Source organism: Salvia hispanica, chromosome 2 (genome assembly GCF_029641045.1).
Source record: "Salvia hispanica isolate PSC_SH4W2 chromosome 2, Shi_PSC_v1, whole genome shotgun sequence".
NCBI classification, from domain to species: Eukaryota; Viridiplantae; Streptophyta; class Magnoliopsida; order Lamiales; family Lamiaceae; genus Salvia; species Salvia hispanica.
Window position 1 is genome coordinate 38145268 of NC_142693.1, and position 52545 is coordinate 38197812.

Genomic DNA, 52545 nt, shown 5'->3' on the forward strand with positions numbered 1-52545 from the left:
CTTAGTGGTCATTTTGTAATATTAGGTATGAAGTAACTTTGAAAGTTATGAACAAAAGTGGAACTTGAAAATGAAAAGATTTATTTGGTATATGGATAAGAAGTTGGTATTTGAATTTTCCCTTCTCCACGGCACCGACGACGAATGATGTGGGTGCTATTAGTGGCTACACTGCACATTAAAAGCAGTTTCTTTGGAATGAGTTCGTGTGCAATTTTAATGTTTCGGAGTTTATGGTGTACTTTAGAAATAGTTTTGGTGTGTTGTTTTTGTTTGCTTTTGGACACCTTTCAACTTTTCTCAGACTCCACTTGTTCGGATTGTCGATTGCAATAGATGTTTAATATTGTCCGCTTTGGGTTAAGCCCACACGAATTTGTTTTTGGGTCACTCCCAAAAAGCCTCAAACTGTTTTTGGATATGATTATATACTTTTTCCAACTTCTCCCAGACCCCCGATGTGGGATGAGTTTGCCCATAACATTATTATTGTTTTGGTTTTGTGTTATTTCTGCCTGTACTCTACAGCTCGCTTCACTTGGCTCGGGAATTTTGAATAAAAAAGTTATATATACACATGCACACATGAGTAAATTATTTTTCAAGTTTCGCCCACATATAATGACATCACGAGATCATTTACGGGCAAATGAAATATCACAATCACAAATATATTTATTCTCCAATAGAATATGGAATAAGTATTTGAATAAAAAGGTGAAAGTATGTGAAAAATAATAGTATGTCAAATTAGTGAGGCATGTGCGATGCTAAGGCGTGTGGGCGCATGAGTAGGTGTAGTGTGTGTAAGAACACTACACATTACATTACGCACCCACAAATAGTGGCACTATAAATGGAGGGACGAAACCAACCAACATTTCATATGGCCCATTCTCTACGTTAACTCATATTCTAATGTCCCATTACTTTTTATTAATTTTTGTCTTCCTAATTTAATTCATTTTATGATTGTAAGGAGGTTAGGCGAAAATAGGTCCACCTCATTACTACATTGTTTTTTTTTTTAATCATCAAACCACGCATTTTATGTACTTTTTTAATGTATTGATAATAACAAGTTAAACTAATTTATTTTTTATTTTAATAGAATGTATTGATAAACTAAGATTCACTAACCCATGCTAGGATTTATAATATTTTTATAGTTAATTTTTCTGTTAAAATATTTTTTTTAATTATAATATATTCTATCATTTGTTAAAATTAATTTTTTTGGTTATAAATACTAATCATGATGTACTATTATATAATAATTAATTTTTATTATATATAAATTATTAAAATAGAGTATTAAAATAATTAATGAGATATTTGAAATGTATTATATAATAGTATAATACTAATATATTCTTATTTTATAGGAGTATATGTTTGTTATGTTGCTAACATATTATTCAATCAGAATATACCACTTTATTAATTATCACTAATTAATTCCATTGCAAAAACTATGATTTTGTAGTATCAATGCATTTTGTTCACATATATAAATTGAATTTTTTTTATTGGGGGAGCTTTGAGTGCTGCTTTAGTGTTAGTGGCAGTAGTATGCAACATAATAATAACGTGAAGACCATAGTTTCATGCCTTATAATTATTTCGAATAATTTAGTCCATTATGTGTCTTTTTTAAAGATATTACTTGTTATTTATACAGTGTGTAAATATAGAAAATATTTGGTTGACGGAGTTAGTAATAATTTATTTTTTCTAATTTTTTATAGGAATATGTTTTTGGAAACCAATGTAAATATTGTAAGAAAAAAATTTATCTAAGACGCTTCTTAAGAATGGTGTTCATATTTAAATAAGCTATTAAAAATAATGAAAAAAATTATTTTTATCTGCATAATTATAAATCTTATTAAAACGCTCATAAACAAAATATTTACTTATATTTTAGTTTATTTTTAATGTATATATATAATTAAAAATTTTGTTATTATCATATATTTGATGTGTTTATTGAATATTTATTGTTAAATTTAAATATATTGAGATTGAATGGAGAATGTAAGAGATGAATAAGAAATTAAATAAAGAAAAGAAGAAAATACGAAGACTAAGAAATAAGAATGGATGAGTGATAAATATAATATAAACACCAAAATATCTACTAAAAACTAAAAATAGTCTTAAAAGGGTAAAAATGTTCAAAAATACCTCTAATGAAATGAAGTCATTGTCCAGACTCCAGAGACCTCTAATGAAATATTTTTTTTAGTTTTACTCAAAAATAATAAAATAAAGTGAGTTTATTAATAAAAGTAGCTCCCGGTAGATCATTTAACACGGCGTGGGACAATTTGTTACACATTAATAAATAAAGTTAAACTCAGTGACAACCAAACTTAAATTAATGAGAGTAGTACTGTACTGTTTTCATCTATGAACATTACATCCACACACAATTTAATAATCAATTGATTGTGCATTTACTAACTGTTTGGTTAAATATGGTTTGATTACGTACCCAATTAAATGAGTAGAGGGTAAAAATGTTTTACTAGTCAACAATATTGAGTCAAAAACCTGGGTAGTATTGAGTTTAGTTTAATTAACTATATATCAGAAGTAATTGAAAATTCCGTAATGATTTCGCATATCTTGGTTTAAAGAAAATTTATGATAAATTTACATGTGAAAAAGATAAACTAAACAGAGTACTATTCCACTCTAAGTGAAACATTTCTAATTCGGCATGTAAATTTATATAGTGTTGTTTTGTGAGTAAAGGTGAGAGAATAAAGTAAGAGATAGAAAAAGTAGAGAAAGAGATATTTCCATATTTAGAAATGTGTTATTTAGAGTGAGACATCCCAAAAACAAAAATGTATCACTTAATTAGAGTGGGATGAAAGGAGTATCTCAAAAACATTTGTTTTTTAAAGATATACGAAGTATTATTTATATGAAAAATGACAAATGTTCTTTATTGAAATTCAAGTAAGATAACAATTTTTTTATAGTGTTCATAGATTAAATTGATTACTAAATTTTAATTGATATTTTTCACTTAGTTTTATGACAACTCATATTTTACATAGGTTTTCCCTATCTAAGTGACATCTAACTCTACTCATTAAAATACTTGCCATATTTCCTATTACCTCCCGTGCTCCCGTGTATGCATAAATTTTAAGAAATATAAATAAAATTGGGTTGAATAAGTTAGTGGACTACGAGTCCCAATTATATGTACTCCTATTAGTTTTACAATAAAATGTGAATCCCAATTATATATACACTTATTAGTTTTACAATAAAATATGAGTGAAATCAGTTTGTGAAATGTGATATAAGTAAAAGTAAATTATACTACTGCTATTATGGGAGGGATTGAAATGAAAAAATTGACTCTTAGGGCGAAGGTAGTGTTATTTTATGACATTCAGAATCAAATGTTATTAATTTTCTATCAATCGAAATCAATATTGCAGTTTAATCAATTTTCTACGAATAATATGATGGAGATTTTTCAGTCCATAAAATGAGATAAAATAAGAGTATTAACAGAGAAAATCCGTAAAATTCCCAGTTCTGCAAATCTCAAAGACTTTTGCTTGGTTTAGAAATTCCTATGAAATTAATTCCAACAAATATAAGCATTTCTACAAAATTATTGTGTTTTTATCTAAATTAAAGATAAACTTCAATTCAAACACACCCTTAGATTGTTAGCACTACTTTCTTAGTGCGTTATTTTAATAAAGAGTGAACTACGTAAATGGTACCTGATCTTTCACATTCGCACATAAATGGTACATGATCTTTATTTTATATAGTTTTTGGTACCCCATGACAAAAATAACCCTATGAACCCAATATGTGATTTTTTTGTTACGAAGGATATTTTTGGAAATTTCAATTAAATAGAACCAAATATGTGATTTTTTTTTCTTCCTTTCTTAGTTCTTTTTTCTTCTTTAGTTTATTCTTCTTTCTTTTTAGTATTTTATCTTCCTTTCATCTTTCTTTTTTCTCCTTAGTTTATGTTTCCTCTTTTTTTCTTTTTTCTTTTCTCTTCTTTTTTCTTCTTTCTTTTTAGTGTTTTATACATACATCTAATTGCATTCATAATATAAATCAATAACAAAACACCTAATTAAATTAATTATTTAAAATAATTAAATCAATTTGAATATTTTTAATTAAATTATTTATACTCATTTTAGGGTTGAAACTTGAAACACCTAGCTAAAAATATTCAACTCTTTATCGTTATGAATACAATTCACAATTTTAAATTTTGATTAGTACAAAATTGATTAACTATTAATTTAATATAAAATAATAATATTTATTATTTATTAATTACTACTAACTTTTACTATTATAACAAAAATATTATTATAATAATTAAATATAATTATAGTTAACTATAATTATGATTAAGTATATCTAAATGATATTAAAAAATAAATTAATTATTAATTTATAATATCAAAATAATAATATTAATATTGATTAATAATAATAGTATAAAGAGTGAGGAGAATGAGAGAAGATATTATAATATCACTTTTGGTACTAGTTTTGTCAATGCCCAAAATATCCTTTATGACATAAATAGAAAATTGAATTTGTTTAAAGGATATTTTGGGGTAAAAATTGCATCAGATACTAAAAATGTGATTTATAGATACAAAAAACGATATAAGATAAAGATCAGGTATCATTTATGTGCGAAAGTAAAAAATTAGGTACTCTCTCCGTTTCTTTATAGTTGAGTCATTTTTCCATTTCGGGAAGGTTCTTCATAGTTGAGTCATTTCCATATATAGTAACTTTTTTCTCTTTCTTATTTTACTCTCTCTTACTTTATTCTCTCTACTTTATTCACTTCATACTTTATTCTCTCTACCTTTTCCTCTCTTTTATTTTATTATCTATTTATTTAACACAACAAACATTCATTTCTAAAACTCTGTGCTGAAAAGTTCTGCCTCAACTATAAAGAAACGGAGGGAGTACCATTTATATAATTCACTCTTTTTATAAAATAGTATTGCTTGTTAGTACTACTTCCCTAGTGCGTTATTTTATAAAATGGTAGCATTTGTTATTTAACAAGTGTGTCTCGACTTTAGTCCTATTGAACTATGTCTGAGTTTATAACTCTGTTGCATCGCCATCAATCTCAAAATGAAGTTATCAAAGAATTCTATACGAAAAATAATGCTAATAATTAAATTACCAAAATCACTATTCCTACATTATTCTTGAGCTATGAATAATGTATAATTCATTTTGTTCATCTAATTATTACTTCTGATACCTTCATCCATTGTAAGAGTTAATAAATGTAATTTTTTTAATCATTCATTGCTTTTTTACTTTAATGTAAATACTTAGCCCACTAATAAAACATTGACTTATAACAAGACAATTTACTTTCATAAGTATTTGATACTACGTACATTACGGAAATATTGATAATTTTACATAATTGTACATATAAACATGTGGATAATTTTGTAATTTAAAATAACTTTTGAAAATGAAAGATTCACCTAATCTAATTTAATTTTACACAATTACCCCTTATGATAATGAACGAAAAAATATCGTAAATAGGTAGTTAAGAAATTAATACAGTAGTACTTAATTCTAATATCAGAAAAATATTGAACTTTGTTTTTATGTTCAAATATCTTTCTTACAAATTTAAATGAACTTACAGTGACTAATTTGCACATACTACTATATTTTTTCGATATAATCAATATGAAAAGAATTTTTTATTTTGTTTTCATTTATTAATAATTAAATATGAGTATCACTTTTTCTTTGATAAAATAAAAGATCAAACAAAGAAAGGTAAATAAGAGTCCAACAATACTACCACAATAAGGGTAAAATCCCGTCAAGATTAAGAAAAACTAGTACTCCCTCCGTCCCACGTCCCACTGAAGTGACTCATTTTTTTTTTGGTTTATCTCAATCAAGACGATTCATTATTAAAATTAGAAACAACTTTATCTTTATTTTATTTCATCTCTCTTACTTTACTATCTCCACTTAACACACAAACGAAAGTTGCATAAAATCCCGTGGTGCCCAAGGAATGGGACATCTTCTTTGGAACGGAGAGAGTACTAGCTACTAACGCTAGACAAAAAATATAAAGAAAGCAACAAAACCACTAAGCAAACGTGAATAAGGCACCTCTTTCGTGGTCTTTGATTGTCCGCATAAGACACTCTTATATTTGATATGATATCAGTCTATCTTCTAATCCGACTCAACTCTCCATATATTTGCTCTGTTACGAAAGGGAACTCTAGGTATCTTCCTTTAATCCACGAACCTAGCTTTCACAGTAAGGCCATCCGCATCCCTGTCTCTTATCCGTCTCTTAACCGTCTCATCTTTTCACTATTCATGGACCCCACTGTACTTTTCACCTCATCTTTTAACTAAGAGACAACATCTGCATCCCTCCATCTCTTAACCATCTCATCCTTTAACTATTCGTTCAATTTCATTTTTTATTTTTAATTTCAACAAATTCAATTAATATTTCATTGAAATATTAAATTAATACTAATAATTCATTAAATCATTAAAAACCACAAAAATTACAACATCCGAAAATACGAAAAATACATAATTGAAATCATATGGAGTATTTTTAATTTTAATTTTAATTTTAATTTTTTAATTTTTAATATTTATTACAATATTGAAAAATTAAAAATTAAAAATTATAATATTTTAATTTATTTTATTTTCGAATTTTCCTATTCTTTTAAAAAAAACAAAAAAAACATTTTAAACGGATATAAACGACGCCCACTCGCGGGTCGGCGAGTGGGCGTCACGCACGAACCGGAGCACGCCACGTCGCTAAGGCGCGTGTCTCGCCAGTTCAAGGCCGGTCTCTTCGGGACGCGTCACGCGACGAGACGGCTCGTCTCTTCGAGACGAGATGCATGCAGCATCGCCGTCTCGATGCTGCGAGACGAGATAGGGACCGCGAGATGCGATGCGGATGCCCTAAAAGTCTCTTCTCAATTTCTCAATTTGTGACAATACCACCAAATGAACTATATTGTCTCATAAAAGAGGGAGCTTCAAAGCTTTTTATCTAATTACATCAAAGACGCATCCATCCAGCTGAGGCACATATACTAGTATATCATTATTTTCACATATCACATTTAATAAATCTGAAAAATACATCATGATGCATATTTCTATTTATGGATTAAAATTAAAACCAATATACACATATTAAATAATGAATTAGTAACGGATGAATAGCCACATACCAGAACCAGACATTAAAAAAATAATAAAATAGAAACATTTGCAATACCCAACTCGTCTTTTCATCTTTGAAACATATACCCCGTTGTAGGTGCCTTACACGTGCAATTAATTACACAACCAAAACATGAAATACTACAATAAGATACTAGTAATTAAAAAAGTGGTAAGTTTGTTTAATGGTGGAATCTAAAGGTGCATCAGAAGTTTCTTCAGATCCGATAAAGAAGGTCAGAAATATTTCTTTATTATTTTTGTCTTCATAAAGAGTATACTCTACCTCAAATATCACAAAGTAAATTCCTTAGCCGATTATCGTGCTATGAAATAGTAACAATAAGCCAAAAAAAACAGTAAGTCGGCTTAAAGACTCTTTCTTTCTGTTGTCAAACATTTACATATATAAATATCTAGAGATGAGAGAGAGAAGGATATATGCGATTGGAGTTGAGTGTAAGTACGGGAGAAATGAAGAGGAAGCTCAAGTAGAAGAAAATCAACGGGTTCTCATCAATTTCATCTCTTTGCTTTTAATTTTCCCAATTCATCTGAACAATTGTTCTCCCTTTCTGTTTGATTTTGTTTTTAGCTTGAATTCATTGCTTTATGGTGTGAATTTGGAGGAGGGGGTGGAAAAAAATGTTCAAAGATTTCATTTTTTCCCATTGGAATAGTGTTGGGTTCGTGTGTAAATGCTAGTCAATTTTTTGTCTTGGAAATGGTATTTATTGTGGTCTAATAAGTCATTAGTTCTTTGCCGGTACATAGAATTCTTAGCAGAAAACAAGATTAGCAGTGGTCAAAATTTGATAAAAATGAGATTTTGGTCATTTTCTTGACAATTAATGTTCAATTTTCGAAATTTAGGAATTTGATTTTCATGTTGAGCTTTTAATTGAGAAACCGTGTTTTTTTTTTCTCTCTGTTGTTGGGAGTGATTGATGTACTGTTGATTGATTAATTCATTCAAATTTTGTAGCCAAGTTGTGTCTGAAAGTTTTGAGAGGAAGGTTGAATCTTGATACAACGTTGTTTACTTGAGATGATTACATTTATGGACTCTAAGGAGAGAAGCAAAGAGAGTGAGAAATGTTTGGATTCTCAGCTGTGGCACGCCTGCGCCGGTAGCATGGTGCAAATGCCACCGGTGAATTCGAATGTGTTCTACTTTCCTCAAGGCCATTTCGAGCACGTTTCGGGCAATCTTGATCTTAGGAATTGTCCGAGGTTGCCTGCCTATGTATCTTGTAGGGTGTCTGCAGTTAAGTTCATGGCTGATCCTGATACGGACGAGGTTTTCGCCAAGATTAGATTGGTCCCGGTTGAAGGGAACGAGGTTGATCTCGATAAGGATGGTGCTGCTGAGGTTAATGGCACTGAGAGTCAAGATAAGCCTTCCTCGTTTGCCAAGACTTTGACGCAGTCTGATGCCAACAACGGTGGAGGCTTCTCGGTGCCTAGGTATTGTGCAGAGACGATCTTCCCTCGTTTGGATTACACTGCTGATCCTCCGGTGCAGACCATTCTGGTCAAGGATGTGCACGGAGAGGTTTGGAATTTTAGGCATATCTACAGGGGGACGCCCAGGCGCCATCTCTTGACAACGGGGTGGAGCACGTTTGTGAACCAAAAGAAGCTCGTGGCAGGGGATTCAATCGTGTTCCTTAGGGCAGAGAACGGTGACCTTTGTGTTGGGATCAGGCGTGCCAAGAACGGGATTGGTGGCGGACCTGAAGTGCCATCACAGTGGAATCCTGGTGGTGGCGGTCGTGCTTTGCCATATGGAGGCTTTTCTATGTTCTTTAAAGAGGATGAGGGCAAGTTGAGTCGAAATGGCGGTGGGAACAACAATGGGAGTTTGGTAAGCAAGGGGAGAAGAGTGAAAACAGAAGATGTTATCGAAGCAGCAACGCTGGGTGCCAATGGAAAGCCCTTTGAAGTGATTTACTATCCCCGAGCTACCAATCCCGAGTTCTGTGTGATGACGTCTCTTGTGAAGGCGGCCCTTCAAATTCATTGGTGCTCGGGGATGCGGTTCAAGATGGCCTTTGAGACAGAGGATTCTTCTCGCATAAGTTGGTTCATGGGAACCATATCATCCGCGATGGTTGCTGATCCTGCTCGATGGCCCGATTCCCCTTGGAGGCTTCTACAGGTTTGACTCATTGAACTCAATCTTGTTGTGATTTCTGTTTTCAAATTGTGAGTTATGTGGTAAAAGTAGCTTTTCAGACTTTTGATATGAAATAATGTGATTGAGTTCTTGATGAGATTGTATGGTCTGTGTTATAATCCATATATTAAGCTTGTTTGATAATGGAGGTGTATCGTTGTAGGTGAGGTGGGACGAACCAGATCTGCTTCAAAACGTGAAACGCGTTAATCCTTGGTCAATCGAATTAGTATCAAATCTTCCTAACATCCATCTATCCCCTTTCTCTTCTCCCCATAAGAAGCTAAGATTACCACATCCTCCTGATTTTCCTCTTGACGGACATCTTCCATTGCCGGCCTTCACCGGCAGCCACCCTCTCGGGTCAAGCTACCCCTTCGGTTGTCTCACAGATAACGCTCCTGCTGGCATGCAGGGAGCCAGGCATGGTCAATACGGTATAACATTATCCGACCTCCATTTCAGCAAACTACGATCAGGTCCATGTCCACCTGATTTTCATCGGCCTCTTGACAGAGCCTCTATACCTATCCGGCCCTCCAACCCCGTTGTCTCTGAACCGAGCAACGATGACAACATATCTTGTCTTTTGACCATGGGAACAACTTCAATTCAAGGATCAACCAAGTCTCAAAATCGGAAGGAAGTCCCATTTGTGCTTTTTGGTCAAGAAATACACACGGCGAAGAAGATTTCTGTAACCTGCTCCAGTGACACTGTTTCCACTCGTCGTACTGTGAATAGATCGGATGAATCCGGTTTTTTTCCTAATAGGAACGATGCACATGAACGGTCATCGACCGATCACTGCAAAGTTTTCATGGAATCTGAAGACGTGGGCCGGACATTGAATCTTTCGTTGCTTGGATCGTATGAGGAACTGCACATGAAACTGGCAAGCATGTTTCGCGTCGAAATCACGGAGATTGCAAAGCACATCCACTATCTTGATGACACAGGTGCAGTGAGGCAACTTGGTGAAGAACCATTTAGGTAAAGCTGATAATTATTTTGTTAATTTCATTAATGCATCTATGTCTATACACTCTAAAATCTACTATGTTTGATGATGTTGCAGCAAATTCTCTAAAACAGCAAGAAGGTTGAGAGTTGTAGCTGATTCTAGCAGTGATAGTGTAGAAGTATAGAGATTTTTGAAGCAGATTTATTACACGTATTGTTAGTTCAGTTATATGTTGAGCTTATTCTTTAGAAAAGTGTGAATGGGTTTGTTTTCTGCTTGTGTTTATTGGATTCTTTTTTCTAGTGTTTGCTTGCCTAAGGCAATTCTTGAAAGATGACCCTTTGTAACTTCAAACTTGTTTCTTGACCTATTTATCTCGTGATTTATTTTGTATCTAAGGAGTTACTGTGTAAATTGAGCTAGCCACGAGTGAAAAATAGACACAAATATTCTAGTTTTGGTAATTATGAAAATTAAATTGGAAGGATGTGGTTAGTAATTTTTTCGATTTAATTTCTTTTTTTTTTCCGTGTGAGTTGTGACAGTCATTATAGACTAATTTTTCAAGTTGGAACAAGAGATTTTGTATATAGGCTAATGCAACAAAAGAGTCATAAATGGAAATTAATTGTAAAACAAAATATTTTTAATCTATTGGAGTTTAGTGGGTAAAGTTTGGTATAATTGTAGGAGAAGAATATACTATGAATGTGTATGGAGATACATAGTCTAGAAGTGTGGATTATGATATATGAAAACGAGGTGGAAGGAAGTGATTATTTAAAAGGAAAAAAACAAGGCATGCGTGTGGGTAAGAAAAATGAACTAATGAAGGAAAGGAAATGGAGTATAAAATTATATGTAAAGAAACACAAGTCGTAACCAAACCTAGACTTTTTCGATATTTCCCGGTTCAACCGCCGCAAGTCTTGCTAATGACTATATTAATCAATATTTAATCCCAATTTCCATGCTTCTTCTGAGTTGTTTATCAACTAAACTCATTTTTTAAATACATGAGTTTCTTTCATTTGTTCAAACTTTTGTAATTGTGGTACTTCCCAATAAAAACATAGACTAGATTTCGTCCCCTACTTTTACAACCAAAGTCTTAATAAGTGACGCTAGAAATACAAAATTAACAAATTGTAAATGGTAGATAAAGAAGATTGATAAACACAGAACGTACACTTTAGATTATTTTTAGTTATATAACTCTAATATAGTCTACCATACCAAAATAATTTCTTATCAATAAGCTCGCTTTAAGAGTTTCAATAATTGTTAATCATTTTTAAAAGAATAATATGAGTAAAGCATAAACTGCATCTGTTGCTAAATCAGTAGAGGGGCTGTGGAAGTAGGTATACCTAACCAAAACAAATTACATGGAGTAGTATATTATGTGAATTTATGGCACTGAAATTAATATAAGACCATGAATAGAAGAGAATAGGAGGAGACAAACTCAACTACTATTTCCAAAGTTTTGTTTTATTAGGGAAAGCCTTTATTAGTACAATTGTTTTCTGCATATGCATTCCAAAATTGCTGCCATAGTTTCTCCCAACGCATAATCGGGATCTGTAACATTTTTTATTTTAATTTGCAATTTTGTGAAATATGTTTAGGTATCGTCATACACGAATTTAACATTGGAACTTGATTTTCATGAAAATTAAGTAATTAACATGATCGAGAATCATTCATGCATATACTACTTCGGTATTCTCCATGCAGAATCCTGTGTGCCTCTACACATGTATACTAAAATCTCAATTATAAATTGAGTAAATTAACCCTCGAGAGTACGTAAATATTCTAAACTAAACACACAATTGATGATACCATACCACATTAAAGATCCATTTTTTCCATTAATTTTGTACATGTATGTCAGTATGGATCAATTGATAGTAAGTTATAAATTTGAAACGTTAACATATAATGCATCTCATTTGCTAATGTTATAGTACTATACTTTTGGATTCATCGATCTCAACTTTATTAAATCTAGTTACAAGACTTTTTAGGGTTCTGCATATAAAAAGAATAGAGTCCTTCACTGCAAGGTGCTTCTATTGAGTAGTAAGCTTATTGATTTTCATAACATTATTGTTGCCAGATTTTGCCATATGATTCATGATTTGGGCTTGCTCGAGACTCAAATTTGTATGTTGGGACCTATTTTCAGGCCCATTTATTGTTGGGCTATATCAAATTTAATTTAATTTGATCCATTGATTTTCTTTCTAAATATGATGTTCCTAGAAAGGATAAGGAGCAGTTCAACAAAACAGCAAAAATAAAAGGAACACCATTTATCAAATTTGAAAAACACGACCCTCGTCCAACTATGGAAGTGTGCAACCGGATCTTTATGTAAGCAGATGTAGAGATTTCCAACATTAAAACCATATAGATTATTATTGTCTAATATTTTTTGAGGACAATATTTCCTATAATAAGATAGTTTAATTAATTTATTGTTACAACCCTAAAATCAATAAAAAAAAATTGCTTATTATTTGTATTGAATAACCCAGTCTAATCAATCATATTATGTTTATCCAAAATTTGAAACATAAAATAAAGAGTGAACTACAAAAATGGTCCCTGGATTATGGGTTTATCTCGCTCATAGTCCCTGGACTTTAAAAATATCGCCAGTAGTCCCTGGACTAAGGGTTTATCTCGAAATTGGTCCTTTTGGCTTTTTTTGGTACGAAAATACCCTTTGATATTATTTTGGGGGGTTTGGACAATTTGATCTTTTTACACTTTTAACATTTTAAATCTGATATTATTTTAGTTATGTACTAACTTTGATATTATTTTAAATTTATCATCCTTTTTCCCTTTTGTCATCCTTCACTTTGTTTCTTCATTTCAATATTAGATTTAATTTTACAAAATTTTAAATTTTAATTTTTAAATATCAATAAATTTTTTTAATTATAAAAATTATTTAAATAGCAAAAATTAATAGTTATAATCAATATTTGATAGTGTATAGTACTATGTAATCAATAAGGTATGACAACGCCTTAGTTTTAATCAATATTTAATAGCTTTAATCATAAATAGATTATATAACACAATTTATTCTGAAATAAATATGCATCTAATGTAAGACTAATATAATTTTCGTTTATTAATTTGAAAACAATCAAAATTTACTAGAAAATTTCAACAAAAATACTCCTATAAAAAATTTTAAGTATGATCAAATTTTTAGTCAACTTCATAATATTTAATCACAAGCAATTATAACAACCGAATGGAGGCTAAATAGAATAACTCTTATTTTTCCATTATGATTAATATTATTTTTCTGTACTTTTTCAATTCAATTGAATATTATATTAAATAACAAAAATTAATAGTTTTAATCAATATTTATAGTGTCCATGAATTAATAGTTTTCATTAAAATTTTTTATTGATATTTAAAAATCTAAATATTAAATTTAATTTTATAAAATTAAATCTAATATTGAAATAAAAAAAAAAAACAAATTCAGTGAAGGATAACAAAATGGAAGAAGAATGATAATTTTGAAATAATATCAAAGTTAGTACATAACTAAAATAATATCAGATTTAAAATGTTAAAAGTGTAAAAAGACCAAATTGCCCAAACCCCCCAAAATAATATCAAAGGGTATTTTCGTACCAAAAAAAGCCAAAAGGACCAATTTCGAAATAAACCCTTAGTCCAGGAACTACTAATGATATTTTTAAAGTCCAAGGACTATGGACAAGATAAATTCATAGTCCAAAAACCATTCTTGTAGTTCACTCTAAAATAAATTACTACAAAATGTTGACATAACGAGTAATAAGGTTCGATAAGCATCACTGTCACTAGCTTGTCCACTTGTTTTCTTACCTACCGATGCAATAACAAAACCAACTAATTTTGTCCTAATAATGCTGCTTTTCCTTCTCAATAAATAAAAAAAGGTCCAGCTTTCACTCTCTCCAATCTCCAAATAACAAAGAAAAGGCAAAGGTTATTTTTTTGTTATTTAATTGCCCACTTTTTCTAAAACCGTAAAAACAAGAACAATAATAACCACCCAGTTCGCAGCAACAATTATTCCAATAACAAAATAAAATTTTGACACTTAACACAAGTATATATGCAAATCAGTATAAATGATTATCTCCAAAGTTTTTAATGCGCATTTAATTTAATTAAAGTCTCACGATTTGATACATTACTAATTAATTTGCTTTAATAGTCCACCATTTAAGGTTCCCAAACTTTTATGATACGGGTAACAAATTAAAATTTAAATCTAATATGGACATTGTCATTATACTAGTGTCACACCCGTGCGATGCACGATCCAATTCATTTTCTTCTCCTTGTACTAATTTAAAACATGGGTTCAGCATTTTAAAATGGGAAACAATATGATTATAAGTTCTAAACTCACAAATGTATACTCATACAATTAAATAAGTTTTGAAAATAAAATTTGAACACAAAACACATATCCATAAGAATGCTTTCGATCTCCACTACATGATCAACAACAAACACACATTGATTACAATTTAATTTTTTTCATAATGTATATAAATATATTATAACTGTAACTGCCGAAATTTAACACCACGTATATTTATCTAAACCTTGATTATGACATATTTTATAACTATTCAATTTCAGCGCTAAAACTCGCCTTTTATATATGTATAGATACGATTAGGGGTGGGTAGGTAAGGTATACCTTACCGAAACCACCATACCGTATACCTTACCGTAAATACGGTATGTGAAAAAGTCATACCTTTACCTTACCAAAGTTTTCGGTATACCGAACTTTGGTATACCTTATTTTCGGTATGATAAATTTTTATACCGATACCGTACCTCATTTTCGGTATATACCGTACCGAAGTTCGGTATACCTTACTTTTGCGGTATACCTGACTTTCAACATCAATTAAAATAGAAAATTAGAGTTTTTAAAATATTATTTATAATTTATAATTTTAAAAATAAATTAAATATAATTTATTCATAATTATATTTATATTTCACAATAGATTTTATAATTTAAAAATATAATTGTGTTTATATTTTTGTGGTATATACCTTAATTTACGGTATATACCGAATTTCGGTATGTAGCGGTATACTGCGGTATTTGAAAATTCATACCGTTACCTTACCGGAATTTTTCGGTAAGGTATCATACCATACCGAAAGTCACGGTATACCGAAAATTCGGTATTTTTGATATTTTTTTGGTACGATAAGGCCGGTATTTCGGTATTTCGGTATTTTTCCCCAGCCCTAGATACGATTGGTGCAACATATATACATGTTTTAGAATTTTCTACACAAATAATTCTATCATTTTTTACTAATGCTACACTAATGATATAAATCAAGTACATTTAGAATTTTTCTGACAATTTAAACCATATAAAATACTAGACCCAAAGAAATAGAAAATACTAGAAGTATTTTCTATAGTTTAAGTCAATTTTAATGTAATTACAATGAATGATTGTGGATGTTACCAACACAAAACAATCTAATCGATTATATTAATCTATATCAATCCTTAAACCACAAAAACCTCCAATTAGCTAAACTAAGCTAGCTAATTAACAAATTGTTTAATCTTCAAAGCCAATTTTTTTCCAAATGGCATTTCTAACCCTACTCAAATCCCTGCCCTTGAGCGTCCTCCCTTCACCTTCATGCACCGACAAAGAAGCTCCTCTAACCCGCGCCAAATACTCATGAGGGGGCATTCGCTCATTTTCCTCTTCCTCCTCCTCATACTCGTCGCGTGGCTTCCACTCACCGCCGAGGATCTTCGACCAGTCCGGTACGTTCACAGGCAGCGATCTAGCCATACGATCGACGTCGTGGTTCTTCAGCTTCAAGAGCTTTCGCGATGGCCTACGACGCGCTTGCTTTTTTGGTTCAGCGAAAACGATGCTGCTCCAAACCTCGGATTCCTCGAATTCGAGATGATCCTCGGTGGGCGCTGGAGCTATTGTGGCGGTGGCGAAGCTGAGGTAGCGGTGGCTGTTTCTTGCGGCCATTGCATTTCTTTGCTAAGAGAGATTGGAGAGAGAGAGAAGGGAGAGAGTGAGGGTTTGGTTGATGAGATTTATAATGGGAGTGGGGTTATCTTCGCTTTATTTTACTTCATTTTTTAATTATGATGAGATAAGATTTATCATTATGTTTATTGCTATCATAAGTAGCTTTGGATTGAGAGATAAGATTAATGGGATAGAGTATGACTCAATTATTTAGGTTCGCTACAACAGCAAACAATCGGATAAAGTGAAAAAAAAATCGGATATGACACTTTTTAATGTTATTAAGGACGCTAATTTGTATGTTTAATTATACCGTCAATACTCAACAAATTATCCTTATTATTAGTGTCCCAAATAAAATTAAATGACACAAATGAAACTATGAAAATGTCCTTAAAGCAAAAGATTAAGATAATTTACCTTTAATTTAGGGACGCTTTCTTTTGCGTTCTAAATTATCGTTATTTTTAAAAAAATTCAAACGCTAATAATTGCGTCTCAGTTCTTGTGTCACTAAAAAATACTGCACTAAGTTTTTTTTTAGTGGTTCTTGATTGATTGTGGTGTAGAAAATATTTAAAGTATTATGATTAAAATATAAAAGTTAAAACGATTTAGATTTTTTTAATAATTATATTACTTGAGGACAAATATCTACTACTTGTATACTCAGTTCCAGCACAGCACGCTGACTTCTTCGTTCATTGGTACTACTATTACTTAACAATTTCATCCCTTCTTGCAAATATAAAAATGATTTCGTATATTATCTGCAAAAAACAAAAACTATATAAAATAGAGATCTCGAAAAAGTCTTGATGGAATACGAAATTCGCCCCCATCGATTTCAAACAACAGGGAACAAACGTAAGAATGTTGTCAAAATTCAACCAATCATAAGAAGCTGACACGCATGAATTAGGTGGAATTAAAAGTATACCATGATAATTTTAAAAATAATTGTTGTTGTATAAATTTTCATTTCAGAATCTGGTTTTTTTTTTTAATTTATATTTCATATATTATCAACTTTGCAGTGTTGTTCTAATTTTACCATAAAATTGGGATAAATATGAGAGGATATATAAATACTTCTTTTATAGTACGATGTATAAATTTTCATTTGATAGAACACAGAAATCACTAATCAAATTAAATGTTTGTGTAAACCATAAATTTCAATAAATACGTATAGATATTGTCCAAGTCCAACGAAAAAATATGATGATTGGAATTACGACATTTAAAAGGGCTGAGAAGATTACTCGTCGAATTCTTATTAGGCTTACTGTTTAAGCTAGGCATTATAAAACTATTTCAATAGCCCAGAGCTATTGGGGATTGGCCCAATCATTTTTCTACCAGCCCTGAAGTCTCTGGGCCACAATAGTTTTATAACCAAATAATGTAATCCATGATCAAAATAATACACACTTGGTTATATTACAAAAGAAATTATTAATCTTGGGCTGAATTTGGAAAGACGGATTGGTTACTAACTTACTAGTTACTACTCCCTCCACTACGTTTACATTATGTTTTTGCTTACCTTTTTTTGTTTAACGACGAGTGTTCCGAATCCGTCTTTTGGGGAAATTCGATTAATACTGCTCGATCGGACTTGCCGATTAAGGTCGAAAGTCTCCCAGTGGGTAGCGGGGTTTGAACCCGTGACCTCAAACTATTCAATTGTATTTTTCTAATGCAAGTATAAAGAAAAAATGACACGATAAACTGAAAATCAGAAAATTAATCATTAGTAGTGAACGATAATATTATTATTGAGGAAAAAATGTATTTGGCTCTCAATTTTAATGAACTGAAAAATGAAAATAAGTAAATGAATGCATACTTAATCAATGTTCAAATTATGAATTAATCTGATAAAATTGACGCATTAATAACTTATACAACGCATTTAATTAATACAATCTAACGTGTAGTATTAATTTTGATACAAGTTTTATGTTATGGTCGTGATTAATTATTTATAATAATGTAAGATGCTTCCAAAATTATTTCACACTCATAATATATTTCTTTAGATAATGCTAAATTAAGCATCTCCATATAAATTTATATATCAAGTTTCTGTCATTCGTCGTGACATGGATTAACTATGCAATCAAATTCGATAAGTTATTCAATATTTTATAAATTTAATCATTAATAAATTATAAGTCTTAAACCATCCAGTATTTGTGAGTTGTATTATCAACCGATACACAAATAATTGATGAATTCTTTAACTCAAAAGTGACGAAGGGAAAACAAGATAAGAAAAGAAAGTATGTGATGATTTAATAGGCAATATATTATATTACCGACCAAGTAACCTAATCCACAACCAAAATATACATTAGAATTTAGAACAAAAGAGTTTGTAATAAGAGACCGCCATCTCATTGACATTGACGCGATGAAGTTTAATAGCCAAGAAATTAAATATATGAAAATTTGTCTTGACTTTGTTTAAAGGTCGACAATAAAGAGCTACAAAATTTCGTGAATATGCGGATAGGGTAGTGATAAAATACAAATTTATATATTTCGCATTCAAAACTCCTCAACACAGTTTCAATAAAGTTTCAATACATATCAACACGGGGAGTGATCAATTGCTAACTCATCATTTAATTGCTAACTACAACTAATTTAAGGTCATAGGATTTTAGAAAACGCGTGGGTCTACAATTTTCCACGTGTAATTTTCGTTTTTATTAATTAAATCAAAAAAGATAAAAAAAAACTCCAAATTAGGATTTTGGATGAAAATGTCAATATAGTGTTCCGAAAATATCAACACAATGCTTTAAGAATGTTAACCCATTGCTTATATTGACATTCTACATGTATTATATTGACATATTTTATATAGTATGTTGACATTTCTGTTTGTACGAAAACATTAAAAAATTTTGAATTTTTTTTCAAATTTTTACGTCGGAACATATGCATGTATGATATCGTTGGAATCCTTATGAAATTATCTTTAATTTGATATATGTTATATGAATTTAAAGTTTTGGGATTTCTTTTAAAAGTTAGTTATAACTAAATATGTAGTTAATTGACATTAATACCCCTATTGATATTTTTTGGAATTAATCCTATGGCCTTATTGACGTTTTTCATTGATCGTATTGACATTTAGAGATTAATGATCTAACCCCTTAATTTGAATATCTAATGGTTATTATTTACTTGTAGTTAGCAATTAAATTATGAGTTAGCAATATAACACTCCCCATATCAACACAGTGTAAAATTTCAAGATTTTAATGTTAACACAGTATCAACACAGTATCAACACAACAACAATCATTGACTACCGTTGAAATTTTGTTGACATTTTCCTGTTGATGCTTTTTTGTGATCTGTTGACATTTTCTAATGGTCCAGATCATAGTTTTGAGTTTGTACAACATTTAGAGTTTTCATTTGATCACATCCCTGTGCCTATAATATTATTAACAATTAATTAATTTCAAACAAGCCATTTGCTTAACGTGTGCATAATATAGATGAGAGTGTTAGGGTGTCACCACCTTTTAAAATAATATCATACCACCATCCCTAGCCAATCATTTACACATGTGGACGATTAATAAGCTGCCACGTGGCAAAAAAAAAACCTAAAAAACATGGCCAACAATATTTTATACACTATACAACAATTTTTCTCGGCCAGCAATATCCAACACGCTATACAGCAATCTATAGCAATCTATAGATTGCTGTGTGACGTTTATAATATTGCTATATACGTTGTGTCACGGTGTTACAATAAAGAGGATTGTCATCTTAATACATCCCTAATTTAGATTATAATTAATTATTTAATTAGTTAAATTAACACAAATTATTGGTTATCGATGGGTTGAGATATGATGCGGTGGCGGCGCACTAGGCTTGAGTTGGCAATTTGATAATCAATTGATGCATGGTCGGTTTGTAATTTTATTCTTTGAATTATTTGTCAATACGTGATTAACTTAGTTACATAAAATTGAATAATCATAATTCTTTTTCACGGGCAGAGACAATATTAGTATTTATTTTAAATGAATTTTAATGCATGTTTATGTCCTATTTAACATACCAGCTATGCAATTATTCATGATATTTCATGATATTTTAAACTTGCCAATAAAGTTTATTTTTTCACTAATAATATTTCAATTATTTTTCTCCAATAACCATCTCTTATTTTATTAAAATTCATGATAATCTTTAAAACTAATTTTGTAAATGTACCGTGGTAATATGATAAAACTCACAATTATTGGAAAATAGTTGCCCACTTGCCACTTAGGGCGGTTAAAGGTAGGGTCGAATAGATTATGAAAATAGAAAAGATGGAAGCTAATTTCTTTAGGGGCGGCAATACACAATCAAATTAATTACTACTCCTATCAATAATTAATTTCTCCGACTTCATATATAAATACCACTCCAATTCCAACCCACAAATCATCATCGCTCACACAAAAGCAACACAAAATCAAAACAATTTATAAGAAAACTGAAATGGGCAAGGACATTGAGGTGGGAGCTGAACACGGCGGCGGAAAGGACTACCATGATCCTCCACCGGCGCCGCTGATCGACGCGGAGGAGCTCGGAAAATGGTCCTTTTACAGAGCCATCATCGCCGAATTCGTCGCAACCCTCTTGTTCCTCTACGTCACCGTCCTCACCGTCATCGGCTACAAGAGCCAGAGCGCCGCCGACCAGTGCGGCGGCGTCGGGATCCTCGGCATCGCCTGGGCCTTCGGCGGCATGATCTTCATCCTCGTTTACTGCACCGCCGGCATTTCCGGTCATCTATCTATCTATCTATCTATCTGTTTATCTCGAGCATTTTATTTTTTTTAAAAATTTAAAATTTTAAAGTTTTGATTTATAAAATTAATTTTTTCGGCGTGGCGAATATGTATGTAGGTGGTCACATTAACCCGGCGGTGACATTTGGGCTATTGCTGGCCCGGAAGGTGTCGTTGGTTCGGGCGGTGTTGTACATGGTGGCGCAATGCTTAGGTGCGGTGTGTGGGTGTGGGCTGGTGAAGGCGTTCCAGAAGGCCTACTACGTGAGATATGGTGGCGGTGCTAATGAGCTGGCCGATGGGTACAGCACGGGCACCGGGGTCGCGGCTGAGATCATTGGAACATTTGTTCTCGTCTACACCGTCTTCGCCGCCACTGATCCTAAGAGGAATGCTAGGGACTCCCATGTTCCGGTGAGACATCGTACCATTAAACTTTGTCATCTAGTAGCATATTCTTTCTGATACGAAAAATAGTCTTAGTTATTTTATTTTAGATTGTTCACCAAAATTAGTCTCTATATGTTTAAGCATTCTTCTAACAATATTTTAATTTTTGTTTTCCTATTTATTTTTTAATTTATTAATTATATTAAAATTCGTGTCACGATCTCTTTAACTTGTATCAATTAAACTTATTTTAAATCTTAATTATAGGTTTTGGCGCCACTTCCTATTGGATTTGCGGTGTTTATGGTTCACTTAGCGACCATCCCAATCACGGGTACGGGCATCAACCCGGCCCGTAGTTTCGGAGCCGCTGTCATCTATGGCAAAGACAAAGCTTGGGATGATCAAGTATGTGTAAATATATTAATTTTTAATTATTAAATTATATCTTGAATTTGTTAAAAAAAAGAAACTGATCATATACTATTTTCAATCAATTCTTGCAGTGGATATTCTGGGTTGGGCCCTTCGTGGGAGCAGCCATAGCTGCAATCTACCATCAGTTCGTTCTTCGGGCCGGATCTTCAAAATCTTTTGGATCATTCAAGAGTTCTTATTAAAAATAACTTTTGTGGGACTTCGAATAAGGATTTATAATTCAAGATCGATTGGAGCAATTGTAAATTATTAGTGTGATATCGTCAAACGGGCCGTGGTTTTAATGGCCCGAATGATGATTTTTTTCTCTACTGTTTTTTTTTTCGTTCTATTTCGGGCCTTCTCCTTTTGATTCTTGATTTCGCTGCCTGGAGCATCCAAGTGTGACGTTGTTGTAAGTGCACTACCCTCAATTTAATGTTTAAATTTTATGAAGCACTTCTTGTGTTTATATTGTTTGCTATATTTGTTGTTTAAATAAAACGAAATTGTGGTGATAGATTATGAAAATTATGTCAGTCCAGGCTGGCCCAATAAATATGAGAGGCCCGAATTTGATTGCCTTCGATCGGCTGTATTAAGGCCTGATTAAGCATCGGGCCTCACCCAAACTATTAGTTAAAAACCCAATTAAATTAGCTTCTTAACTACTTGTAGTAGTACTTTGAATGCTATCCATAGAGATTATAAGCCATGTAGCCAGCTCAATATAATTTGGAATGTAACATATTACCACGTCGGTCACACTCTAAATAGAACATTTCTTAATCGTCACAAAATTTTATGCAATTTTATTTTATTGAGTTAAATGAAGAGAATAAAGTAGAATAAATAATATTTATAAGAAATGTGTTATTTAGAGTGAAATATTTTTTAAAAATGTATCAATTAAAGTGGAACGAAGGGAGTATATTTTAATTCATAATTCGAATAAAATTTACATGTGAGGAAACATGTCAACTTTGGAAAGTGAACGTTATTAAGGTTGAATCTATAAATTTCATTATTATATAAATTTAAATTTCGAGTTATATATTATAGCACTCATTATGATCAGTGAATTGATCTCAAAATTTCAAAACAATTGATTCAAGCTCGATTTTGTAGCTAATGAAAGTAAATATGAGTTTAATGAAATTTGACCGTTATTCCCTAGACTAGAAATAGCGGCTTTGAAATACAGCTGGGTCTATGAAACTAGTTTCTTCTCCGAGGACTAGTAGTACTACGTGATACATGTTTAGAAATATACGTTCTATGTCTCACTTAAGATGATACGTTTTCCTTTCTAAATTGTCCCAACATGATACATTTCATTTTTTGGAAACTTTCTCTTTCCAATTAATACATCCAACAACTTTTTCTCACTCCTATTATATTATTCATCTTTCCCTCTCTCTATTTTAATACTTATACTCATATTTTCTCTCTCCAATTAAACACTTTAACAAATAACTTCTAAAATTTCATGCCGGCCAAGAAATGTGTCATCTTAGTCGGGACGGATGGAGTAGTATTCCCTCCGTTCCAAGATAAGCGACTCGCTTCTTTTTTGCCCTTGTTTTGGAAAAATGATATAAAATAGTTAGAGTGGAGAGAGTAAAGCAAGAGAGAGAATTATGTAGAGCAGAGTTTTCTCTACATAATTCTTACTTTACTTTTTCTTCACTTCAACTATTTTATATTATTTTTTTGAAACAAGTGCGAAAAGGAAGCGAGTCGCTTATCTTGGGACAAATGGAGTATAATTTAATAATTAATTCTCAAATAGTACTCCCTCCGTCCCACCGAAGATGACTCACTTTCCTTTTTCGTCCGTCCCAACCAAAATGACCCCTTTCTTATTTAGGAAATATTTAAAATACTCAATTATCTTTCTCCTTTCTTACTTTATTAATCTCTCCTACTTTTAAACACGCAACATCCTTTTCTCTCCCTTTTTAAACACTTGTATTTGTAGTAACCTAATGTTATAAACATGCCATTGAATACCTTTTTCTTAAATACGGAGTATAATTTTGTCAAAATATAAATACTTGTTATACTTATACCATGAATATTCGATGATCATTTATATAGCACAGTCTTTATTGGCAATTGTAGGTAGTATCGTACCAATCAATAAATATTAAACAGCATAAAAATTAAGTTCATATATCTCAAACTTTTAATATCACTCGTCATTTCGAACTTCCATCTCAAAATCCTTGAAGGAAAATAAATAACTATAGAATGGGCGTTACCTATAACTTAGAGGGGGCAATGCAGCTACCACTATAAATGTGCATGGCTCTCTCTACCAAATATCCACCCATATTCATACCATAACCATAGATTACCTCTCAAATTAAACACAGGATTCTGATAAGGCGGCTGCTTTTACTATACATGTCCCATGTATACTATTCTCATAAATTGAAATAAGTAAGATTGTTAATTATATATGTATATCAAAATTTACAAATTAAACGTTTCTTTCTAAGATTACTCCATAGATACTCATTTTTAACAATATATCAAAAAAACCTAATCCTGCTAATTAGGCACCAGCATCACATGGTTATGGTTCAACTAACCATGGTCAATGGTTGTGTACTCTCTTAATCACCCCAAGTACCAACATTGATTGTCATTAATTATGACAATATGTGTGTGTGCTTTCTTAACTAATTGCGTACGCTCAAGTCGTAATCCTTATGAGTCCATGAAGAGATGAGCCCCCTTCATACCTGAGTCTGACAGAGCAAAAAAAGTAAATGATGCTTAGTTTTCAGGTGAAGTCAATCTCAATATATTACTATTTACACACTGTCCATTTCCCAACTATAAGCATAGCTACTTCCTTTGTCGTTGGCTGATTGCAAACTGATTGTGTCTTGACTTCCTATAAATATATGATAGGCCAATTGGGTAGTTCCATCTATAAGGGGCTTTTTTTTTGGTTTTCCAGAGGTACCAGGTATGTGTTGTGTTGTGTTGCGCGTGCCTGGCTCCTTGTATGCCATTTGTGGCCTCCTTCCCTAGGCGGAAGGCTGTCGTGAATGGCATGTGTGGAGCCATGCATGCTTTTTGCTCATCTCTTCATTTTGTTTCAACTTTTCTTGTCTTGTTTAACTAAATATACTAATTTAGAATCCTGAATCTATGTTCTGTAATAATAGATACCCTCTCAATCTTCAATGAGATATTGAGAAAAGAAGTGGCTCTTTAAACTTGGTGGTTGATCACAATTCAGGTTATGTTGAACTTGATTGTGGTTATATTATTAATTAAGTTGGAGGGAAGGAACCAATTAAGTGGGATCATGGTTGAGAAACTCAAACTAACTGCTATGTCTTACTCTTGGATATAGTATATTATGGATGATTTTTGTTTTTGTACTTTCTGTGTTATTTCTATTAGTTCACCAGCACCAAAGACCAAAGTGATGCTATGATTATCCTATCCGTTTATGTGACTTTATTAACAGTCAAATTTTTAGTGATTTTATAATTTAAAGAAATTCAATCACTTTTTTTTAGATTTTTTTTTCATAATAACTAGAGTTTGAATGAGATTGTGGCCTCAAAATATTACTCAATGTGAAAATTTCAAAAGTTTACTTAATTCAATGAAGTAAATATATCCAAATTAATTACGAAACATTACACGATCTTTGAAAAAATAACACAATATTTGAAATGCTGTGTGTGTGAGTTGGCCAAATGGTAGAGTGATTAATATCCGAGGCAAATATCTGATGATGTTCAAGTCCTCCGTGTTGCGACCATTAAATTTAAATTCATTTAGTATAATTTGCAGCAACTAGTAAAGATTGAGTCTTAATTATGTTATGATATTACAAAAAATCGAGTTAAATTCACAATAATTTAGGATATACGATTAGCAATTTAAAAATAACATTTAGAATAAATAAAATGAGAAAGTTACCATCTAAATCGTAATTATCGTAATTTTTGATCTATTATTCTATTTTATTTTATAAATTTTAAATCTTGTTTGTTAAAACAATGTTTATTTTACAATTCGCAATTGTCACAAGTGAGTCTATATTAACCAATTATTTTATTATCACTCGCAATTGTTACAAGAGTGTAAATAGTGAATGCTCAAATAAGGTTTCACTAACAAAAAAAATATTGTTTAGCTAGCACAAATTTCCTAGCACCAATATGTGCTAGGAAAATTCTGAGCACTTTCACATGACCCAAGTGGTCGGAATTTAAAAGAAATTATGCACTTTCCGAGCATGTTCAACGTGCTAGGAATGACTCTGCAGGTTATTGGATTGAAATTGGTTGGTAATTATGCCAAATTTATGCTTTATTTTCTTGATGTTATGTGTAACTGATTGTTAATTTTATGTATGCATGTATTTGGGACTGTTTATGCTTCATAAATGTGAATAGAAGGGAAATGAAATTTTGTTGAGAAAAAAAAGAAGAGAAGAAAGTCAGAGATTGGCCAACACCCCTACTCATCAGACATTAGCAAGGAATGTGTCAAAATGCAGTGATTGTCTCTCTGTCTTCCATCAAATAGATGAGGTAGAATGTCTAGCTAAACATAGCCTTTTCTTAGATGATTGATTGTCTAGCTAAACATAGTTTTTCTTAGATGATGGATTGTCTAGCTAAACATAGCCTTTGTCTTCTAACTAAATGAAAAGCTATTTCTTGCTTGCAGTTGTAACAGCCCGCCTTCCTAGGGTACAATAAATGAGGCGACTGCTACCAAAACGAACTTAAAGAATTCAACATAGGCTAGGGTTTCATTTAAAGAGTTGACCGAAAGATTTAAAGGAAACATCAGAGCATTTAAATCAACAACTTAACCTAGAAGCTTAAATAAGAAAGAGAGAGGTATCATAAATTACGATCAAAGTCTCAAGAGTATGACATAGTTTCCAAGATGAGAACTACAAGAAAATCAAAGGCCTCTAAACCGAAAGGGAAAATAAATATCCAAAATACTAAAGTGTTTCAAAGAGAATTCAGCGGAAAACGACCAAGAGAAAGTGTAGTTATGTATGAAGACACAACTACGCTTGAAGTTTCAAGACATCCATCCTAATTAGTTAACATGCTCAACACCCGCCACCGCTCGTCACCGTTCAACCTGCACATAAGGAAAACACATGCAGGGTTGAGTATTTTGAAATACTCAGTGAGCTCACTGCCAAAACGTTTATAAGTTATGCCACCCTTACCAAGTGAACTCGAGTTTTAAGCAGTTATAAGAGAATATCACGAGTATCACAAAATATATTTTCATAGACTGGCCAGTCAAAATAACTCCCCATTTCCTCATCAATTTCCACAATCACAATCTTTCCATGGTGCGACGAAAGTGTGGCCACACTTTTCGCCCACGAGACCGACCGACTAGCAAGGACGGCTTCCGATCCCCTCGTGTACACAGCCTGGTAGGGTTTGCGGCCCATACTCAGACCCGAATTCGTATAATCATATCCATAGCCCTATAGCCCAATGGAGCAAACTTACAAGCTAGGCATCAGGCGCACAAAATCACAATAAAACAGACATAGGCATGGCATAACAGTTAAACCACCCTTATAACACCAATCGATATTTTTGCAAGAAGTAAAAGGGTTTAAGAATAAAGCCCACCTCGACTGCTTAGATTTCAAGTAGTTTCGCTTTTCCGTTATCCGGCTTCGCAACCAAAGTTTCACCTTTTAATCACATAGGCACATATCACAAATTAGGTTCAACACTACTCTTACTCATGCATGTCTCAATGTTGGGGATAATCGCAGCGGAAAAAGCAAAACAAATAAATCCACATAAGAATCTATTTAGGTGATTATGTGGGTCGATTCAATTTCATGCTTGAACATGTAGAAACATATAATTGCGCAATTAATCACATAATTTAAATTAAATTATGTTGTTGAATACTTACAACAATGATTCTCCAAAGAATCGAAGTGGCTTGCTACTTCTCCACGTGTAGATCTTGAAGCTTGATTATGAATGCAAGACCAAAGATCTTCTAACCTATGACCCTTAACTCTATAGATCTAAATTCCCTGTGGGAGGAATCTCTTAGAAATTATAAGAATCTTGAAGGAGAAGACAAGAAAGCCAAGTGTGGAGGCTAGGGTTTGTGATAACATATGTCTCATCTCCTTACATTCTTATTTATAGAGTTTATGATGGGCTAGGTTAGGGATCTATGGGGCTTGGATTGGGCCTCCTCAATTGGACCTTCTTTACTAATTAAATTATAACCCATAATTTAATATAAGGCCAATGGAATATTTCTTGTGCCACTATAGAAGAAATATTGACCGCCCATCCAATCCGTGATTACAAGCAATCCGGGTTAACCTCTTTAATATATTATTTCCCGTGTCTAAGACTTTCTATATCCATTAATTAATTTGTAGTCTGCTATAGACTTTAAATTAATTAATATCTTTATTTCCAAGAGTTTGTCTAGTACGAGATGTATATTAAAAATATACTTTTCCTTTTCTATTTGTTCTTGGATTAAATCCAAACCGGCCGGGTTTCCGAATAATAGAACTTCTCTCGAACACCTCTTGGGGATATAGTCAAACCGCGCAGGCACACGATTCAATGTAATAATAAAACTGACACCATACTAGTTATTAATTACTACTACCCAAGATATCAGGAATATTGGGTTATGAAAAACCCGCACCTATTGATAAGTCAAAGCAGCGTATGATTAAATAACGTGTGTCCTATATTATTACAAAGATTAGGAAATATTAAATCTCCAAGACATCGTCTTACAGTAGATAGCAACAAAGACGTGTCTATACTTTAGATCCATTCAATGCTATACCACACCAGTGTCACTAGTCATTCTCAAGGTAAAGACGACTTTTCGGATGGACACTGCAACCTTTCACGATAGGTAGCCAAAGCCTATCTAGGTTGTGAAAAAGTTTTACTTCTACAAGGTACCGGTTGGGGCACCTACTGTGATGACCTGTTCCACGACCCAACCTTCAATGTAGAAGACTTAGACTGATTTTACTTTCCGGCGCTTTAATTATATAATTTAATATATAATTAAATACGGTCAATACCCATTAAAGTAAAATACACAGTGTGAAGAAAACATTTATTATTCTCATTAAATGAAGAGTGTTTACAATATACAAGCAATTTATCAAATTCAAAAACTTGAAAAATGCTTTTTAGTATATATGTTCCAACAATCTCCCACTTATACTGAAAACATGCTTTCGAGTATACTACTGTCAATTTTCTTCAATTTCTCCCACTTATAGAGAAAGCAGGTCTGAGTCTTTAATGCATCTAACACCTATCCCTTTCATATGACGATGGAACGTCCCACCCGAGAGGGCTTTCGTGAAAGGATCAGCAAGGTTGTTTTCTGTTGCAATCTTGACTACTTGTATGTCACTTCTCTGTACAATCTCCCGAATGATATGATACTTCCTCTCAATGTGTTTGCTTGCCTTATGGGATCGTGGTTCCTTTGAGTTTGCAACAGCTCCAGAGTTATCACAATATACCGTGATGCTCTTGGGCAAACTCTGAATCACACCCAACTCCTTTAGAAAGTTCTTGAGCCATACAGTCTCTTTTGCAGCTTCAGAAGCAGCTACATACTCGGCTTCCATGGTCGAGTCCGCAATGCATTTCTGCTTTGCACTCTTCCATATAACGGCTCCACCTCCCAAGGTGAACACATAACCAGAAGTAGACTTCCTCGAATCACGATCAGATTGAAAATCTGAATCCGTGTACCCCATCGGACATAAATCAGATGCCTTGTAAACTAGAACATACTCTTTAGTCCTCTTCAGGTACTTGAGTATATTCTTTACTGCAGTCCAATGTCCTTGGCCAGGGTTCGACTGATACCTAGCCACCATGCCTACGGCAAAGCATATATCAGGTCGTGTACACAACATAGCATACATGAGACTTCCAATTGCCGAGGCATATGGAACCTTTTTCATGTCTTCTACCTCTGTATGTGTCGTAGGACACATCTCCTTTGATAGATGAATTCCATGTCTGAAAGGGACGAAACCTTTCTTGGAATTTTCCATGCTAAAATGTTGTAGTACAGTATCGATGTAGGATTCTTGAGACGTTCAAGCAAAACATTCTTTTCTTGCGATCTCTGATCACTTTGATTCCTAGAATGTGTCCCGCATCTCCCAAGTCCTTCATCTCAAACTGGGTAGACAACCAGTTTCTTACGGACGACAACATCTTATTATTGTTTCCAATTAGTAAGATGTCATCCACGTAAAGTACCAAGAACACCACATTTGCACCTTCAACTTTCTTATACACGCAACTCTCTTCTGAGCACTGATCAAAACCAAATGATTTAACAGTTTTATCGAAGCACATGTTCCATGCTCTGGATGCTTGCTTGAGTCCATAAATGGATCTTTTAAGCTTCCACACCATGTGCTCCTTGCTCTTAATTTCATAGCCCTCGGGTTGTTTCATGTAAATGGTTTCCTCAAGACTACCATGCAAGAAGGCGGTCTTGACATCCATTTGCCAAACTTCCCAGTCCATGTAGGCTGCGATGGATAGGAGAATCCGAATTAATTTAAGCATAGCGACGGGTGAGAAGGTCTCATCATAATCGATGTCTTCTCTTTGGGTATAACCCTTTGCCACTAACCTAGCTTTGAACAATTTAACTTTCCCATCCGGACCTCGTTTACGCTTGAATACCCACTTACTCCCAATGGCAATGCAGCCTTCGGGTAGATTTTCAAGGTCGTAAACGTCCTTATCCTCCATTGATTGTAATTCGGAATTCATTGCCTCAATCCAGTTGAGACTATCCAAATCATTTATTGCTTCTTTGTAGTTCCAGGGGTCAGGTTCCAGATGTCCGGAAGCTGAGTCTGAAAACTCTCCCAGACCAATCCACCTTTTCGGTTCTTTTGAAACCCTCCCACTACGACGAGGCTCTACAATCGTAGGAGTAGAAGAAGTTGTATTACGTGGTGCAATATTTTCTTGTGGAGTTTTCTCTTGTGTAATTGGAACGTCATCATCTCTCATTTCTTCAAGAGTGATTACACTTCTGGGTGTTTGATTCTTAATATACTCCTCTTCCAAGAACTTTGCATTTGTGCTTACAAATACTTTGTTGTCTTGAGGACTATAGAATTCATAGCCTTTTGTTCCTTTGGCATATCCCACAAACAAACATACCTCTGTGCGAGAGTCCAATTTACTTGGATCTTTAAGTAGCACATGCGCCGGACAACCCCATATCTTGAGATGTTCTAGGTTGGGCTTACGCCCAGTCCACAACTCATGAGGTGTTTTGGGCGCTGACTTTGTAGGTAAGTTATTGTGGGTATAACACGCTGTTTCTAGCGCAAACCCCCAAAGGAATTTTGGCAACTGAGCATAACACATCATTGATCGAACCATTTCAAGAAATGTTCGATTTCTCCTTTCCGCAACTCCATTTTGTTGAGGAGTGCCAGGTGCAGTCAGTTGGGATTCAATCTCAGCTTCCGCTAAGTAGCCCAAAAATTCATCACTAAGATACTCACCTCCTCGATCAGATCGTAAGGCTTTTATAGTCTTACTATGACGCGTTTCTGCAAATGCCTTGAATAGTTTGAATTTTTCAAAAGATTCTGATTTGCGTTGAATCAAATAGACTTGGGCTAGTCTTGAATAATCATCAATAAAGGTGATGAAATATACATAGCCTCCCCTAGTTTGAATTTGGAATGGACCACACACATCCGAGTGAATGAGATCTAGTACTTTCTTGGCTCTATTTCCTTTGATCTTAAAGGATCTTTTGGTCATCTTGCCTTCCAAGCAGGATTCGCAAGTTGGAAAAGGGTCTAAGCTTAGTCCCTCAATTGAGCCAAGGCTCGCCAGCTTTTGGATCCTTCTCGGATTGGCATGCCCAAGCCTTAGATGCCATAAGTACATATAATTCATATCATGTGGTGAAGTCTTTCTCTTGCGAGAAACAGATATGTTATTTGACTCAACAACTTGATGCGTAGAGCGTATAGTATACAAGTTATTATCCATGATACCTTGACAGATAAAATAATCATCTCTCCTTATAATGCAAGCATCATTGAAAGAAATAGAATATCCGTCATAAACCAGTTTAGAAACAGAAATCAAGTTCCTTCTAAACGAAGGTATCAATAAAACATTGTATAATACCAAAACTCTACTACTAGAAAAGCGAATATAAACAGCTCCCACTGCAATCGCTCCCACTCTAGTAGCATCCCCCAGATGGACAATGATCTCCCCTTCACTTAGTTTCCTTGAATCCTGCAACAAAGCGGGATCGAAACATACATGATCAGTTGTTCCCGTATCTACTACCCATTGATGGGTAGAAACAGTTGCTAAGTAAGTTTCAAGAACATGAGCTTGGTGTTTACCTTGACCATTTGGACCTTTACCCTTCTTGGGGCAATCAGGCTTCTAATGTCCCTTTTCACCACACTTGAAACACTTTCCAGTTTTTCTTGCTTTAACCTTCTTCTTGCCCTTCCTTGCCTTCAATCCCTTGGCAGCCTGCTCCGCCTTGCCATCCTTCCTAGGTCTAGTGACTTTGGAACTGGAGGCGCGGTCAACCAACATAGCTTGCTTGGCTTGGGCATAAATGCCTTAAGCGTTTTGAAGCTCAGTTAGAAGCTCAGCCAAGTTAAGGTCTTGCTTAGCCATCTCATAATTGACTTTAAACTGTTGAAAGCTTGCCGGAAGACTTTGGAGTATTATGTCTACCTGAGAATTTGGATCAATCGATCCTCCCAAGACCTCAATTTGATTGAGATGACGCATCATTTCAAGGACATGGTCCCTGACTGGCGTGCCCTCCTTCATCGTCTTATTCATGAGACTCCTAATCGCTAGAGATCTAGCAGATCGACTCTGAGTCCCAAAAAGAGATCTAAGGTTCTCCATGATCTCATAAGCGGATTCGTAGGAATGATGCTGATGTTGAAGCACATTTGACATAGAAGCCAAAATATAGCACTTCGCCATCTCATTGGCCTTAATCCACTTATTGTACACGGCCTTATCTTCCGCAGAAGCATTATCAGCAGGTTTTGCAGGGCAATCGGTTTCAAGCACAAACTTATAATCATCAGCGATAAGGACAATGTCCAAATTACGTTTCCAGTCTACATAGTTAGGCCCCTCGAGTTTGTTTTCTTTCAAGATCACAGATAATGGATTGAGCGACATAATTGATATTGACTGAGAAAAATAAAAGGTATCCATCACACAACCATTCATGATAAAGGAATGTAAAAACCATAAAACATTCGAAAATCACATATGCTATTAAAATGCTAAATAAACAAGCACCAAAGGATGTCATGGATTATTTAGATTTAAAAAAAAAAATCTTGGTCACAATACCGACAGATAGTCCAGAGACCATAAGAATGGCATGGCTGCCTAATATTGCCTAAGCTAGCACCATAATTCTAGTCCTCAAGAATCTTATCTTGCTTTGAATAGTCCTCTAAAGAAAGGTCGCACGCCACTCAACAAGATTCTAAGACCATGGTTAACATCTTTTAAATAATGCTCATTTCGTGATAATATCGCTTCCACTGGACTCAATATTCCTTCAGAAACATGTCTTTCATTTAAAAGAACCATTTTAGTTATTCAAATCTTATGAAAGCTGTAAATATTACTAATAACATAACTCCTCTAAAGAAAGGTCGAAATGTTATATAATTTACTTCACATTTGAATACCATTTATGGAGACCATATACAACATGACTGTTCGTAATTATCGCTTAGTCATTTTATGTTAAAATGGTTTTCATTTGATTATCATGCAAGCAAATAATTATTTAACTCACATAAGATGTAAATCACATAGGCAAATAAATTTGCACACTTTGTCACATCACATATAACCAAATAAATCATTTGATTTTAAACTACTAAGTGTCTAAAACCAAATAATTAAAATAAATCACAATTTATCCTTTCCATGAACCATGGTACTCCAGATAAAAAGGATTAAATAAAATATATATACCCCATTTGAATAAATCAAATATCTAGGGTATAAAAATTAGGTCAAGACCACACATTGGGCCTTGCCTATTAATCGGGCCATCTAAAATCCTAATTAGGGTTTTGCCCTAAAATAAAAGCAACTAGCCGCCGCCGCCTTCTAGGGATCCGCGCCGCCGTCGTCTTCATCGGGCTGCCCAGCCGCCGCCGAGCACCGGGAGTTGCCGCCGTGCCGTCAGCCACCAGCCGCCGCTGCCTCGATCTGCGTGCGGTCGAACCTAATCTACCACGGTCAACCCCCGTGGGTTTACAATAAAACGAAGAACAACAAGATTCAACAATCACGCAATATTGCAAGCATGAAAACAATCATCCATCACATTTTTCAAACATGTAGATCTACACAAGTAGAACACAATAAACATAGATCAAGAATAAACTATCATAGATCTAGAATATTCCATTTAACAACTATATAATATAGATCTAGAATATATTCTATAGATCTTGGAGTACTCTTTTGTAGATCAAGACATTCTTCATCAATCTTGAATAAAATTCATAGATCTAGAATGTTCTTTAGCCGATCTAGAGTATTCACTTATAGATCTAAAATATTCTTCATTGATCCATGTAATTTTGAAAAAATAAGATTAAACCCACATAATCAGAGCCTAAAAGCATGGCTCTGATACCAGTTGTTGGGGATAATCGCAGCAGAAAAAGCAAAACAAATAAATCCACATAAGAATCTATTTAGGTGAATATGTGGGTCGATTCAATTTCATGCTTGAACATGTAGAAACATATAATTGCGCAATTAATCACATAATTTAAATTAAATTATGTTGTTGAATACTTACAACAATGATTCTCCAAAGAATCGAAGTGGTTTGCTACTTCTCCACGTGTAGATCTTGAAGCTTGATTATGAATGCAAGACCAAAGATCTTCTAACATATGACCCTTAACTCTATAGATCTAAATTCCTTGTGGGAGGAATCTCTTAGAAATTATAAGAATCTTGAAGGAGAAGACAAGAAAGCCAAGTGTGGAGGCTAGGGTTTGTGATAACATATGTCTCATCTCCTTACATTCTTATTTATAGAGTTTATGATGGGCTAGGTTAGGGATCTATGGGGCTTGGATTGAGCCTCCCCAGTTGGACCTTCTTTACTAATTAAATTATAACCCATAATTTAATATAAGGCCAATGGAATATTTCTTGTGCCACTATAGAAGAAATATTGACCGCCCATCCAATCCGTGATTACAAGCAATCCGGGTTAACCTCTTTAATATATTATTTCCCGTGTCTAAGACTTTCTATATCCATTAATTAATTTGTAGTCTGCTATAGACTTTAAATTAATTAATATCTTTATTTCCAAGAGTTTGTCTAGTACGAGATGTATATTAAAAATATACTTTTTCTTTTCTATTTGTTCTTGGATTAAATCCAAACCGGCCGGGTTTCCGAATAATAGAACTTCTCTCGAACACCTCTTGGGGATATAGTCAAACCGCGCAGGCACACGATTCAATGTAATAATAAAACTGACAACATACTAGTTATTAATTACTACTACCCAAGATATCAGGAATATTGGGTTACGAAAAACCCGCACCTATTGATAAGTCAAAGCAGCGTATGATTAAATAACGTGTGTCCTATATTATTACAAAGATTAGGAAATATTAAATCTCCAAGACATCGTCTTACAGTAGATAGCAACAAAGACGTGTCTATACTTTAGATCCATTCAATGCTATACCACACCAGTGTCACTAGTCATTCTCAAGGTAAAGACGACTTTTCGGATGGACACTGCAACCTTTCACGATAGGTAGCCAAAGCCTATCTAGGTTGTGAAAAAGTTTTACTTCTACAAGGTACCGGTTGGGGCACCTACTGTGATGACCTGTTCCACGACCCAACCTTCAATGTAGAAGACTTAGACTGATTTTACTTTCCGGCGCTTTAATTATATAATTTAATATATAATTAAATACGGTCAATACCCATTAAAGTAAAATACACAGTGTGAAGAAAACATTTATTATTCTCATTAAATGAAGAGTGTTTACAATATACAAGAAATTTATCAAATTCAAAAACTCGAAAAATGCTTTTTAGTATATATGTTCCAACACTCAATACTTTTCCCTTTTCCCCTCGATTTATCTTATCATTACTAATCAATCAAGATCATGTTTATCACACAAGAATATTTAGCCATCAAACACACACTACACCAACACGCCACACACACACGACACGCACACACACACACACACACACACACGCCGCACACACACGCCACACACGTGTAACATATTCCCATATCCCCTTAATCCCACTTTCACTCAACCAAGATGCATGAGGGCTCAAGAAGACCGATTAATCGGTTAGAAAGAAGAGGGATCGAGTAGCAAGAAGAAGATTAATATAAGAATACCTTTTTGAGAAAAACGAACGGTAGAAACTAAGTATTAGACTCGGTTCTTCAAGATTCTTGGATCAAACTTCAATTCTTCTTCAAAAGATGACAAAAATATTGGAGAATGGAAGAAAAATTAGAGAGAGTGGGAGAGAGGAGAGGGGCGAAATTTATGGGGGCTAGGGTTAGGGGTTCTCTTATTTATAGTGCTCAACAAGATCTTTAGGTAATTAAAATAGAATATTTGGTAAGATTTTATTCTCCACAATTAAATAAATAAATATTGTGAAGTAGGGAAGAAGAATTAACAAAAATAGACTAGGGTATCAAGGCATGCAATTTTCGAAATATATGGCTCCCAACTAGCCAAGATTTTGTTTTGGTATATTTTACGGAGTAGAATAAAATATCAAGGAGCAAAATAAAATAATAAATCACCCACTTAGAGATTGGAAATAGGCGTGTAGTATGGATATATATAAGGAATGGATTTTTTTATATTAACTAAAATAAGATATGACAAGATCTCTTGAGGTATGGAAAGATTTGGTAGAATATTTAAATTCTAGGTATGGAAGGAAATCAATAAGAGATCAGTTAAAAATAAAATAAATTCCTCCTTCCCAAAGCTAGGTGATTTTCGAAAATCACCTTAATATTAATAGGGCTCGATTTTTCCCATTAAGAAATAGGGAAATAATTGGGTTTTGGATTTAATTTTGATAAATATCCCAAGAATTAAATTAAATCTGGAAAAATAAAATTCCTTCTCCAAAAGTCCAAGGGTTCGAAAATCTCACTATTTAGGTGGCTAGTATTTATGGAAAATTTTCCCCAAATATTCTCACTTACCCTTAAACAAATAATTCACCTCATAATTTAATAAATCACATGCCACTTCACATAGGCAACTTTTCAAACTTCCCGGTCAAAGAAACTCATGCAATAAATTCATTTATCAAATAATTCACATCTCACATCTCCCACGTCATCAATAATAAATTTTAGGGCTCTAAAATTAGGGTTCGGAAATTCGGGATGTTACAGCAGTGGTCTTGGCAAACAATTGAGATGGGAAACGCTTTTCAGCGTTGTGGCGATAACAAGGCAAATTGTAAGTGGCTGTGATTATCTTACATGGTTGGTTGCTTGGTTTTTCCTGACTTGTTTGTGACACTCAGAATTTCAATGGTGACATGAGAAAACCTAAGCTCTTGTCTGGTTAAACTCCAAACTGCACGAGATCAAGACCGTAAGCACTTTGCAGTTTTCTCCTTGTATTCAGATCAAATTCATGAGTAAAGTCTTGATTTGAATCTCTTGTTTCTGCAGATAGGAAATTTTCCCAAGGGTCTGAATCCACCTTCTTCGAACATGTTGTATTTCACTGGTCCTCATCTAGCTTTAGCAATTGAAATTGGAATCATCACCGGAATACTTTCTCTCACAGTAAGTTCTCAAAGATTAATGCCCGAAAATCAAGTCACAAATCATATAGTAACATTTTGCATTTGTAAATTTGTAGGAAGGGATTGCATTGCAGTTGGAAGGACATTTGATAGTCCGAAAAACTACCAAGTTGATGGGAACAAAGAAATGATAGACATTTGGCCTAATGAACATGGCTGACTCTTGCTCGTCTTTCAACGTTATCACCGGTATATATTTCTTGATTTCCTCATGTTTAGCTATGCTTCTGTTATGCTACAGCACTGATATGATTATTTGCCTATTTCTAGGGTCATTTTCGCGATCAGCTGTGAACTAGTACAACGTTAAGGCAAATACTGTCGTCTCTTCGGGCAACAACTTCAAATATATGCCGTGATGGAAGGGAAAGTTGCAAAACTACGGTTAGCGTCGGATAAGAAAAGGGATTGATCTGTTCGGAACAAAATGAATATTCTAGTTAGTGAAAAATTTGGTGAACAATAGATTTTGACCTCAAATGAGTGAATGACTTTGTGAAACAATTTAGTTCTCGCATTTGAATTCCATGGGCATTTTAATGTCATTTTAATTTGTTTATTTTATTCTTATTTTTAGTTCAATGTCATATTAATTTGACTGAATAAAAATTTAAAATAAAGCTGAAATAATAATAATAATAATAATAATAATAATAATAATAATAAAATGAATAATATGAAAAAATCACAGAATTCCGAGCACATGAGTGCTCGGAATATTACATGACCGAAAACCTTCCTAGCACCGAATTGTGCTAGGATCCGAGCAGGCAGGCTTGGAAATTCCGAGCACTTCTGGTGCTAGGACTTCGTAAAAAGGAGTTGACCACGTTTCCGAGCACTTTTCGGGTGCTCGGAAAAAACTTGTGTTCTGCTCGGAATAGGGCTAGGAAATAATTCCTAGGGAGCAAATGGCTGGCACCCTATGTGCTCGGAAAAGTGTTCAGAAAACTCTATTTTTCCTAGCACATTGGGGTTTTCCTAGCATTTCGGTGGTAGGTAAACATGCATTTTTTTGTAGTGTTTGGGAACCTAAACCACTACAATCTGAATAGTAGTAGTTGTTAATCGAAGCTACAGAATCCAAATAACAAATCTCTCACGGTCAAACGTTAATGATATGTGAAACTTAAAAACAGAAGCACTCAAATTGATTAAAATCAAAAAATAACATCATTTCAGATCTACCTAGACGGTAATGTTACGAATAATCAACGTTTTATACACAACATATGGGGCGTTCGGTTCCCAAGATTGTATTCAGGATTAAATTTATATTGTATTTGGTTCATGAGATTCAACCTCACAACTCAATCCTAGATAGATAATCATGGGATAATTAGTCATAGCTAACCCATATTACTAAAATAATCTCACAACTCAAGTGTAGATTGAATCTTGATATTATTTTATCTTAAAAACCGAACACCACCATAATATATGGCTTCCACGCCACCACCAATTTCATCAAAACATAGTCATTTCTACTAACAAAGTTATAGTTTCATTCAACAAGTGATGAGCTTGATTGTAGTCGATAAAAAAACCACTCCATGACTAAAACACAACTTTTCCGGTAATACACAATTTATTAAAAATTGTTTTTTAGTCATAACTTATGTGGTCAATCTCAAAATTTTCATATCCTATAAATTAAATGATAACTTTTCCGCAACTGAATTTTCGATTTCACGACTATAATGTGCAATTCACCGCTAGATAGAAGTCAGATTAAAAATCTACTTTAATCAACATCAACACGTATAAATGTCATCTTATTATCATATAATAATGTCTGAAAAATCTGTGTAAATTCAAATCGTGTATTTTGAAAATCATAAAAAATAAAAAATCGAGTAGAAGTCAATTAAAAATTGATTTAAACCATTTCGCATACATTCCGAAAATGACATGTTATGATTAAGGGATATTGACATTTAATATCATGAAACTTCTAAAAAGTTGGAGTTTTCCATGAACTTTAAAATTGACAAATAATATTACGAAATTTACTTCGAGTTTGTTTTTTCCAGGAATGAAAAATTCATGTTCTTTTAATAGATTGAAGAATAATTTTGAAGGGTGTACTTCAAGAAAAACTATCTTCAAAGATTGAAAAACTTGAAGTTTTCAAAATTGTTGTCGAGAAATTATGTAAAAGAAATATGTATCATAATATTATTTGTAGGAATTTTTTCATTCATGGATAAAAATAAATACGGGATAAAGTTAATGATATTATTTGTCAATTTTAAAATTTGTGAAAAAAATAACTTTTTTAAAGTTTCTTGATATTTAGATGTCAATATCCGTGTGATTAATGAGAAACATCCAATTTGAAGGCGGAGGTGGTGGAGCAGAGCTTCACGCCGCCGCCCCCCAATTCTCATTAGATTCCACTCCCACTCTTTTTCTTTTTCCCCGCCACCTCTCTAGTCTCTATACGTACATTAATACATATATATACATTCATTCCCCCTTTTGTATTGAGATTCTAGTAATTGTATGTATCACCTTTCTCCCTTCCTTTCCTTTCCACATTTCCCAATTGGGTTTTGGAGCACCAGAAGGCGGTGACGATTCGGAACGATGTGAATTTGAAGAAGGAAACGCTAAGGATCGATGACACTCCCGATTCCCGGCAAATATCTCGTTTCCTTCACCTATGACGCTACCGTCGCGGGAAGGTATAAAATGGATTCTTCTTCTTTTTCTCTTTTCTTCTGGTTGACGATCGATTCATCGTACTGAAGTAGTGCTTATTTAGAGATTTTGAGCTGAGTGATTGTAACTCTCTACTAATTTGCGTGTTAAATAGGTTTTGAGTTGATGCCTTAACACAGTCTCTTTGTTAACAGAGTGATGAATTGTATTGCATTCTGCTAAAGTTTGCGTCTTTGATAAATATTTGCCTACTTTTATAACTTGTACTCCCTAATTGCCAAATGGGGTATAGTTGGTGATTGAATTTGTAGTTTTCCCTAACATTTGACACACAAGTGCTCATAGCATTTGGAAGTTGTGGAAAGTGAGATCATGTGAATTTTATAGTTTTATCTGCAGAAATAGGCTGGAATTACCTCTCCTGTTTAGAAAAACAAAAGCTCGTTGTTAGTGTATAACTTTCGAGTGTATGTTACATTTACAATGTGCTGACTAGTTCTATACTACTATTTGGATAACTAGATACTGGATGCACAGTCATGAGAATTAGCTTTATGTTTTATTGTTTTATCGATCAATCTGAATTGGGATTGCTTGTTGTATGCATCATTACAATAATTTCTTTGCAACAGAGGGTGAAGATTGTTGCTTGACTCCAATCAAAGAAAGCTTGCATCCGCTGATCAAAAGTGGATTTTGAACAAGGTTTCGCCCAGGAGTTTAAGCAACTCTCTGGAACCGGGATAGATCTCTCAATGTTTGAAATGGAAACTCTGACAATGGGTTCTCAAACTCGCAGATAACTCAGGTTGTGTTTGAGAAGGATAGAGGTGAATATCATGTAAGAGTGGTGAAGCAGATATTGTGGGTGAACGGCATGAGGTATGAGTTGCAAGAGAGCTATGGAATTGGAAATTCTGTCGAGGGCGAAGTTGATGCGAACGATCCTGGAAAGGAATGCGTTATATGCCTCTCTGAACTTCGAGACACTACTGTCCTCCCTTGTCGTCACATGGTACACTAACTCTTTGTTTAAGCATATTCAGAAATTTGTGACTCCATTAATAGATCAAGATTCCTCTTAATTATCTATAAAACTTACGTATATTCTTGATGGTGCAGTGTATGTGCAAAAGTTCTGAGGTTCCAAAGAAGCAGGTGCCCGATATGCAGACAGCCAGTGGAGCGCCTTTTAGAAATCAAGGTCAACAATGGAACCGATGAATAACTTAAAAGAAAAGAAAGAAAGACAGGTGATGCTGGTGTAAATTTTTTCCTTTTCTTCTTCATTGGCTCCTGGTTTGTTGGTTTTGCTTCATCTTCTTTTTTCTCTTCCCACACTAGTGATGCATTCACGTAATGCATATAGACTTTACTTCTTATACTACCTGATTGCTGTCTCATCACTATGCAAATGGATATTCTATACATATTCATTTTTATCAAGAATGATGTTTAGAAGGTATACTATAGAATGTATGTATGGCTTGTTGTTTGCGAAGAAGCATTATTACACTTTGTTCTTCTACAAACTTTCTTATTATCCTGATTCTTAGTTAGTTGCATCTTTATCTCACTCTCTAGTCTTTTCGAGCAACATAACACTCTGCTATTTATTTTCTGGAAATGTAATGTAAATTATGTGCGATGATAAGGGCAGCCATAAAGGTGGGCTCTCCTTGCTTTCTTATTCACTGCATTGTTGTGTAAATTGTACTATTTGGTATATCTGTTTTTGTCCTTACATTATTACATAGTACATGTATTTGGTGATCTACAATTAAATATGCATAAGCAAGTTGTTGCTGTGGGGTTGGTTGGTTGTGCGTTTTGCATTTGAATTTACAGATTCTTCAGGAAGTGATTTCTTTTACTTTTTTTATCTTTTTGAGAAATTGGTGGTTGGTCTACACAAAATTCTTTCTAGTTGGCTGTGGGGTGGGTTGGTCTCTGAACCATTGGTTTCGGTTTGGATTGTTACCGTGGGACTCCTATATGGTTTGGTTCCCGCTCCATTTTTTGAACTGGAAATGCAGGTTCCGGTTTTAGTTTGAACTGAAACGCAACACAACGGCCAGTCCCTCTATGTGGCTTGTTACTTTGTTAGTATATATAAATATATACCCTCTCCTCTGTCCCATAAAATATTCTTCTTTTTCCAATTTCTTCCGTCCCATAAAAATAGTCCACTTCCAATTTCGGTAAGTTTTTCTCTCTAGTGAACTTCATTCTCCACCAACAATATCCCATCACTTTTTTTTATCTCTTTTCTATTTTATCAATTTTGCATTAAAAATTATGTTGTCCCCAAAGTCGATATTTTTAGTATATTACTATGATTTATTTTTATAGTTGTTAAGATTGGATTTATTTTTCATATATATTAGGATTTGATTTATTTTCTATAATTGTTAGGATTTGATTTATTAATCATATATGTTAGGATTTGATTTAGATTTGTTTTATATCATAGGATATCTTTTTGTATCCACGCATATTATAAATATGTATGGAATAGCCGATCAAAATCAAATATATCATTCAACGTCCGTCTCTGCTCTCTTCCTCTGCTGTCTTTATATCAATGGGCATTCGAAAAGCCTAATTTGGATAGGCAATTCAAAATCCTATCAAATGATGCTTTATTGAGATGTGAAGTCTCTCAATGAAGCACTTGATAGGCTTTTGCTCGTCTATCTACCAGTATTAGATCACTCAAACAAATATGTAAACAAAAGCTGCGAAACCCTATTTGAGGCCCAACTGTTTTGAAAACTAATGAGGAATGGGAATAAGATTTATCTTATTTCTCAATAAATAGACCTCTCTATAGGACTCTTTAGAATCCTAGTTGGAGGATCCAAATACTGCATGATACGATAATCTTTGTATTTGATCGGCCAATTTTGTGCCCTTGTAGGGTAATCGTTCGCTTGGCGCTGGATTTGTCCCGTTGGGCTAGACTCGTGGTGGTTGATTGAGGAGTTGAGGGTGGAGGGACGGGCGGAAGCTCCATCATGTTCTACTCCTCTTTTGAGCATTTATCGTTCACAGGTTTTATGACCGGGGTAAATTGTGGTATATGTTTTTTTTAAATGATGTCTAAAAATATATCCAAAATTTGTAAATTAGCTGCAGTTTAATTTAATAAACTTAATTTTTAGTACTGTTTTTCAATAGCTCATATTGTCTTGAGTGATCTTACTAATACGGTATACCACGCTTCATAGCCATTTTGTTTATTTTAGAAATTCATCTGCGGGATTATGACTATTGAATAGGTGATGGGATTCATGGAATTTAATTAGTTGGAGAGATGCAGGTTTATTCGTAAAAGAATTGTGATGCATGATCATAACAATGGTTGCATTTCATGTGATTCAACCTCAATATTCTCATGATAAAAGTCGAGTTTGTGATAGAAAATTCTTGTATTTTGGTAAATGCTGAAGAAATTGGTTTTAACATTGATAGTAACTAGTACTTCATCTCTTCCACAATAAGAGTTTTGAGTCCCACTTCTTTTTTACTATTAAGTAGGTCTCACATTCCACTACCTCACTTTACTCACATTTTATTATTATAAAACTGATACTCTTTCCGTCCCTAAAAATTTGTCACCTATTTCTTTTTCGTCTTTCGTCTGTTCCTAAAAATTTGTCACCTTTCACTTTAGTGGACCCATTTTCCACTAACTCATTTCCACTCACATTTTATTATAAAACTAATATATAAAAGTAGGACCTACGTGCCACTAACTTTTTCAACTCACTTTCTATTATATTTCTTAAAACCCGTACCAGGTCAAATGGTGACAAATTATAGGGAACGGAGGGAGTATAAAACTACAAATATTTCGTTACATATAGCCTGTAGGATTTGAATTCAAATCTCTACACTAAATAGAATATTTGCAATTACAAATACAAAGATTTCATTGATAACAGTACTTTTTTTCTCTTTCATACTTTACTTTATTTTATCCTCTCTATGTTATTAACTTTTTATTTTATTCTCTCTATTTTATTTTCTTATTTTTTTATCTATTTATTTAACACATTCAATAGCTCTTTCTTAAACTCCATGTAGAAAGTTTCGCTATTTGACTATTTTGAAATACATGTATCAGTATTCAAGAGTAGTTCCAAATCTAATTAACAAGCCATAGTGCAATATACACGAAGGCAATAGGTCACCAACATAGAGTTAGTAATTTATTATCAAGGTCAAGCAGAGTTATCGTTGATAATCCATTGCAATAATTAACAGTCATACTATTTATCTAATCCATCAATAATGCAATTAAATTACAATGATCACATTACGCAATTGCCGTGATGATAATTAGCTAATCTATCAATGATAGTAACCAAATTGCAATTAATCAAGACAACTCAAGAAAAGTTATACCTATTGGAAAGTGGTGGATGATAGTATCCAATTATTTCAATGACAAGGCAATCATAATTGACAAGACTGGGAAATGAAGCGGATATTCGAGATTAAGACTCAAATTCAAATAGAGAGTTTTTTTTTTTTTATCACAGCTAATTTTTCCATCTACTACCCATGAAATTTCAATTTGTGGCTTCTCCAGATACTCCCAATGTTAATCACATATCACATGCTTCATCTCCAATTCCAAATATACATCAAGTATCTAAAGAGGATTGTTTACACTGTATAGTAGATTAAGTTGACAATAATAAAATTGGAAGTTGAAGCAATATATGATCAAACAAGCTAAATATTTTATAATTGTTTTTATGAAGAAAAAAATAGTAGCTGCATAGTCAGTCCCAAATATCAATCAAAATGAGATATGGAGAAACTCACCAGCCTTGGTTGTTCTATCTTCTATGCAAAGCAATCTTTTAGCTGCCTATAGATTGTCAACACTCATCTACTTCCATCCTTGAGCTGCTGTTCCTGTCACCTAACTCACCACACTACCATTTCAAGTCACTGCATCTCTTCTCCCCACTCACTTCATTACTACTATAAATTACAGCTTCAATGAGTGTTTCATCATCCATCTTCGCCTTCCTCCAATACCTCATTAAGTCGAAGCAACAAGATGACTCAGCTACTCATACCGTTCCCAGTTCCCTTCGTCTTCCTCTTGTGCTGCACCCTTGCTGCTGCACAGTCCCCCGCAGCAGCCCCTGCACTATCCGTGCCAGCTACCGTGCCAGCTACTGTGGCAGCTAGCCCTGCGCCGACTGGGCCACCTAGTGTGATTTCCATCCTCAAGAAGGATGGAAGGTTTGGTCTTTTTATCAAACTTCTGCAGACCACCAAAGTTGCAGATAACATTGAGTCTCAGCTTCTTGATTCAAGTAATGGCCTCACCGTTTTCGCCCCGACAGACAGTGCCTTCTCCAACCTTAAAACTGGCACTCTCAACTCCTTCACTGATGAGCAGAAGACGGAACTGGTGCAGTTTCATGTCCTGACTAGCCATATATCCCCATTGCAGTTCCAGACAGCCAGCAATCCTCTGCGCACACAAGCCGGGGGGAGCACAGAACTGCTGGCAATGAACGTGACTGCATTCGGAAGTGTTGTGAATATTACAACTGGAGAGACAAACACAAGTGTGTCCAACACACTATTTGATGACAACCAGCTAGCTGTGTATCAGGTGGATAAAGTGTTGCTTCCGATGAGATTTTACGTACCTCTGCCACCACCGCCTCCACCACCACCTTCGCCAAAGAAACTCTCTCCCAAGGCTTCGCCGGCATATGTTGCACCAGTGGATTCTTCAGCTGAAAAATGCCTATCCAAAATTGCGATATATGCGACGGCCTGTTTCATGTTAGTACTGGCAGCATTTCCATGATGAGTGCAAGAACAGATGCTGTTGGGATATCTATTATTAGAATGTGTTTCTTGTATTCTGGATTGCTGTGATTTCCAAGAGTTGTTGTATGTTACATTTAAGAGTGATTTGATTTGCAACACATTGTGTCTCTGTATATTTTGCATATGTGACAGTATAACATACGAATTTCAAGAACAATAGATTTGCATGATGCTGAAGGTAAAGGTTACAAACATAAATCAAAAAAAAATTCACAGAAAACTCACCAGCCTTAGTTGTCATATCTTGTGTGCAAAGCAAAGTTTGAGTTGCCTGAAGATATGTCAAACTCATCTTCCCACCTTAAACAGCCAATTCTACCACCTAACTCACCACACCACTATCTATCTCAGAGGTGTGCTCCCTTGAACCATTTTACCATGCTCCTGATTCCATGAAACTGCTGCAGAGCACAAGAGAAGCAAACAACAAGAAAGTAGATCCGGTACAATTCCATGTGCCTCAGTCACAGTTTGAGAGAAAACACAATCGTTTTAACACACTAACTAATAATTCTATGTCCTCCCTTACAATATGTTTCATGTATTCTGCAACGTTCTGATTTAGAATAAGAATCACAAACATCCCAGTTCCAATTTGATTTCCCATATGTGCTTAAACTGCAAGTTGTGGGCATCAGAAACAAGTCACCCTAACTAAAATTCATTCAGCAGATAAAATACTTCTCTCATAATAATCAAATTAGCTTTACAGTACTTTTCACCCTGAATGTGGAAATAAGTTCCTGGAAAACACAACAGCGGTAACAAGAACGTATAAAATGCAAGAAAATATTCGGTCGAACAACTTCTGAAGTAGGGAATTTGGAGGAAGAACACACAGATGTCTGAGCTTCAGCAGTTTCCATCATCAAGATTTTATTTGTAGACCAAGTAACAACTCAAGAAGTTCTTGACATTTTTCTTTGATCAATTGTTATAAATACAGTTTGACATTGTCATTTGATTGTATATATTTTCTAAGTTACTAAATTTATGCACTGATAACCATTTAGAGAAGGCTTCCAGGCTACAAGAATTGGTGAACTACACACCTATTCAGGGTTAGAATCAAAAACCTCCAAATCCACCAGGAAAACCTCCTTGGGAACGGAAGGTAAATCGTTGCCCCCCTCCTCCAAAGGGATTAAAGCCTCCACCACCCATATTCATCCCCATGCCATCAATATCTTCACCAGTATCATATCTCGTGCGCTTATCCTCATCTCCCAAAACCTGCATGTTATAAACTTAGCAAATAGTTGGAACATTAAATTGAGAAAGCATTGGTGCATCAATGTTATCCCCATAGGCTCAAAAATGAATTGAACACAAAAATCTCAAACAGAAAGCAATGTAACATGGGGAAGATAATCCATGATATTAGGATATTTGGCCTTTGTCGGGTTGTGGATCATTTTGATCAGTATCACTCCAAAAATAATCAGTCATGGGCACAAGTCAATGGTGAACCACCATGTCTGCATAGAACGACAAATGAGTTAAATGGTTAGTAATGGAGTGTTACAAATAATCTAATAAGAGCCAACCTCATAGGCAGTTGCTATTTCCCGAAATTTGTCTTCTGCTTCTTCCTTATTGTCCACATTCTTATCAGGGTGCCATTGCAAGGCAAGCTTCTTGTAAGCTTTCTTAATCTCTGACATTGATGCAGTTCTAGAAACTCCTAAAATCTTGTACCAGTCCTTCCGTTGGCTCAACTTCAAGGATTTTACAGCCCTTACTAAAGCTCTACGAATATTCATATCCTGTGCAAAGCTAGTGATCAAATTAGTCTAACAAGTTCTTGAAAAAGCATTTCTAAAGGAAAAGAACTTCAAAGAAGTACAGATGAAATACTCTAACACCATTACTAAAGAAGTACCAGTAAGAACTTTAGAAATGGACCCATTGCTTAGAGAAGCATACACCACTCGTGCAAAAAGAAAATAGCTTTAGAGATGTACAGATTGAGAAATCACAAGCATCCATATACAAGCACATCTAGTTATGCATTTTCTAACAAATTAAATTAATACTTGGAAGTGTTAATCAAACAAAACTTCTAAAAACGTAACATGGCCTAAGCCCTTGGAGTCGATCAGCACCAAGAGAGATTAAATTTGATAGTTCTAGCTAAGAAAGTCAGTAACTAACCCGAGGTGACTTCTCTACTGCTGATCTTAGGTCAGCCACAGCTCCTTCCCAATCTTCTATCAAAAGCTTTGCCTCTCCTCTCTAGGAAGAATGGTCAAAAGTCCAAACAGAAAAGGAGAAATTAGATCAAGTGCAATAGTTCCACTTCAGGCAGCAACTGCTCAATAGCATTCTAACAAGACTTCAAATTTAAAACAGAAAAGAACGAAAGATACGTACCTGGACTAGTGCTTGAACTAAATCTCCATCAAGTTCAAGTGCTTCTGTGCAACTTGTCACAGCATCATCTCCCCTACCAAGTTTCACCTGAACCTTGCACAATCCAAGGTGAAGATGCACATTATGATAAGAATGGTTTGGGTCCAAAGCAAGAGCTGCTTTATATTCCTCTGTGGCCAATTGTAGCTTACCATTGCTTGCATAATCCTCTGCCTGCATGAGATATACCATTATCCAGTTTTTAGATGAAATGAAAATAACACCATCTTAATGTGGCACAATCAAAATGAATAATTAAATTAACCACTTACACTTTTAGTTTTTTTAAGGAGGCTTTTCAATTTAAAATATGATCTCTTCAGTTCTGCATGCTCAGGGTCTAGACGAAGTCCCTTTTGGTAATGTCTAAGAAAGAAATACATGAGATGGGAAAAACATAGATAAGACTTCCAAGTCCTTACGTAATAGCAATGTCGTGATCAGAACACACCTAATAGCAATGTCATGATCAGCTAAGTAATAGTAGGCATTGCCACGTAAGTGCAAAGCCTCTAAATTGTCCTCATCTTCTTTGAGAATGTATCCTGAATTGGATATGGCACTTGAATAATCTTTAACAGCTATCAACGATCTCACTTTAAGGAGTTTGGCCTGCAAGATAAGATGAACCCAGTGGCCATCACTAATGAAGAGAACCTTTGCTCAGGGAATAAAATTATTATTCAGCTACGTAGACTAACGAATTACTGACCTTGGAGCATTCTGGAGAGAAAACCAGAACAACTTTTTCAAGATATTCCAGTGCTTTCGTATAGTCTCCAGATTCAAAAACTTGTTTCGCTGAATCTAAGGCACTCTGAGCTTGATATAACTGAGAAAGCTCCTTCTCTGCTGCTGAATTGCCAGGTTGCACATCCAGAAATATTCTGTAGCTTTCCTCAGATTCTCCATATCTACACAAGTCAAAAATCATCTCAATGGTATGAACTCTCAATATTGGGAGAGAGAACTAAATAAACCCACCCAATACCTAACAAATACAGTGATAGTGTACTTGAATATTTTCAAACCTCTCTTAGTGACAAATATTTGTTAAGTGAACATGAAATACTCCTATGGCTGTCCCTTTATTGACAATAGTAGAGATTTTGTTTGTTAACACACACAGAGGACAGATCCTTAAAGTTGAAGCAAAATAAACCTGCAGAGTTGACGTAGAATGGATGCCCGATGCCAATATGCTTCTGAGAGTGCTGGATCTGCCTCTATAGCAGCATTAAGATGAGCAAGGGCTTCACTGTATTTCTTCACTTTTACACTCTCTGAAACTCTCTCAAACAGAGCAGCAGCATCACCAGTTTTTCCATCTATAATTTGAATAAATATGGGAAGCATAGGAGCTACTTTAGTTCCATACAATGTCATTGAGGTGTTTATTATTTTCTGAACTTCACAATTATACTACTACTATACTGTAGTTGTTAACTACGCACCATATAAATCAGTTGTTAAAGTGACAAACGAAGCAGAGACAAAAACGAAATGCATCTCAGAGTCAGAGAGATCTACACAATTTGCTCTATTCCATGACTATTACATTGCAAAGAATTAAACGAGGAAATTGAATGATCAGTAGAAGTTACCAACGATGAGCTGACAAGAAAGCACGAAATTCAGAATAATCACTGTGTATATGAATCCTCTATCAAAACCGCATGGATTTGCCGCCATCTCAGTGCTCAAACAAATTGATGAATCATAGAGAGAAATTCTCGAGTTTGATTATGGATTTTATTTAGCACATTAATAAAACGGTAAATTAACATTGGCTGCATGGGCATTCCACATTATAGCCAATCGGAAACTGCCACGTCTGGTGTCATTTGGTATGTCAGCGATTCTAGCTGTTATGGTTTGAATTCTGTTACGTTGTAGATTAAATTAATTAACACTTCTATTACGTTATCCATTAAATTGATCAAACCGAACACACCATATACTCCCACACAACTTAAATTACACGTTTCCTTCAATTAATAGATTATCCGATTATGAGTTTAAAATCAATAAATCTTATCAAAACTATTTCAAAATTTTTGTTGATCAATCTGGTTGATTTTCTAGTTTTATTTTACCTGGTATATCGATTTTATAGACCATGCAATATAAATCATAATGTTGTTAAGCATTAAGATTTTTTATGATATCGGGATTATGTTAAAAGTTTTATTTTTTTATCATTTCATGATTTGTGCATTCCAAATTATACTATGATAGATTGATCATTAATTTCAAATACGTTTCGATAGAGAGGAAAAGTTTTTCGTATTGTTCCTCTTTACTATTCTCGCTTCTTTTTTATGATAGCTTTAATTGAATATTCCTTTGCCAGCCTGAATCTAGCCTTTCATGATGCTTTTTTATAATATTTGTGGCTATAGTTCCCCTATTTCTCTTCGAGTAATATTTTATCAAAGTGTATGTAAAAGCTTTTTCACACATGTACGAATCTGAATGATTCAAAATAGATGGAGAAATACAAATCTGAATGATTGACTTAGATCAAGAATTAATTATACAAATAGGTATATAGAACACCAGTAACCATTTCTCTCTTCCGCAAAACATGAAACAAATAAAGAAAAACACACTGTGACACACGTGTGCCTATCAGTAACACAGCATCAGCACTTTCATTGAAGCAAAGCACACATAGCAGCAGAACCTTCATTTCTTCAAGACACTGCAAGCAAGCACATCTTTTTGTAAGCATTATTATCTCTTTAAGCAAGAAATGTTATCATCTTAAATCTGGCCACCGGTTCCATCAGTTATGGGATGCTAATCTTAAAGAGAGTGGAGGAGTTCCAACGAATCACTATAAAAACTTACTTGTACAGATAGGCTGCTATTCCAAGGATTATACACAGCAAAATGATGTCGATGCAGAAGTTTCGACTAGACCTTAGCTGCAACAAGAACAAAAGCACATCAAGAAGAGTAGAAATTGCAAAGTCAATCCCATGCTACACAGTCAGACAACAGGATGCTTCTTAGATGTTGGGATATCCCAGACATTGGACAATCCATACGTACGATGATGGGGAACACACTCGCGTTGGTTTAAACAGCTCGTGATTGTTTGATGACCAATATCTTCTATGGTTTACTCAAAAAGAACATGCACATATTAAAGAACTTGAAAGTAAATCACCTGATTAACAGTGTGCTTCAATCTGACATTGGTATTTTTCAGATCAGATGTTGCCTTGTCCACCTGTAAGCAATCAATTGCAAAGTTATGAGTTCTCTCACCCAAAGTCAAATTGAGCCGTACTGGCAATTAGTCAAAAACACAACCTACAATTCTCTCTGACAAAGTCAAATAGAAATTAGTGCTCAACTGACAAATGAAAGTACTATCTGAGCTTCAAGTACACTCTCGAATCACCATACAAAGGTGTAATTGCGCTGAGAGCTTTGTGGTAGGAATTCCCAGCAAACCATATACATGTTTTCATCTAGTAAA

General features: G+C 34.1%; 5 protein-coding genes and 3 pseudogenes across 6 annotated transcripts in view; 4 read left to right on the forward strand and 4 right to left on the reverse strand.

Moving 5' to 3' along the window:
- Positions 1–7612: 7612 nt before the first annotated feature.
- Positions 7613–10826, forward strand: LOC125201591 (auxin response factor 18-like). Its single transcript, XM_048099765.2, has 4 exons — positions 7613–7799; positions 8276–9451; positions 9633–10462; positions 10548–10826. Exons 2-4 carry the CDS (start codon positions 8339–8341, stop codon positions 10615–10617), a joined length of 2013 nt encoding a protein of 670 aa, XP_047955722.1. The 5' UTR covers positions 7613–7799; positions 8276–8338; the 3' UTR covers positions 10618–10826.
- Positions 10827–15905: 5079 nt separating this feature from the next.
- LOC125202445 (protein S40-4 pseudogene) lies at positions 15906–16558 on the reverse strand (annotated as a pseudogene).
- A 4419-nt stretch (positions 16559–20977) lies between these two features.
- Positions 20978–22615, forward strand: LOC125201411 (aquaporin PIP2-2-like). The gene is made up of 4 exons (XM_048099502.2): positions 20978–21332; positions 21455–21750; positions 21994–22134; positions 22233–22615. Exons 1-4 carry the CDS (start codon positions 21041–21043, stop codon positions 22344–22346), a joined length of 843 nt encoding a protein of 280 aa, XP_047955459.1. The 5' UTR covers positions 20978–21040; the 3' UTR covers positions 22347–22615.
- Positions 22616–30083: 7468 nt separating this feature from the next.
- Positions 30084–33203, reverse strand: LOC148932351 (uncharacterized). Its single transcript, XM_089065074.1, has 6 exons — positions 32924–33203; positions 32715–32824; positions 31730–32483; positions 30717–31132; positions 30456–30512; positions 30084–30209 (listed from the first exon to the last, which is right to left on the reverse strand). Exons 1-6 carry the CDS (start codon positions 33201–33203, stop codon positions 30084–30086), a joined length of 1743 nt encoding a protein of 580 aa, XP_088921200.1.
- A 7409-nt stretch (positions 33204–40612) lies between these two features.
- Positions 40613–42351, forward strand: LOC125194591 (putative E3 ubiquitin-protein ligase LOG2; annotated as a pseudogene).
- Positions 42352–45797: 3446 nt separating this feature from the next.
- On the forward strand, positions 45798–46741 carry LOC125202009 (fasciclin-like arabinogalactan protein 12 pseudogene; annotated as a pseudogene).
- Positions 46742–47711: 970 nt separating this feature from the next.
- Positions 47712–50747, reverse strand: LOC125194597 (dnaJ protein P58IPK homolog). Its single transcript, XM_048092853.1, has 9 exons — positions 50660–50747; positions 50218–50419; positions 49768–49969; positions 49507–49667; positions 49328–49421; positions 49017–49229; positions 48798–48878; positions 48191–48409; positions 47712–47876 (listed from the first exon to the last, which is right to left on the reverse strand). Exons 1-9 carry the CDS (start codon positions 50745–50747, stop codon positions 47712–47714), a joined length of 1425 nt encoding a protein of 474 aa, XP_047948810.1.
- A 798-nt stretch (positions 50748–51545) lies between these two features.
- The window catches only part of LOC125202715 (syntaxin-71-like), a 3766-nt gene continuing 2766 nt past the window's right edge, over positions 51546–52545 (reverse strand). The window contains exons 7-9 of one of the 2 annotated variants that reach the window (XM_048101161.2): positions 52231–52293; positions 51909–51985; positions 51546–51759 (exon numbers count right to left, since the gene is read on the reverse strand). In XM_048101161.2, coding sequence (XP_047957118.1) covers positions 51744–51759; positions 51909–51985; positions 52231–52293 — 156 coding nt within the window. In that variant the 3' untranslated portion in view covers positions 51546–51743. Of the gene's footprint in view, positions 51760–51904; positions 51986–52230; positions 52294–52545 lie in introns of those variants that run through there. The other variant, XM_089063547.1, reaches the window with a different exon arrangement.

Coding starts and splice junctions, on each gene's coding strand:
- LOC125201591 (XM_048099765.2), top strand. CDS start 8,339: ATGATTACATTTATGGACTCTAAGGAGAGAAGCAAAGAGAGTGAGAAA. Junction 9,452..9,632: donor CCCCTTGGAGGCTTCTACAG/GTTTGACTCATT, acceptor GTATCGTTGTAG/GTGAGGTGGGACGAACCAGA. Junction 10,463..10,547: donor CTTGGTGAAGAACCATTTAG/GTAAAGCTGATA, acceptor ATGATGTTGCAG/CAAATTCTCTAAAACAGCAA.
- LOC125201411 (XM_048099502.2), top strand. CDS start 21,041: ATGGGCAAGGACATTGAGGTGGGAGCTGAACACGGCGGCGGAAAGGAC. Junction 21,751..21,993: donor CTAGGGACTCCCATGTTCCG/GTGAGACATCGT, acceptor TCTTAATTATAG/GTTTTGGCGCCACTTCCTAT. Junction 22,135..22,232: donor ACAAAGCTTGGGATGATCAA/GTATGTGTAAAT, acceptor CAATTCTTGCAG/TGGATATTCTGGGTTGGGCC.
- LOC148932351 (XM_089065074.1), bottom strand. CDS start 33,203: ATGGCGAAGTGCTATATTTTGGCTTCTATGTCAAATGTGCTTCAACAT. Junction 32,825..32,923: donor GGTAGACATAATACTCCAAA/GTCTTCCGGCAA, acceptor AAAACGCTTAAG/GCATTTATGCCCAAGCCAAG. Junction 31,133..31,729: donor CTTACGATCTGATCGAGGAG/GTGAGTATCTTA, acceptor CTACGATTGTAG/AGCCTCGTCGTAGTGGGAGG.
- LOC125194597 (XM_048092853.1), bottom strand. CDS start 50,747: ATGGCGGCAAATCCATGCGGTTTTGATAGAGGATTCATATACACAGTG. Junction 48,410..48,797: donor CAGTAGAGAAGTCACCTCGG/GTTAGTTACTGA, acceptor AGCTTTGCACAG/GATATGAATATTCGTAGAGC. Junction 47,877..48,190: donor AAATAGCAACTGCCTATGAG/GTTGGCTCTTAT, acceptor TATAACATGCAG/GTTTTGGGAGATGAGGATAA.